Raw genomic sequence first — 72,089 nt, 5'->3', positions numbered from 1 at the left:
CAGTTTGTAGCCAAATTCTGGCGAGCTTTCCTAAAATTGATGGGGGTGGAGGAACAGGGCCTTTCTTCCGCCTATCACCCCCAAACTGATGGTCAAACTGAACGTGTAAACGCGGTGGTAGAATGTTATTTGCGTTGCTACGTGAATTTCCACCAAGACGACTGGGTCGACCTGCTGCCATTTGCCGAATATGCGTACAACAATGCACCCCATTCCTCTACCGGCTTTAGTCCCTTCCAAGTAGTATACGGGACGGAATTTGGTCCTTTCGGTTCCGCCCCCGTCACGCCAGATCTCCAGTCCACTCCCGAACTTCAGGAGTGGATACAGGTGGTTAAGTCTACCTGGCCGTGGCTGCTCAAAAACCTTGAGAGGGCTAAACGCAAGTACAAGGAACAGGCAGACAAACACCGGTCTCCGGGATGGGAGCTTAAGGTGGGGGAGCAAGTTTATCTGTCCACCAAAAACCTCCGCTCTCTTCGTCCCTGCAAAAAACTTAGTGACCGTTATGTGGGACCTTTCCCCATTACCAGGGTGATCAACGAGGTTACCGTGCAACTTGAACTCCCAAAGACACTCAAGGGAGTCCATCCGGTCTTTCATATAAGCCTCCTCAAACCCTATGTGGCAGCTCCCCAGTTCCACCCCCCTCCCGAACCAGAGATTCCTACCGTGGTGGGAGGGGATACCCATTTGGAAGTATCCAAGGTTTTAGATTCCAAATGGAAGAAAGGGAAACTGTATTACTTTGTTCGTTGGAAAAACCTTGGGTCCGCACACGACGAGTGGGTGGCCGCACCCCACATGCCGGCCCCTCGCTTGGTTCGCGAGTTCCACCTCGCTTATCCCGATAGGCCTCGTCCTCTCGAGAACGCGGGAGGGGGACCTTAAGGGGGGCAGAATGTGAGGGTCTCTGTGTCTCTGCTTTCCATCACCTGCCTTGTTATCTGTGAACTCATAAAAGCAGTTCACACTTTCTGGTCTCAGGCGCCTGACCTGATTGCCCCAAGTATCTCCCCCCGCTGTTCTTCCTGTCAGTACTCCCTCAGGCCAGTGCGGCCTTGGAAGTGTGATAGCTCCAGCAGACTTCCTGGGACTCGTTTGATGTTTTGTATTATGCCAAGCTTGTAACTTCCCATAACAATAAGTGTGAACCCCAGTGCCCCAGTGCCCTGGAGTCAATATATTCTGTAACCCCGATAAGCGCCTCACTTGCAACTTTCTACCTGTGCCTGTCTCATCTCCTGATGTCTTCAATAAATCCTTTGTTTCTGTATCAACGTCTGAACATTTGATTTGGAGAAGCAAACTCAGAGAGAGGGGATCTCTCACAGAACATTAACAATTTGACATATGCAGAAGACCCCACATTACTGGCAGAAAATAATGAAGAACTGAAATTACTGCTGATGAAGGTTAAAGAGGAAGTGCCAAAGCAGGACTACAGCTGAACATCAAGAAGACAAAAGTAATGGCTACTGGGGAATTACATAACTTTAGGGCTGACAATGAAGAAATTGAAATTGTTCAAGATTTTGTAGTCCTTGGCTCAATCATCAACCAAAAGGGAGACTGCAACCAAAAAATCAAAAGGAGATTGAAACTAGGAAGGGCAGCCACAGAGGAGTTAGAACAGATCCTTAAGTGTAAGGATGTGTCACTGGCAACCAAGACCAAGACAAGTTAGTATTCCCTATTACTTTGGATGGGTTTGAAGTTGGACGATGAAAAAAGCTGACAGGAAGAAAGATGACTCATTTGAAATGTGGTGTTGGAGGAGAGTTTTACATATACCGTGGAATGGCAAAAAGACAAATAAGTGGGTTCTCAAGTGAATCAAGCCTGAACTCTACCTAGAAGCTGAAATGATTAAACTGGACTATCGTACTTTGGTCACATTATGAGAAGACAAGAGTCACTGGAAAAACAATAATGCCTCGAAAAGTGGAAGGCAGCAGGAAAAGAGGAAGACCCAACATGAGATTGATTGACTCAATCAAGGAAGCCACGGCCCTCAGTTCTAAGCAAGATCTAAGCAAGACTGTTAATTCATAGGGTCGCCATAAGTTGGAAGCAACTTGATGGCACTTAATACACACATGTAACTGATGGGCAGCTAGTGGAGTGACCACAGAAATGGAGTAACATTTCCCATTCGTGCCAATTTACCTGTTAGCTCTGTAAGCCTGTAGGTTTTCCAATAAATCAACTCTCTTTTGGACTTCTCGTCTGTGGATGTTGTTTGTGGGATAACCATGGGGACAAGTGCTCACATTTTGGCACGAATCCCTTCTCTATTTTTTACCTGCCTGGCTGGAGCCCTGGAGGGTTCACTGGGGTCTCGGATGGGAGCAGGGAACGTGCTCTCCGAGTGAAGTACCTGTGGCTGGAGCCCCGGAGGGTTCGCCTGGGTCCCAGGTGGGAGTACAGACAGCGCTCCCCGGGTAAAGGGTTTCTAGCCAAAACCCTGGAGGGTCCTGAACCTTGGTACCCTCCGTTGGGAACATCGGACGAGTACCCCGACGACCCTTCTTTGCTGAATGACATTCTTGCTGAGGCGCTGCGGACGGATGCGGAGATCAATAGCCTGATTGTACTCATTCGAGTTCAGTGGTGTCGCCTGGCTGACACAACCCCCTGGACGAACCCCGATGCAGATCAAAGTGCCCAGCACGACCTCCGAATACTGGACTGTTTCGTGGAAGAAGTTCGACTGGCGCAGGAGGATTTAGCAGCCTTGACCTGTCTGTTAGCGGGGTTGACTGTACGCGAGGAGCAACAAGAGCCGGTAGCAGCCCCTATCCGCTCTGCGCCGCCCCGATCCATGGCGGGAACACGGGCGGAGGAGGTCCCGATCCCAACCGCTCCTGATCCCAACTTGTGCTTGAAAGAAGCACGAGATGTAGCGGCCCGGACGGCCTTACTGTTGGTGGGACTGACCTCGGCCACGGTGGCTGAACTCACGAAGCATTTAACCCCTGAGTTTGGGGCAGACTCTGCTGCTCTGGCAGTTCGGATTCGTTATTGGACCTACAAGATTCCTCAGAACTCCTCCTGCTTCTGGAGCAAGAAGCTCTCCTGATCGTCACCACGGCGATTACCGCCAAGCTCGAGGCCGACCAAGTGCTCGCTGACTGAAAGCGAGCCGAGGAACAGCTGAGGGCAGCGGATGCGGCGGCAGCTCGGGCACGGGCCGAGAAAGAAGAGGAACAACGTTTGGCCGCCGTTCGAGCCCGCACGGTCACGGATGCGCGTCCCAGAGACAGCACAGGATTCGGACCCTCGCCACTATTCCTGCAAAACCCAAAGCTCCAGTGAAGGTGAGTAAGATCGAAGAGACTGTGTATGTGGACGTAGTGTTACAGAGCCATAAAGGGGGCCCCCAGTTACAAGTCAAAGCACTCATAGACTCCAGGTGTGCCCGCTCCCTGATCAACGAAACCACTTTCAAAGCGCTCAAAGTCAAGTCAGAAACCCTGCCAGCTCCCATTGAGTTTGCCCAAATGGATGGCAGTGATTTCAAGGGTGGGCCAGTGGATCGTCGCACTCACGGGGTGGCGATGGGCATTGGCCACCACTGGGAACAAATTGACTTTACCATAGCCCCTATCAGATACGAAGTGGTGTTGGGAATTAACTGGCTCAAGGGGCACAGCCCTTGTATTGACTGGGGAGCTGGGACTATAAAGTTCTGTGATCCTAACTCATCTGTGGATGTTGTTTGTGGGATAACCACGGAGACAAGTGCTCACACTCAGGCAAGGTTTTGATCCAGTTGAGAAGAGGAGAAAAGCAAGCTAAGTTACACCTAATTTATGGCAAACTGTTGAACTTGCTATTATTGTTTGATCTCATTATTCAACTCTGCCTTTCCTCTTCCATACCTCTTCCAAAATACTTATCAAAATTGCTTCCCACACCACTACTAACTACAACAGACATCAAACTAGAATTCCCTACAGAGTAACATCATGACTTCTAAATTCACCCCTGCATCACAAGACTTCTGGGGTACTGGGGTATGGGGAGCATTCTAATCCTTGTTATCTTATTTCTTTGTTCTCTTTTAATGCAATAATATTTGTTTTGTACTACCAAGATGTGTGCTAGGTGCCAGGTTTCTTGGGTAGGGGATCATTCCTTTTTTTAATAATTTTTTTAATTGCTTTTTTTATAATTAAACAAAAAAAATCATAATACAATACAAAAACAACAACACAAAATCACACAGAGAGCACTATTACATCCAGTACAAATACAATATATGTTATCCTTCATAAAATATATAGTGCCAAATCTCCAACACCCACCTTTGTGCTCTCCACCCTTGGACTCCCGGAGTGGTGTTATGACAGTATTTAAAAATCTATTATTATAATCATTTATTAAAAACACATTAATCTATAATTCATTAACTATAGCTGTAAAGTCAATTTTTGCCAATTTATCCCAATATGCAGCGGCCTTTAGCCATATATTTTTTTTAATTCATCCATATCTTTACCATGTAAAGAATCTGTAAGTTTGGCCATCCGCATATACATCCATAGCTTTTCTCTCCAATCTTTAATTGAAGGTTTATTTATTTGCTTCCAGTTCTTAGCAATTGTAATTCTAGCTGCAGCAAAACTATATTGGCATATGACTCTATCACCTTTATCTAAATTCTTTTTAGGAATACCCAATAGACAAAAGGCAGGATCTTTTTTTATTTTTGAGTTAATCAAATTATTAGTTTCCTTTAAAACTAATCTCCAAAATCTCTTAATTTTTTTACAACTCCACCAAACATGCATAAATGTACCTATATTCGTTCCGCACTTCCAGCAAAGACCCTCATCCTCTTTTTTCATTTTGCTTAATAATAAATATATACCATCTATAAAACATTTTATATAAATTTTCTCTTATTTCATTGGAAATGGTAAATTTAAATTGCTTCTTCCACAAATTTTCCCATACTTCCAGATCGATATTATAACCTAAATCTCTCATCCATTTCACCATCACTGGTTTAATCCTTTCCTGTTCCAAATTCATTTCTATCAATAATTTATACATCCTTCCTATCAGTCCTTTATTCCCCTTAATTAATATAATTTCAAATTTAGATTTGGTATAATTAAATCCCGTTCTGTTATCTTTATTAAATATATCTCTTACTTTATAATATAAAAAACAATCTTTAATTTGAAGCTCTTCTCTAGTTTTTAACATCCAAATCCCATCCTTACATTTTATCATTTCTCTCTATATATTAGTATCCAGATTTAAATGGACTCCCCTTTTCACAAAAGCTTCTATAGGATTAATCCAACCGGGAGTTTTATTTTCCAAGAAACCTTTATATTTCTTCCATATTTGTAATAAACTACTCCTAATAATATGGGAATTGAAATCTTTATTTACTTTCTCCTTTTCATACCATAAATATGCGTGCCACCCAAATCGTAAATTAAATCCCTCTAATTCCAATAATTTCGGATTCTCTAATAGAATCCAGTTTTTTATCTAGGTGAAACAAGCTGCCCGGTAATACATTCTCAAATCTGGTAATCCCAACCCTCCGGTTTCTTTCAATTCCACTAAATTATTGTATGCTATTCTATGTCTCTCTTTGCCCCAAAGAAAATTTAAAATATCTTTCTTCCAATTTTTAAATATCTGTGCACCTTTCAGTATTGGTAAATTTTGAAACAAGAAAAGCATCTTAGGTAATAGCATCATTTTAATTACTGAAATTCGTCCCCACAATGATAATGGTATTTTTTCCCAACTTTTTAAATCTTTTACTATCTGTTGCCATTGATTCACATAATTATTCTGAAATAAATTAGGACTACTATGTGATATCCATATACCTAAATATTTACTTTTATGTTCGATACTAAATCCTGTCTTTTTAGTCAATTTTTGTTGTTGTGAAAGAGTCATATTTTTAACCAATATCTTAGTTTTATTTTTATTAATTTTAAAACCCGAAAGCTGTCCATAAACCTCCATAATCTTATTCCATCTGTCAATTTGCTCAATCGGATCAGTCAAAAAACATACAAGATCATCTGCATATGCTTTAACTTTATAATGATTTCTCCCCAGTCTTACCCCAATTACTTCCTCAGTTTGCCTAATATTTGTTAATAAAAATTCTAATACCAAAATAAACAACAAAGGAGAAATCCCTTCTGGGTTTCAATCTGTGGTGACACCATTCCATTTGTTAACAAATTAGCAGTTTGGTATGTATATATGCTTTTTATGGCAGATTTAAAGTTCTCCCCAAAATCCATAAATTGTAATATCTTAATCATAAACTGCCAATTCACATTATCAAATGCTTTTTCCACATCCAGAAATACCATAGCTAACGGAGTCGTGTCTTGTTCTGCATATTCTAAAAGGTGTACTACCACTCTTACATTCTGACTAATCAATCTTCCTGGTAAAAAACCTGCTTGATCTTCATGTATTATTTGATTTAATACCCTTTTCAATCTAGCTGCTAAAATTGCAACAAATAATTTATAGTCATTATTCAATAATGAAATTGGTCTGTAATTTTTAAATTCCGATGTATCAGTATTCGCCTTCAGTATTAATACTATATTTGCTCGTTTCCACGTTTGAGGAATAGACCCATTTAACAAACGAGAATTCATCACATCTAATAAATAAGGGCTTAACTGATCTTTAAATACTTTATAATAAAAAGCAGTAAATCCATCGGGCCCAGGTGATTTATTTATTTTGCTTTTACCTATTACCTCTTGTAATTCTTCCCTAGTTATTGGAGAATCCAGTAATTCTTTGTTATCTTGAGTTATTTTTCCCCAATTTGATTGGGTAAGATATGTATCCATATCGATTTCCAACACCAAATTCTTTCTATATAAATTTGTATAATACACAAATTTTTCTATTATCTCCTCCTTATCTCTTGTTATCTTACCCTTCCTTTTAATTTGAGATATCAGTACTTTTTTCTCTTTGTGTTTGAGTTGCCATGCTAACATTTTACCTGGCTTGTTAGCATGTTCAAAAAATCTTTGTTTGTTAAAAATAATTTTCTGTTCAATTTCATCCGATATTAAAAATTCATATTGATGCTGCCATTTTCTAATCTTATCAGGCTGTTTCCGTTTAGCTGTTTTATCCTGAAGCTTTCTAAGTTGTCGTTCTCCTTGTCTCCTTGTCTAATTTCATTCATCCAAAAATATTTTTTTCTTTACCTCCCTTTCTTTAAACCATCTTGTATTTTGTTGAATTAATACTCCCCTAATCACCGCCTTACTGGCATCCCAAACAATATCTTCCCAAACACCCTTACCTATATTTTCGTTAAAATAATTCTGTATGTCCACCTTTAATTTTTCCACTATTTTACTATTTTTTAACAGAAATTCATTTACTATCCAAGGTTTATATCTTCTATCCCCTATTTTAATTTTTACTGTTAGCGCATTATGATCTGATAGTACCTTAGGTAAAATCTCTGGATTCTCTGATTTGTTTGTCAACCCTTTCGAAAGCCATAGCATATCTATCCTGGAATGTATGAGATGTCTTGGAGAAAAATAGGTATATCCCTTCTTATTACCATTCCTCAGTCTCCAGACATCAAACATATCCCATTGATCTGTGAGAGCATTAAAAATTCCAGGTAGTTTACCTTCACTTTTTGCTTTTTTCCAGACCTGTCTAACTTAGGTACCATTACCCCATTAAAGTCCCCCATCCATATCATTTTTTCTGTAGCATATTCATCTAATATTATTGCTAAATTATCATAAAACATTTTTGATTAGTATTAGGTGCATATATTCCGACCAATAATATCTTCTGTGACCCACTAGTTATTTCCACCAGCAACAATCTTCCTTCCTTGTCTTGGTAAATGATTTTCAAGTCTAATAATAAAGGTAAATACATAACTATTCCATTAGTTTTTTTCTTTTCATTACATGACGTAAAAAGTTTACCCAACCGTGGATATTCCAGTCTAACTATATCCTTCGGAACAATATGCATCTCCTGTAAACAAATAATGTTAGCTTTAGACTTTTGCAAATGATGAAATATTTTCTTCCTTTTGTTAGGAGAATTCAACCCATTTATGTTCCACGATAAAACCTGTAGCATATCAAAAATCAGTTAGATCCATTCTCTTTATAAAGCCAAATGTCATCTATATCCCATAGCCTACCCCCTCCCCCCCATATTTTCCCCCACTTCTAATTTGTCTCTGTTCAGCCTTCCTTTGACAGGGATTCTTCTGCTGGTTTATTGGTAGGTCTCCACCACCAGTTGCCTCAGATGCCTTTTCTTCTTCCGTAGATTCTTTAGCAGGCAGTCATCTAGTTGGTTTAGCTGGTTTAAAAAGCTCTGCATCGTATCTTCGCAAGAACTGTTCAGCCTTGTTGGTATCTGTGAACTTGAACCTTTTAGCCTTAAAGGTGAAAGAAATGCCTTGCAGAAATTCCCATCTGAATTGTATTCCATTTAATCTTAAGCATTCCACAATCTCCATAAAATCCTTCCTTTTTCTCAACAATCTTGCAGGAATTTCTTTCAGTAATCTCAGAGGTTCGTCCTCAACTTTAAGTGGTAACTTATAATGACTGTTGAGAATAAGATCACGGTGACTTCTTGAAAAAAGCTGAAGTAAACAATCCCTTGGTACTTTATTTTTAGTTGCATATGCAGAATTAATTCTGTAAGCCGTCACAATCATCCCTTCCACAACTTCTTCGTCTTCCTGTAGAAATTCTGCCGAAAGTCCTTTCAAATACCCCCGCAAATCTCTTCCTTCAATTTTTTCCCTCAGCCCGCATATGCGAAGGGAAGATTCCTTAATCTTAAATTCAAGCATTGCCATTTGGTCTTCTTGCTTCTCGTCTCTCTCTCTCGAGGCCTCTAATGACATCTCCAAGGTGTCTACCTTTTTCTTGATCTCTTTAGTCTCCTGTGTAGTTTTGGAGAGTTTAGCTTCCACCTTATCTTGTCTAACAGTCAGGGATGTAATTGTGTCTTGCAAAGCAGCTATTGCAACTGAATTCTGAGAAGTAGTGGCAGTATTTTGACTCAGTTCCTGCTTCATTTCTGTGACATCTTGATGGGTCTTAGTTAGCAATTCAAAGACAGAATTAAGTGTCACTTCAGGTTTAGTTTTAGAAGCCATCTTTGCAGTTAATGATGTGGTTAGCAGTGGGGACGTTGTTGTAGATACAGAAGATCTTCGTGGGGGAAGCTGAACCTGTAACTTTGTTTCTTTGAGAAACTCTCTGGCATGCTCCTTTTCTCCCATTGACCTTGAGGACTAAACAGAATCCAACTTGTAATCCACAAAAAGGGAGAAGGGGGGGAGGCAGAGTACTTGTTTTAGTTCATTAGCTTAAAAAAAGTTAGTTCAGATAAGTCAATCAGTTTGGAGAAAACACATTCACTATGACATATCAGATGTTATATTCCATGTCTGTGTAGTTGTTTTCTTACTCTTTTTCTTATTTTTTAAGAGTCTTCCAATACTGAAAGTAATTTTTAAGCTGCGTCAGTCCACTAGCAAAAAGCCAAAAGTCACCGAGAGCGTCTTAATGAAGTTATAAATAAATCAAAGTTGTCTTCTTTAGTATCAACTCTGCCAAACACCCCAGTTTTATCTGTAAAGACTTTTTTTTTCAAAGTAAAACACTTGCTTTTAAAATCAGAGTCCTCCACCGCGTCTCTCCAGCTTTCCCTTTGAAGATGGCGCCGGCTCTTCGGCAACACCCATCAGAGAAACTACCACCGATTTCTCGGCAGCTATCGCTCAAATGATGGGGCAGCCACCGGCTCCCGAATCAGCATCCCCTCTTTCTCCGAGGGGTGCTGCTTGCCGATGTTTTTGAGGGCAGATTTATTGCCCTCAGGCAGCTTTCAGCTGGAGCGCACTCTCCGTGCTACCGGCGGGGGGGCCGTCTGACCCGGGAGTCCGGTAGGGGATCATTCCAAGAGGGACCACGATGCTGTAAAGTAGACCCTTGAACCCATCCCTTGGCTTGAGGATGTCTTACATTTGAATGTGGCTCTCCCTGGTCAATGTGGCTCTCCCTGGTTTCATTCACTACACTGCACTTGCTCTTCAGCGGAAGTTCCATGTACTTACACTTGAGGATTTGGGGGTTCAGCCACAGGCTTCATGCAGAAGAGTGTACCAGTGGAGGGCAGTCTTCTATTGATCGCCTCTCTCTTTCTGCATTTTCTAAAGTTTTGACCATTTCCTTTCATGGTGTAAAGTCTGGCTGCTGAGTGAAATCAAGGTTGGATTTTCCAGCTCAAATCAGCAAGGAAAATAAACTCTATTCAAAAGCCAGGCCAGCACCAGGTGCATTCATTTATATTCTGCTGCATATTGCTTTATTGCTGCAGTCACCAGTGCCTCGTGATGGGCATCGGCACCTGTGTTTGGTGACATCTCTCTAAGCAAGATGAATATTGGCCATATGGTGACTCCAGAAGGATATATACAGCAGAACATTTTTCCTGCCTGGTGGTGCCCTGTACAGGAATCTTGAATACGGAGATAAAACCAGCAAACAAACAAGCTAATTGACAGAAATGGTAGCTGTGGAATGAAGTCTCTTGGCAGCCCTTTCACAGGAGATTAAGCAGGAGGTAAAGCACAGGCCTCGAGTGACAGAGCTGGCCAGTTAATTGCCTGTCTTGCTCTCTCCAGCATTATGACATAATTGATCTGATGTCCAGATGCTGGACCAACCTGACTGGTGAGGAAACCAGCCAGCCTAGATGACCTACTTGGTTGGTTCAAGGACGGTGTAGTTTATGTACAGAAAGATTCTGGAATAGAGTCAAGCTTCTACAAAACGCAGGCCACAAGCAATCTGTTAATCTTTGCAGTGCCACAAAACACTTTGTGGTTTCTACAGAAAGGGTTATTCATCGATGAACACCCTGATGTCAGCTGCTTGTACCACAGGCACATAGAGCAAAGCCTAGCAATCTCTTGTCTGCAAGCAAATAGGCTGTAAGGGAAGGCAATCTACAGTTCAGGGTAACATACTTGCATGCCTGTGTAAATAACTCCTCCATCCTAAGGTTGCCAACTCTGGGTTGGGAAATACCTGAAGATTTGGGGGGTGGAGCCTGAGGAGGGCGGAGAGGGGAGGGACTTCAATGCCATAGGGTCCAATTGCCAAAATGGCTATTTTCTCCAGGTGAACTGATCTCTATCGCCTGGAGATCAGTTGTAATTGCGGGAGATCTCCAGCCACCACCTGGAGGTTGGCAACCCTACTCCATCCTTACCTGCATCATAAAAACTCTCAAAGTACTCCCTAGTATTCTTTAGTTTTGTTGTCCAGTGGCTATGACACTAGAGGTGCAATCCTAGGAACACCCTCCTTGGAGTAATCCCCACTGAATAAAATGCGACTTACTGTTAAGTAGACCGGCTTAGGCTTGCCTGCTAGGTTCCCCAGCCTGCCAGTCCTCTTAGTGATGAGGCTTCATGGTGGTATTACTTGTGAAGAGACTTGTAGCCAGATAAGGAGCAAAGGTGGTGTTGTGCTTGGTGGTGACTTTTCTTTTGTCAAGTCAATTTATCTGGGGATTGGAACGGGGTGGCATTGGGATATGATGGGCCCAGGTGGCCATGACAAGATGAGGCGGTGGTGTCCACCAGGCAGTCTTTTGGACTCAGGTGCATGGAACTCCCAGGAGGCTGTGTGGTGGGGTCGACTGGGGTGGAGGATTCTGGACCACCCTCTATTGGGGAGGGTTTGCCTGACACTTATTCTGTCAGTCAAGGTTGGCTGGTAGCATTGCCTGTGGGGGGAGGAGAGGGAGGAGAGGGCTTGTTGAGCCAGCTGGAATTAGGACAACGGGTCGGGGCTGTCTGTTGGGCAGTGCCTTAAAGGCAGTGGTGATGCACATGTGGGGGTGGCTGGTAGACAAGAACTGGGTGGACTCTGTGTAATGAGGGGTGAGGTGCAGCTAACCACAAGGCTCAAGCTGACAAACACCGGTCTCCTAGCCGAGACTTTAAAATGGACGAGTTAGTCTATCTATCCACAAAAAACCTCCGGTCCACCCATGCATGTAACAAACTCAGTGCCAAATACGTGGGTCCCTATCCTATTTCTCGGATCATTAACCCAGTAACCGTGGAGCTTTCCCTTCCAAAGACTCTAAAACGTATCCATCCAGTTTTCCATGTGAGCCTCTTGAAACCTCATGTTGCCTCCCCGGAGTGGCATCCCAACCCGCTTCCGGAGCAACTGGTGATGGGGGGGAGCATTTCAAAGTTGCTAAGATCCTGGACTCCCGTATTCGTCACGGCTCCCTCCAGTATCTGGTTCGTTCGAAGCACTTCCCCCCTGCCTATGACGAATGGGTTCATTCACGCGATGTCTCCGCCCCGCACCTGGTGCGCGCCTTCCATACCACCTACCCCCACAAACCAACCCCCTTGCAGGACGGGAGGGGGCCCTAAGGGGAGCAGAATGTCAGGCCTGCTCTCTGCGTTTAGGGATAGTTTTGGTTTCTCACAGATGCTCTGCTTTGCTCAAGGATTGTTTTCCTAACGATTGCATTCCTCTCTAGCTTTGAAGCTCGTGGGAGCCTGGCCTTTTGGACTGCGGGGTTACCATGCCAACCTGTGCTATCTTGATATGACCAATGCCCCCATATATTCGGTTGTATGTCTCTTTTGCCCCATTCCTGCGTTTTTACCTGTGCAAGCTCTGAATACCTGTATGATCTCCATTAAAGTCAACTCTTCTTTGGATTACCTGTCTGTGAGTGTTGCTTGTGGGAGTGCATCGGGACCAAGTGCTTACACACCTTTGCCAATTGGAAACTGTTCTGTTTCTCCATATTCTGTCCTAACTGTGGCCTCTTGTCAAGACTACAGATTGTGCATCAAAATGATCAGATGTTGTGGCACCCCCATTTCCTTTAAAACCAGCCATAGCTTTTCATAATCCACACAGTCAAAAGCTTTGCTGTAATCTATGAAACACAAGCTGATTTCCTTCTGAAATTCTCTCGTATGCTCCAGTAACCAATGTAAATTTGCAATATGATCTCTAGTGCCTCTTCCTTTCCTGAATCCAGCTTGAACATTAGGCATTGCTTGTTCCATATATGGTAACAGTCTTTGTTGTAAGCATCACTTTACTTGTGTGAGAAATTAATGTGATGGTCCCATCGTTGCTATAATCTTTAACATCTCCTTTCTTGGGAATTGGAATGTAAATTGATCGCTCCTGTCTGTGGGCCATTGTTTTGTTTTCCATATTTGTTGGCAACTTCTTGTCAAGATTTTGATGGACTCTGTTTCTGTGGCTTGGAATAGCTCTATTGATATCCCATCTGCTCCTGGTGATTTGTTTCTCCCAATTACTCTCAGTGCAGCTTTCACTTCACTTTTTAAAACTGTAGGTCCTTTTTCAAAAGATTCTTCTTGGAAGGAATCTGTCATTCTTTCATCTCTGTATAGTTCTTTAGTGTATTGTTCCCTCCTTTTCTTTATTTTGTCCTGTTCAGTTAATGTATTTCCATGTTGATCATTCAGCATGCCTAACCATTCTTTAAATTTCCCTTTTATTTCTTGGATCTTGTGGAACAGATCTCTTGTTCTTCCTTTTTTGTTGTTCTTTTCTATTTCTTTACACTGGTTATTATAATAGTTATCTTTGTCTTTACCTGCAAGTCACTGGAACACTGCACTTAGAGTTTTGATTCTGTTTCTGTCACCTTTTACTTTTGCTTCTTGTCTTCCTTTGGCAATTTTAAGAGTTTCCTCAGTCATCCATCGAGGCTTTTCATTTCTTTAGGCTATAGGAATAGTCTTTGCACATTCTTCCTTGATAATATCTCTAGTTTCCACTCATAGTTCTGGTTTACATTCACTTGAACTTAGTCAAATGCTTAGCACCTCATTATAAAATACACATCAGCCACAACAAGCATGAAGCTTGAATGTAGGTGGGGCTCCCTGAATATGTTTTCAAACTATGTAGAGGTGGGGGAGTGGTTTTGTTTTCTGGCTCAAATGTGTCTGACAAGGATAAGTCATACGTGTAGACAGGGGTGAGCAGATGGCCCTTGTGCTGTTTTCTTTCATGCTTACTCAGAAGTAAGTCCCACTTTATTTAATAGGGTTTACTCCCAGGTAAGTGTGTATAGGAATGTCACCTTCTTTGGCTTCCATTCTGCTTGCCTCCTGGCTTAACCGGTAGAATTTATAAAATTAATTTCAGAACTGAGGCTCACACTTTCATACAGTTTTCAGTTTGTGTCCATTTTTCCCCTTACAGATTACTGATGCCTGTGAGTGAATTGTGCACATTGATTAAAATACTCCTCAAAAATGAGTCCTGATGCACACATCAGTGTGTGTGTGTGAGTGTGTGTGTGTGTGTGTGTGTGTGTGGTGGGGAGACACACAGTAAAATGTGCTGGCCATATCAAACCCCATGAGTCAAAAATGGAAGGCCAGCAGATTGCTGATGTTCAGGTGTCAGTGTGTAGATGGACACACACACCCCCAAAAAAAATCTGGGTAGGATTTGAGTAGGGAGAGCTTTGTAAACATCCTGAGAGGCAGGTGCCCTTTCGTGGCTGATGTACACATGTGTTATGAATGATCAATGTGCTTAGATTCTCTCTTTCTAAGTAGAAAAAGTTCTGTGAGGTGAACCACACTTAAAAAAATTGCTTGTTTATCTTCTATAGGGTTACGTAAGTACTGTCAAGTCACAGCCTTATGGCAACCTTAGCAAGGGGCTTTCAAGGCAAGGGAGAAGCAGAGGTGGATTGCCATTGCCTTCCTCTGCAGAGTCTTCCTTGGTGGTCCCTCATCCAAGTACCGACTTATTGGTGACCCCAGCAAGGGACTTTCAAGGCAAATGGGAAGTAGAGGTGGTTGGCCATTGCCTTCCTCTGCAGAGTCTTCCTTGCTGGTCTCCCATCTGACCCTCTTTATTTATTTTTAATTATATTTATTCAATAAAATTAACAGCAGCAAAAACAAAAAAAACATATAGAAAAACATATAGCAGTCTTCATAATTTAAAATACAATATATGTGTGTGTAAACTTAAGAAAACACACCCTGAATTTCTATATTATAGCTTCACGGTTTAGTCCTCTATAAAATAGCTAGACTGTCATCGCAGAAAGTTGTCCTTTCCCACCCTTGATTATAAGATTTTCCATTTTATTTACAGTTCGTAACCATAGCTCGTCTAGGTTCATTGTATCACCATTTTTCTGATATGTTGTTAACTTAATTAATACATATATTTCTTTTACTTTAACCAACCATTACTCTATCCTTGGAGTCGTTTTTTGTTTCCAATGCCTGGCAAAAGTCATTCTAGCAGCAGTTATCATGTGTAACCCCATATATCGTTTATCTTCAGTTAGGTTAGGGGCTAAATTTAACAAAAGTATCTCAGGTTTACATGGGATATCAATCTCCATTCCAACAGACAGATATTTCACTATTTCAGTCCAGAACGTTATAGCTCTCACACTTCCACCTCATATGAATGAAGTCTGCTTGTTTTTTATCGCAGTACCAGCAACTATCGTTCATTGATTTGTAGATTTTACTTATTCTAATTGGAGTTAAATGCCACATATATACCATCTTAATTAGATTTTCTCTTATTTACAAGCTGAGAAATCCAATCCCTTTGAAAAAATATATTCCCATTCTTGATCGCTCAATTGATTAAATAAATGTTCCATTTGTCCCTATAGCCTAATGTTGAATTTAAATTTTCTTTTACTAAAATTGGATATATTTTTGAAGTTGAAACTTTATCTTGAAGCATTAATTTCTCAAACTCAGATTTTTCTCTTTCAGTTAATTCTTTTTCTTTTAAATTATTCCAATACTTTTTCATTTGTAAATATTCTATAAAGGTAATATTAACTTCTTTCTTATCCAAAATTTTTTCTAGAGGTTCTAAATTATTATTATTTTTAATCCAATAATGATAATCATTCTGTTTATCTGTCTTTATTCTGCAAGGGAGTTGGAATTCTGGATTCTTGGCTAAGATGTTCCAAAGGAAGGAAGACAGTGGGGAAATATATGGGGCTAGTTTCTCTCTTAATATATCCCATTGTTTTAGAATGGTATTAATGCAGTTATTATCTTTATTATAAAAAAAAATTCCTATCATTTTTTTTTACCCATGGCCATTTATTTAGCAGAAATTTAACAAAATCTTGTTCAGTTTTAATATAAGATTCCTTTTCATCGTTTACTACCCATGATTTTAACCCCTAGCGACCTGATAATATACTAATAAATTTGGTATTCCTATCCCACCTTTGCCTTTAAGTTCATATAGATTGCTATTTCTGAATCTTTTTTTCCCATTTTGCCAAATAAATCTATTACAGATTTTTTTGTCATTCTTCAATCATTTTTTTGGTATATCTACAAATAAGTTATTGAAAATAAAATTTATTTTTGGTAAGATTATCATTTTAATTAAATTGGCTCGACCTAGATGTGTGATATTTAGAGGAAGCCATTTTTGGACATATTCTTTTAGTTCTTTAGCCATTTTCCCGCAATTTAAATTTAAACATTTAGTTCTATCTTTACTTAGCCAGATACCTAGATATTTAACATTTTCTGATTTTTCTTAGATCTTCTGCCCATATTTGTTTCTCCTTTTTGTTATCAAAGTTAAAAAAATAACTTCTGATTTATTTGCATTTAATTTGTATCCAGATAATTTACTAAACTCTGTGATAACTTTTCTAATCTCAGTTCCAGATGTATCTGTTTCTGTTACAATGAGCACTATGTCATCTGCATAAAGGCTTAATTTAAATCCTCGCCTTTAATCCGTATGCCTTTAATTTGATTATTATCTCTTATTGAGATTGCTAAAGGTTCTAGAGTTAGAGCATATAATAGAGCAGACAGAGGACAGCCTTGCCTAACCCCTCGCATGATGTCAAAACTTTCTGTAATTTCCTCATTAATTCTTATTTTAGCTTGACATTTATTATATATGATGCTAATCCATTTGTAAAAAATTTCTCCGAAACCAAAACTAAGTATGGTTTCTTTCAAATATTGGTGTTCCACTCTATCAAACACTTTCAGCATCTAAGAATGAAAAAGCGGCTTTATGTGTTGTCTTCTTTATATATTCCTGCAGGTTAAAATTTTTCCAGATTTTCGATGTTAAATATCTTTTAGGGATGAAACCTGTTTGGTCTGGATTAACATATTTGTTTATTATTTGTCTTGATCTATTTGCTAAAATTGAAGTTAAGATTTTATAGTCAATATTGAGAAGATAATGGATCTATAGGAGCTAGTTAGAGTTGGGTCTTTTTCTGGTTTGGGAATAACTATAATGTTACTTTCTGCCCACGTATTTGGTAATTTTCCTTTTCTAAAAATATCATTTAATGCTTTAAATAATGGAATTTTAATTATGTGACTTAATTTTTTATAAAATTCAGCTATATAGCCATCTGAACCCGGGGCTTTATTAACTTTCAAATTTTGAATAGCTATTTCTATTTCTTGTATGGTAATATCTTTTTCCATAAACTCCTTATCATCTAAGTTTAGTTTAGTTATATTATTTTTTTGTAAAAACGTTTTGATATTATCTCTTTCTACAGAACCTGCCTTATATAATTCCTGGTAATATTCTATAAAGGACTTTTAATTTTATTAATGTCGTATGAGGGACTGCTCTGTTCCATGTTTGGACTGTCCGTACAAGCGACAGGCTAGACCTGTTTCAGTAGAATGGTTCAGGCCTTGGCCGGACTGTTTCCCATTTAGGCCCCTGCTGGAATGTCCCGCTCGCTTTCCTTTCCTCGTTCCCTCCTCCCTCCTCTGACCTTGGCTTTCACAGGCTTGAGTTAACAAGCTTCCCTGGTGTCTTTGATGTGTATTCAGTAGCTTAGCTCAGTGCTGTTATCTCTTGGTTCCCACAACATGTAACCGACGTCTGCAATGTAGAAATGTTTATATTCTGACTCCTTTGCAATAGCAAGCACTTGCAGCTTTGACCGTGTAGGCCCTGGCCATACCTGATTCTTTCCAATAAACTTACCTGCTTCTGAATGGTTGTCTGAGCGAGTGATTTTATGAAAATAGCCCACGGAGGTTGGAGAACCTCACATGTCGTTGCTAATTTCTCCATCTTTTGTTTTAATTACAATAATTAACTTTTTGCTTCTTTCTTTTTTGACTTTCTGGGCTAATAGTTTTCCTACTTTATCTTCTTTTTCAAAATACCTTTGTTTAGTAAAAAGTAAGTTTTTATGTATGGAAATTGTATCTATTCTTTCTAAGGTCTCTCTCTCTCTGATTTCAGCTCCTTTGTTATTTTTTTACACGGATTAAGTTTGGCTTGTTTTTTCCAATTCTGCAATTTTTAAAAAACATATTTTCCTTTCCTTATCTCTGTTCGTTTCTAGGAACAATTATTCACTTAGAGCAGTGGTCGGCAAACTCATTAGTCAAAAGAGCCAAATATCAACAGTACAACCTTTTGAGAGCCAAATTTCTTAAACTTAAACTATATAGGTAGGTACACTGTTTATTAACTTAATAAATTTTAATTAAAGTTTTAAGTCTTAATTAAACTATAGGTACACTGAATAAAACTTGATATCATACTTAATAGTGATCTTATTTATTGATAAAAATTAAATTGTAAGTCCCTGCCATTTCTCCCTCACCGTCCGGAGTCCTCGTCTGGAGGCCTGGTCTACCGCCATAAAAGCCTACTGGTAGACCTGGCCTCTGGCTGAGACCCATTGGGAGGCCAGGTCTACCCACTGGCTTTCTTGGCAGTAGGCCTGGCCTCCGGAGGCCCATAGAAGCCAATTGGTAGACCTGGCCTCTGAAGGGGGACTTTTTCTTCTCCTCGGAGTCCAGGTCTACCGCTAAGAAAGCCAGTGGGTAGACATGGCCTCTGAGGAGGGGAAAAAAGGTATCCATAAAATTTAATCATGACAATGACTGACAAACACTTAATGTGAACAATGTGAGCAAACATTTCTCTAGATTCACAGACGCAGTAAACACATGAGAACATAAGAAAGGCCGTGCTGGATCAGACCAAGGCCCTTCAAGTCCAGCAGTCTGTTCCCACAGTGGCCAACCAGGTGCCTCCTGTCGTGACGGCAGGTGCTGGAGAGGGAAACGTTTCGCTAACTGTCCCGGACCCCACCGTGTGCCGCCGGGAAGTACAGAACATTGCCGCCCGGACAGTCCTGGCCCTTATGGACTTGCTGCAAGCCACGGCAATGGTTGCGGAAGTGGAGAAAGTTTTAAACCCGGAGTTTAGTCTTTCCTCCACAGATCTGGCTCAACAGATCCAACCGTTGTTGGTCAACATAAGGAGATCCTATTAGTCTTGGAACAAATGGCCGAACCAATTGTGATGGCCACCGTGGTCGCCAAACTCGAGGTGGACTGAGCACTCGCCGACCAAAAGCGAGCGGAGGAGCAACTGTTGGCTGATGTGGCTGCCGCTCGGGCGTGGACGACAGCAGGAACCGATGTGCAACCGAAGGTAAGCAGGGGCCTGGAATGGTCCTTACCCTCATTTTCCCCGGATTGTGGCCTGCCTCAAGATATGGCACATAGGCAACGACTCGCCTTCGCTTCCGACGTGCTCGAGTACTCTGATGAGGAGGATTTGTATGCAGAGGAGGGAATACCAACTTTCGAGCCAGCCAAACCCGCTGTACTGGGGGGTCTGAGGAGGAGATCCATGCTCTACGGTTCCAAAACTGGGACTTGACGGATCGCATGGCCCGTATGCAGGACCAAATGGACCTACTGATGTGTGAATACGACCGTCTACAGCAAACTCTGGCGCCTCTGGCACAACCGCCACAAGCACCTCCGTCACAATTGCCGCAAGTGCCTCCGGCACAACCACCGCAAGCGCCTCCAGCGCAACTGGCCCAGCCACCCCTGGCGCCGCCGGCCCAGCCACTCCCGGGGCAACCACCGGCACCACCTCCGGCGGCCCCGATTGTGCAGTGGAATCAGTCCCGTCTGCGGGTGACATATGACGGCTCCATGGATATGTTGCCCTGTTTTCTACACCAAGTGGACAGCTATATGAGGGAACAGGGACACAACTTTCCCACAGAACATAGCAGATGACGGTTCGTTTCCTCACTTTTGGTGGGAAAGGCAGCGGATTGGATGGTCCTCCAGTTTGACACCCGGGCCCAATCCATCCGCTCTCTCAACGAGTTTATGCGAGCATTAAGGCGGTGGTTTGAAGACCCGTTCCAAGGGGAGAAGGCCAAGGCTGCCCTCCTACAGCTCCGTCAAGGATCCTCTACAGTTAGAGACTTTGCTGATGAATTTCAGAGACTTGCTAGTAAGATTATGGATTGGACTGAGGCTACCCGAGTGCATTACTTCTGGGAAGCCTTACACCCCGAAATATTGAACTGGGCTTATATGCAACGGGATCCAGCCACCCTGGAGGAGTGGATCCTACTGGCGGAAGAAGTAGAAAGCTGCCGCCAGTTCATAACCTAGCCTGATGGGCCAAGGAGGGGGGAGGCCAGAAGACCCCTCTTAGGGCCGCAGCTCCTGCCCCGCGGAGACCAGCTCAACCCACGCAAGACCGAGTGTTGCTTTTTCAAAGGGGAGCCTGCCTCGTTTGTGGTGCCATGGGTCATTTTGCTGCAGCCTGCCCGTTATGTCTGGAGCAGCCAACTCCCGCTCCTCGCCCGGAGGGGACGCCTCGTGGAAGAGGACGCACCCAGAGGAGAAACGTCGTGACTGACCGCAGCGCTGCACCAGGATGGAAAGCGCCCCCGGCCCTCCACATCGAGGAGCCGGCACATGTCCTTTCGCCAGCATACCCGTCAGGGTCCCAGATTACAATTGCCCCCGCAGGGGATAGCTCTGCATCATCAGAGGAGGACCGCCCCTGGGACCCCCCTGCCTTGAATCTGGAGTCTTCCCTGGATCCACCCAAAAACAGCCTGGGTCTGTGATGAATGGAGCGGCACCACAGACCTCCGCAGATGTTTCTGCAAAACCCAAGGCTCCCTTAATGGTGAGTGAGGTGGGAGAGACTGTGTATGTGGATGTAGTATTGCAACACTATAGAAAGGGACCCCCGTTACGAGTGAAAGCTCTTATAGACTCGGGGTGTGCCCGCTCTTTGATCAATGAAACCACTTTCAAGGCACTCAAAGTTAAGTCAGTATCTCTACCGGCCCCTGTTCAGTTCGCCCAGATGGATGGCAGTGACTTTAAAGGTGGACCAGTAGATTGTCGCACTTGGGGAGTGGCGATGGGCATAGGCCACCATTGGGAACAAATCGACTTCACTATAGCCCCCAATATACGATACGCTGTGGTGTTGGGAATAAATTGGCTGAGGGGTCACAGCCCCTCCATCAATTGGGGGGCCGATACTCTGACATTTTCCAGCCCAGGCTACAAACGGCACCGGTACGAAGTCGCTGTCAAACTCGTACTCCCATCAACCCCTGCCTTGGCTTCAGACACTACTGGCTCATCCCAACTACCTGCCGAGTATCAGGACTTTGCGGATGTCTTTAGTGATGTGCTACCCCCCCCACACCGCAGAATGGACTGTGCTATTGAGGTGGTGGTGGATGGGAAACTGCCTAAGAGCAAGATCTATCCCATGAGCTCTTCTGAAAGAACAGTGCTACATGAATTTTTTGACAAAAATCTGGCTCGAGGTTTCATCCAACCCTTTACCACTCCATATTCAGCCCCCGCTTTCTTCGTGCATAAGAAGACAGGTGACTTGCGGTCGTGCATTGACTTTCAGAAACTCAATGCGGTCACCCAAACCAATGCCTACCCCATTCCTCTGATCTCAGAACTTTTGGGGCAGCTGAAGGAGGGACACATTTTTACCAAGTTAGACCTGGTCGAAGCCTATTATAGAATTAGGATTCAAGACGGGGATGAGCCCCTAACAGCCTTTTCTAGTTGCTTTGGTATGTTTGAATTTTTGGTGATGCCTTTTGGATTGAAAGGGGCCCCGGGCATCTTCATGCAACTCATTAACGAAATACTACATGACTTGTTGTTCAAAGGAGTGGTGGTTTACTTAGATGACATCCTTATTTACTCTAAAACCATGGATGAACATGTTGCCCTGGTTAGGGAAGTGTTGCAGTGTCTTAGACAATAGGCTCTATGCTAAGGTGTCCAAATGCGAGTTCCACCAAAAACAATTGACTTTTCTGGGCTATATAATTTCACACCACAGGCTCACGATGGACCCAGAAAAGGTACAAGCCGTAATCAATTGGGAACCACCCTCAACCTGTAAACAGGTTCAAAGATTTCTCGGGTTCGCGAATTTCTATAGAGGATTCCTCCCCAACTTTGCTCAGATTGCACTGCCTATCACAGACCTCCTTAAGACTAAAGGAAAGGGAAACACAGCCACCTTGCCTATGGCTAAAGTGAATTGGACCCCCCAGTGCCAAACTGTTTTTGACAGTCTCAAACGACTGTTCACCTCTGAACTGGTTCTGATTCTGACCATATGTTTGTGGTCCAGGTAGACGCCTCAGACGTAGCAATAGGGGGTGCGCTGCTACAGCGAGGGGGGACAGTCAACTACATCCATGCGCTTACTTCTCTAAGAAGTTCATGCAATCTCAGCTCAACTGGCCATTCTGGGAAAAGGAGGCTGCCACGGTCAAGCATGCCCTCACGGAGTAGAGACAGTTTTTAGAGGGTTCTAAGGTCCCTTTTGAAGTGTGGAGCGATCACAAGAACCTGGAGGCTTTAACAGGGGCTCACAAATTGTCCGCGAAACAGGTACAATGGGCAGACTTCTTTGCCCAATTCCGTTTTGTGTTGAAACATGTGCCAGGGAAGCAAAACTTGTTAGCCGATGCTTTTTCCAGGCTGCCCCAATACCCTACCAAGATCGAGCGCCCCACAGAGTCTCTATTTACTCCTGCTCAGAGGGCTGTACTGCCCACCCTGGCAGTACAAACCCGATCGCAGACCCAACTCCCAACGCAGCCTTTGAAAGGGGGGGCAGCCCAAAGCCCGACCACGCTGGTCATTCCGTCCACTTCGCTCCCCTCACCTCCTTCACCGGCTCTGACTCCACCATCCATGCAGTTGTCCAATGCGAGTCCCGGGACGCGGCAGCCCGTCCACCCAAGCGAACCGACCACTTTACCCCCTTAACCGCACCGGCCCCTTCTCCCGCAGAGAAGCCTGCCGGCACAATGCCCACAACACCGGATGTAGAAGAGTTAACAGGCTCTTTCAGGGAATCTCTTCGTTCCTGTTACCAAGCCGAACTCTCCGCACAAACCCTCCCGGCTTCTTTGATTGAACGCGGGGGTTATTGGTATAGAGACTCAAAGTTGTATGTGCCTAAGATACTGCAGAGGGAGGTTCTACATTTGGTTCATGGAGCTAAGACCGCAGGTCATTTTGGATTTCTCAAGACATTGCATCTACTGAGAAGGCAATTTTGGTGGGCGAGCATGTGATCAGACGTGGATTCGTTCATCCGCAGCTGCCCAGTATGCGCTGCTGCCAAGAGACTCCAGGGCAAGCCGCCCAGACTGTTACAACTTTTGGAAGTCCCCACTAGACCCTGGGAAGTGATCACTATGGATTTTATGGCCGACCTGCCCCTCAGTGAAGGGAAAACTGTACTTTGGGTAATTACGGACCTGTTCTCCAAACAGGTACATCTTGTGCCTTGCGCAGGTATCCCTTCCGCCCCAAAATTGGCCCGCCTCTTTGTGTCACACATCTTCCGATTGCACAGTTTTCTGCACAAGGTGGTCAGCGACGCGGGAGTACTTTTGTGGCTAAGTTCTGGAAAGCGTTCCTGAAATTGGTTGGGGTGGAACAAGGACTGTCAAGCGCCTTCCATCCCCAAACAGATTGCCAGACTGAACGAGTAAATGCTGTTAGAATGCTACTTACGCTGTTATGTTAATTACCACCAAGACAATTGGGTAGGACTGTTGCCCTTTGCTGAATATGCTTACAATAATGCTGTGCACCAGTCCACTGGGTTAAGCCCTTTTCAAGCTGTGTATGGTCAAGACTTCGGCCCCATCGGCCATATTGATGTGTCTGGGGAGGAGGGGGTGAAGGTGTGGCTGATTGGGTGCACACAATTCAAACGACTTGGCCGTGGCTGATGAAAAATCGGGATCGAGCCAAACGTAAATATAAAGCTCAAGCTGACAAGCACCATGCACCAGGGAATGAGTACGGAGTGGGTGATTTGGTTTATCTGTCCACCAAGAATCTACAGTCTACCCGCCCTTGCAGCAAACTCAGTGCTAAATATGTGGGTCCGTTCCCCATTTCCCGAATCATTAACCCAGTGATTGTAGAACTCACACTCCCAAAATAGCTAAGGCGAATCCATCCCGTGTTTCATGTCAGTCTTTTGAAACCGCATGTTCCCTCCCCGGAATGGCATCCTGAACCGCTGCCCGAGGCACCCATAATGGTGGGGGGGAGGAACATTTCGAAGTTGCTAAAATCCTGGACTCATGTATCCATCATGGTTCTCTCCATTACCTAGTCTGTTGGAAACATTTCGGTCCCGCTCAAGATGAGTGGGTGCACTCGCACAATGTTTCCGCCCCTTGCCTAGTCCGTGATTTCCATACTGCCTACCCTCACAAACCAGCACCTGAGAACTGAAGGGGGGGCTTTTGGGGGGGCAGAATGTCAGGCATAGCCTGTGCAGAGAATGCCAGGCATGGCCTGACAGAAGTTGCTGTGGTTTCTCCAGGTGCTAGCAAGGCCAGCTCCAACCCTGCCAACTATGTGTTTTGACTCTGAACTCTGTGGGAATCTTACCTCAATGGGAGGGGGGTTGCCATGGCATCCAGATCTACCCTGTAAACCTGTAGATCTTCCAATAAATCAACTCTCTTTTGGACTACTCATCTGTGGATGTTTGTTTATGGGATTATCATGGGACAAGTGCTCACAGGAAGCCCACCAGCAAGACCAATGCAGCATCATTGTCCTGCCTGTGTTCCATAGCACCTGATATAATAGGCCTGCTCCTCTGATCCTGGAGAGAATAGGCATGCATCATGACTAGTATCCATTTTGATTAGTAGCCATGGATAGCCCTCTCCTCCATGAACAGGCCCACTCCCCTCTTAAAGCCCTCCAAGTTGGCAGCCATCACCACCTCCTGGGGCAGGGAGTCCCACCATTTAACCACGAGTTGTGTGAAGAACTATATAGGTAGGTACACTGTTTATTAACTTAATAAACTTTAATTAAAGTTTTGTCTTAATTAAACTATAGGTACACTGAATAAAACTTGATATCATACTTAATAATGATCTTATTTATTGATAAAAATTAAATTGTAAGTAAGGTATCCATAAAATTAAATCATGACAATGACTGACAAACACGTGATGTGAACAATGGCCTTGCATCTCCCGAACCCCACTGACCTCTCGGCGCCCGTCCGCCCCTCCTCAGCACCTCGGCCTCCGAGGAGGAGGAGGAGGAGGAAGAAGAGGAGGAGGAAGGAGGAGGGGTATTCTCCCCCCTCCCCTCTCGCTGGCGTTCTCCAGTGGGGGACGTGCTGGAGCTTGCAGGTGAGGAAGGTGGGGGAGGGGTGTGTGTGGTGGATTGGGGCCTCCCTCCTTCTCCCCGGTGCTTGGGCCAGCACGTTGCAAAGATCCGCCGCCCCCAGGCACGACAGCGGCGGCGGCTCTGGGCTGGCGGAAAGGTGGAGAACTTTTGCAGGACTTCTGCATGTGCGCAGAGCCTGGCTGGGGCAGGGAAGGGATGCCAGGCTCTCATCCACCATGATGTACAGCCCCGATCCTCCGCCGAAGGAAGCCAGCCCCCCCCCATGCCCTCCACACCCGGGGAAGTTGGCTTCTCTCAGGTGGGCGGCTGCGATCCTGCAGCCCAGAGCCGCACTCAAGGGGCCAAAGAGCCGCATGCGGCTCTCGAGCCGCAGTTTGCCTACCCCTGACTTAGAGCAATCCCTCTAAAAATGGCTTTAGCTGTTTCCCAAACCACTATATCTGAACTGGTAGAGTCATTAATTTTAAAAAAGGATTCAAGTTCCTTCTCTAACTTCTCCTTACTTTTATTATTATTTAACAGTTCGTTATTAAGGACCCATGATTTACTCCTTTTACCTTTTGTGTTTAACCATAAGGAAATGGGAGCGTGATCAGCATATATTAAATTCCCAATTTCTGTTTCACATTCCATATTTACCATTGATTTTGAAATTAAAAACATATCAATTCTAGATGCTGACTTATGTGCCTTTGAATAGAAGGAATAATCTATTTCTAGACTATGTTTCAGTCTCCAAACATGAACTAATTGAAATTTATTAATGGTCTTTTTCATCAAATAGTTTATAATAGTGCTTATTATTGTATTTTTCTTTATTATTGTGCTTATTATTGTGCTTATTATTGTATTTTCCTTTTCGCTTCTGTCTACTTTCAAATCCATGACAGTATTGAAGTCTCCACCTAAGATAAGATCTCCTTCTACTTCTTTTTCAATGCCTCCAGAGTCTTGCAACGCCAACAAATTTCCTTAACAATTACACCATTTAGAGGTTACCTACCTAACTGGAGTAACAAGAGAATAATAATCAACCATTTAAGTACTATTCTGAACATACCAATGAGAAATATAGACCTTTTAAAAAAAACTCTACCTACCCAGCAACCAAGATAAGATACGACTGGTACTCAGTTTTAACTCTCAGAGGATCCCTACACAAATTATGAGAAATAAATACACGATGAACAATTATGGAATCTGGGTGCAAAGAGTCTTCAAAGATCAACATGTCAATCACCTGCAACATGATTCAGATAAGCTGGAAAAGATACAGATAAAGAAAACAAACCAAAGCACTCAAACCACGATTGCTTTCTCAACTACATCCCAGATGCAAGCAAGTAAAAACGAACTAAACTTACCTACTCTATTTCAATTTCAGGAGAATGTCACTGACTCTTTTGCAAAGTTACAAAAAATAGAAGAGGATACAATAAAGATGCTAAAGATGATGCAAAATGAACTAAATGTAATCTTTAATATCTCAAATAAGAAAGAAAAAGAAAACCATCTAAAGACATGGAGAGCTCAACCGGAAGATGGACAAATAGACTGGATTGAAAAAGCACCAAAGACTCCACTATCTCCAAAAATAAATGTGCAAAGAATCTTTGCTAACCCATGTGTTAGTTGTGACTGGAATGATATCATAGAACCAATACTTTCAAGCCAACATTTGTGACTTAACATTTATGTAAAGTCTATCAAGAAATGTTCAAATTTATTTCTTTAAATGTCAATGGGCTTAATGAACCATGCAAAAGAAGAAAAATATTTTATAGATTAAGTAAAGAAAAAGCTAATATCATTCTCCTACAAGAAACTCATATATTAGAAAAACAGCAACACTTAATGTTGGGGAACAGAGGCTGGGGAAGCTGTATTATGCCACTAGCAACAGTAAAACAAAAAAAGTGGCCATATATGTAAACTCTCCAATATTTACAGTCAATCGGCAGATGAGGAAGGAAGGTTCTTATTGTTAGTTGGAGATTTATTAGGGAAGAAAGTAACAATAGGAAACATATATGCCCCTAGCCAACAAAAAAAAAAAACCTTTTTATAATAAGTTAAATGTGACCCTGTTTATTTTCTGAGATCTGAAGGTCTATTCCATGCCACCTTCCCTCCCTCTATAGGGTTAACTTATTGAAAAGGACCGATGGCTGCAACAGATGACTGGGCATAAACCCAGAGTGCTCCATCTAATTTCCTTCCTAATAAAACCCTTGGCAAAGATGCACACATTATTCATTGCCAGTGAGTGGCTCGCCTGAGCTCTCTGAATCAGAAGGCACCTGAGCTTGCAGTATTCACAGCCTGCCCCGGTGATTGTCTCGCTCTGAGTTGACTTCCGGTGGTGCCGCTGGAGAGAGCACTCCATTTCCCCAGGCTGTCCTGGGAGAAATCCAAGTTTGCGTTATTTTTGGGGTACATAGATACCCCAATCCGACCCTTGCAAGTGGGTTGGAAAGCAGGAACTCCCTGCAGCCCGCAAACGCGGTTTGACCTCCTAGGTACTCTGAGGGGGCTTTTTTAAGCCCCTCGGAGTCCTGGACGCCGGTCCTGCGAGGGCACTAGGGAAGGACATCGCCAAAACGCAACTCTGGCCTCAAGCTCTACCCTCCACCACCTTATTACCAGCATAAGGACTACATAAAGAAAAGAACCTCACCTCTTGACACCCAAGTGAGTACAAAGAACTCTGCGTCTACTTACTGGAATATTTGAACAGACGGGGGGCTGATAAGAACATTTCTGAGACCCCCATTCCTCCTTAATTCGAACTGAAAAAGTTTGATCTGAGTTAGTCATCGGGATTAGTGACAGGACCTTTATCAAATTGATCAGCCTAAACCATAACAAAGAGTCGGAAGGATACCTTTTAGATTGACAAGAACTATCACCAATGAGAAGGTCCGAGGGAAGGGGAGGGTGATCTTTCTTCCTGATTTTCCGGCGAAAAGAATTTCCTGCCACGTTTGTAGTAAGGGAGCGCCTGGAACGGAAGACTCTCTATAACACCCTCTCTATCATCGGAACTAAAACAACAGGAAGTAGCTGTGGGACTGAATATGCGTCGCACTCGAGTTACTTTGAAATCATTCCTGAAGGAATAACCATCGAGAAGAGGCGGTAGAAGGTCCGCAGCACTTGCAACTTCCGGTATACTTCCTGATTAACCCGAACTAGAGCGACCGAAAAAACTCACTGGTATTTTAAAACTTTAAAATGCAATTTTAAAGCCAATTTCGACTCTTTTCAACCCGAAAAAATTATTAGGCTGATGTTTGAATTATCATCTTTTAATCAGCACCTTAAAGGCCCTGTCTGTGGACATGTATTTTACCAGCTTTTTTTGAATGTAAATGTCTCGACCCCGCTCTGGCTCACTACACAGCCCTGCCTTTACTAAACTAAGGGACTCTTTACAAACCTCGACCATGGAAAAAAAGTTACAGGATATGCTAACTAAACAAACTGAGGCAACAAATAAACAGTTTGAACAGATGTCTACACAGATGGCACAGTTGACTTCTATGATGACAAATCTTGGTCAAGCATCCCAAGCTATTAATCAGAAGTTGGATGTGGTCACTGGAGACTTGAAAGAAGTAAAAACTCAAATGACTGTTATGAAGACAGATATGCAAGCGATGGATGTATCAATTAAGAAAGTGATGGATGAGCACAAGGACACAAAGAAAAAATTAACAAGCCAAGAAAAACAGATTGAAACAATACAAACTGATCAGATGGCGGCAAAAAATCAAATGGCAATGATGGAGATGAGAGTGAGAGAGACTAATCTTCGTATACGCAACTTTCCAGATATGATGGGAGACAATAAAGAAACTGCAATACCAAACTTGGCCTACTTATTTCAGATAGATGAACAAGAATTAAAACAAGCCATTAATAGAATATATAGGATACCATTACCTGCTAGAATGAGAAGATCTAAGCCAAGAGATTTGATGATAGTGTTTTATGACACCAGAGTTAAAGATAAGATTATGAAGATTCATTATGAAAATCCAGTGTCAGCAGGAGATTCCTCTCTTATACTACTGAAGGATATTCCAAGGCATCTACTCTCACAGAGGAATAACTACAAAGACTTTGTGTCTACACTGAAAGCTAATGGTATCAAATACCGTTGGATTATGCCACAAGGTTTGGCTTTCACCTACAAGGAAGTGAAAATGACAATTCTATCTCAAGCAGATGTGGGGAAATTTCTGAGAAAATATAAGATGGACCTTAAAGAATTACCTGGAGAGAAGGAGGAAGAAGAAGAGGAAGAAGAAGAGGTACAGGGTGCAGAAGGAGGTACCAAATTATAGACTTTTTATTTTGCTAAAAAATACTACATTATGGCAAAAGCAATTTCTTGGAATGTAAATGGACTGAATGAGAAAACTAAAAGGGCTAGAATCTTCAAATATCTACAGAAATATAGATTGTCTCGCTCTGAGTTGAAGATGATGACCTCAATATTCCTGACAGACTGCCCAGCAATAGATCCAATCTATGAAAATGAAAGAGCAAAGGAGCTTTCACTCCTTGAGCTGCTCCTTTATAGAAAAGCCAGGAGGAATTTGGGCAAAACATATTACAAGCCACCCAAGTCCAAGCTTAAATATCTGCTTGGAAAAACGAGATGGAAGTGACCCAATCAGAATACAGTACTGAAAACCATATTTTCTAAAGGTGTCGACTGTATGTAAATCTTTTCTAAGGTAATAGTGTCACATGGGTGTTCCCAGAAACTTTTTAGTGAGGTCTAATGATAGCATGTATTGTCCAAAAGCCTGACAAATATGGAAAAAGACTCAACTGTCCATATGTCCAAAGGACCTGGAGCAAACCACGTTCCATATTTGCATTCCAAATGCACACCAGTCAGCTGCCAGTCAGCCCGATGTTGGGGCTGAAGTGCATGTGACTGAGGCTGGATCAGGAACCTTGGCCTGTTGCTCTGTATTCTCCAGGGAGAAGCCATGGTTCAGTGTCAGGGTTCATGTAGAAGGTCCCAGGTTCCATTCCCAGCATCTCCAGCTAAGAGGCTCTCAGGAGGCCTGGTTGGGAAAGAACTATTTCCAAGCCCTTGGAAAGATGCTTATAGATAGTACAGATGATAGTGAGATAGATGTAGAAAAGTCTGCCTTACAACTGATGTTCAGGTTTTTATCCCCTGCCTGGACACTTTTCACTGTCTGTTGGCAGACTCCTCTGACGTATATTGGATGATGTCTGAGATTCCTCTCAATGTCTGTATTTAATCCTAATTAGACCATTTCATGGTTGTGTTTTAAAATGAACTGTATTTTATTTTAAGGAAAGCTTAGCCGTTGCTGGAGGCAGGAGAATGGGAAGAAGGGGCAGGGGTTGGGGAACTCTGTAAAAAGAATAGGAAGCATAGGCGTTAAACACAAACCACAGAAAGGAAGTTTCAAACATCAGAGCTCAGTTGTCCTTAAAGAACCTGGCTGTAGGGGAAAGCTGTCTTTCCATACACAGATCGCTGTAGAAAGGAAAACAAGTCTACTGCCATCAAGTGGGTGTTTAACGTAGTAGCAGCTACAGTACTGAGAAAAGCCTCCATTTGGTAGCAGATTATTATAATAATGTGTGTGTGTGTGTGTGTGTGTGTGTGTGCGCATGTAAAGTGCCGTCAAGTTGCGGCTGACATATGACGACCCATAGGGTATTCAAGGCAAGAGACATTCAGAGGTGCTTTGCCATTGCCTGCGTCTGCATCATGACCCTGGTGTTCCTTGGAGGTCTCCCATCCAAATACTTACTAGGGCTGACCCTGCTTAGCTTTCTGAGACCAGACAAAATCAGGCTAGCCTGGGCCATCCAGGTCAGGGCTATAATACTGTACCCCATTTCTTTCCTCACTATGTCACCTGCTCTTCCTATTAGGGAAACAATCTTTTTGGACAGAATAAGAGTAATAGCAAAATTACATGTGACAAATTCACCAAAGGTAGGTCTATCAATAACTACTAATGATGATATCTAAATGGAACCTCCATATTCAGAGACAGTCCATAAAACTATGAGATGCTGGATACAAATTACAGGAGAGAGCTATCAATTTTATGTCCTGCTTTTGAAATCACTTAGAATTGGATAACTGCATAAGATTCCAGGATAAGAAACAGAATACCAAACAGCTGAATTAAACCAAAGAGGGTCTTTCCTGTGTTAGACTGGTTGATCAAGTAACAGGTAAGAATAAATAAACTTTTCTCACTGTAGAGGAGACTAAGAAGGGTGAGTATGTTTGTGTGTGGGAGAGGGAAGTCACCTAAGCATCTGTATTAGGACCGGTGCTATTTAATTTGTTCAGAAATTATCTAGAATCAAGGATAGAATCAGCAGTAAAGTAGCCAACTTCAAGGATATCATCAAATTATTTAGAATTGTGAAAACCAAAGTGGATTATAAAGAGCTCCAAGAAGATCTTTCCAAATTGGGTGAGTGGGCAACCATGGGGCAAACAAGGTTTAATATAAGAAACTGTAATGAGACCAAAAAAAAATAATCTCATTTTAAATATACATTTCAAATATAAAGTGGCCACAACTGACCAGGAAAAATATCTTAGGGTTGTGGTGGATAACATGTTGAAAATGTATACTCAATGAGCAGTGGGGAGAGGGAGTTCTGTGCTGGGGATTGAGTATAGGATTGGAAAAAAAACAGCTAGTCCTCAAAATATTGTCGAAGGCTTTCACGGTCAGAGTTCATTGGTTCTTGTAGGTTATCCGGGCTGTGTAACAGTGGTCTTGGTATTAAAAAAATACCAAGACCACGGTTACACAGCCCGGATAACCTACGAGAGCTAGTCCTCAAGTTCACAACTCTATGATTTGACCAATCTGGAACACTGTGCATTGTCCTTGTTGCCATATCTCAAAAAAGGCATTGTAGCACTGGAAAAGACCTGGAACCTGGATACCAAAAGGACCATTTCTCTCAGTATGGTCCCATGCACCAGCCACAGTCTTCAACTTGCCACATTCTGGGTGTTCTCTCACTAAAGGTGGCCCCTCTAGCATTAAGGAGGGCCCATGCTTTTTTGGCGGTTTGTTCTGGATAACTCTGATTAGGCCTGATTCAGATACAGGCTGCACTTAAGAAGCCCTTGGCATTTAGTTAACTTTCATATATCTAGGGTTCGTAACTCCAGGTTGGGAAATCTCTGGAGATTTGGAGGTGGAGCCTGGGTGGGACAGAAATGACTCCTGTGGGGTATAATGTCATAGTCCACCCTCCAAAGCAGCTATTTTCTCCAGAGGAACTTGTCTCTGGAGAACAGTTGCAATTCTGAAGGATTTCCAGGCCCCACGTGGAGATTGGCAACCTTACTTATATCTGATCATTTAATTCCTGGCAAGAAGTACTCTTCAACAATGTTTTTGGTTCATTATGGGTATAGTGCACAAGTAATACTATTAGAGAAAATTTGCTTCCATTTTTTTCTTTTATTCCTGCATAACTATTTTGCATCTTTAATACTAACTCAACAGAAAATTATACCATTCATTAGTGCTTCAGCTCTGACCTGGATAGCCCAGGATAGTCTGATCTCATCAGATCTCAGAAGTTAAGCAGGGTCCTCCCTAATTAGTATTTGGATGGGAGATCACCAAGGAATACCAGGGTTGCTATGCAGGGGAAGGCAATGACAAACCACCTCTGTTAGTTTCTTGCCTTGAGAACCCCATAAGGGGTCATCATAAGTCGGCTGTGACTTCATAGTACTTTAAACACACATTAGTGCTTCATAAGTAGTTAAAGGAGAGATGTTACAGGAGTCAAAACAAATCTCTTCTATCAAGAATCCTCTCTGACCAGCTCAGCGACTCGACTCGGAGACTTCAGGGGAACAGTCTGAAGGGCCAAGACCACCAGCTAAGGAGGACTACCAGGACCAGGCTGAGAACCTTTATCCACCCCCTCACATAGTACGCATTTGACAGGGGTCGTGTCCATGTCCTCTTGACTGCTAGTTGTGACCTTCAAAGACTTTTGACCTCTTGGTTGCTTTCATCAGAAGCCGTTTCCCAGCAGAGTAATAAACCCTTATCTGTTAAGAGGAATGGATGGATGAATCCTTTGCTGAAACATGGCTTTCATGATGATCACTGACCAATCTGTAATGTAAGAGATCTATGCAAGTCAAGCTCAAGGGCAAAACAAACCGATTCTCCACCCTCAGCTTCAAATACAGAAGGCTGTACACCGTTGTGAAAACAAACACCAGGTTTTTGACCAGAAGTGGTTTCTTTCAAACTGCTGTGCCCCTCTAGAGATGCTCCATAATGGCTATCACGCACAGCAAAATGAGGAGCAGTGGATGTTTAAGAACTCTGCAATCTCTGAGTCCTTGTAGAAACTTGTGTGTCTTTTCAAAGCACCACTAGAGGGCAGGAAGATGCAGAAAACTATACTAAGGTCATTTATGCCTGGGAGTTTTACCTGAGGTTCGCTGCTGGCTGGACCCACACTTTCCAGCTGGGAATCTCTGCACCAGCAGCCTCCACGCTCAAATCAAGTCTCACTTTGCAGTGCTCACTGTGAGAGAAGATTCCCCCCAAACCCAATTGCTGCATTAAAAAAAGCATTTAAAAAACAACAACAACAACAATGGAGCAATCCGAAAGAAAAGGGGGGGGCAGAAATCCAAGCCTCAGTTTTAAAAAGCCTTTCTTTTGCTCAGAAAGAGCTCTGAGGAAGCAGGAAGCATTTGAATCCCCACCTGTTTACAAGCTGCTTTGTGATTGGCTGTGAGAGAAAGCAATCTTCCTGTTTCCCCTGCTTTGCCTTCTGCATGGAGATTTCAGCCAGGCTGAGCTCAGGGGAGAGGGAAGAGACCCGGACATTGTGAGGGCTGGCAGTGAGGCAATTTCTAATGGACAGAAAACTCATGCAGAACTCCAAGGAACAACCGAGTCAGGCAGAGGGTGAATGTGAGTCCAAGTACCCATACATAAATGACCATAGATGAGGGGGCAGGACTTTCACACACCATTAGATCCTCTTCCAATAGCCATACCCATGAGATGGCCGCATAGCAGTTCAGCAGTACGCCCATGGTTGACATGCTTTGTTACTGAGAAAAGAGTTTTCTGTGAAGAAAAATGCTGCAAGGCTGTTGTTAATGGTCTTTCCTTATGTCCACAGCTGGCTCCTCTTCCCAGAAGACATAATCCACATCAGTTTCTTAATGTGGAATTGCAAAACATCAGGGTGGGAGACTAGGTGGAGATTCTCTTTACCTCCTTCTGCTCAAGGGAAAGACCAGTGGAAGGTGTGGGAAGAATTTCCTCTGTCCCTTTGTCCAGCCTTTGAGAAGACTGGGAAGGAAGGTTCCCTCCTCTCTTTGCCCCAACCCTCCCCCCCTTCTGCCACTAATGCTTGGTCTTGGATGTCCTGTGCCTTGTGCCAACAGCACTTTCCTTGGTGCATGGAGCCCATATAAACTTTTGAAAAAACATAACCTACAAACAGTGTTTAAACCCACCATGAAAATACAACAGATGCTACGATCAGCAAAAGACAAAAGAGACCCCCTCACCTCTGCAGGAGTATATCGTATACCTTGCAGTTTGTGACAAGTTTACATCGGGACCACAAAACGCAGCATACAAAGATAAAAGAACATGAAAGATACTGCAGACTTGGCCAACCTGAGAAATCAGCAGTGGCTGAACATAGACTGACACAAACAGGACACAGGGTCTTATTCCAAGACACTGAAAGACTAGACAATTCTACCAACTATTTTGTCAGATTGCACAGAGAAGCCATTGAAATTCATAAATATCAGCACAACTTTAACAGAAAAGAAGAGAATTTAAGAATGAATAAGGCTTGGCTTCCTGTCCTGAAAACCTCCAGACTAACAAAGACTACAGTCCACAATAGCCATGCAGATTAGCTTTGGATTTCACACATTAACAGATCACTTCAGGATACAATGGTTCCATATTAACATACCACACCCTCATTAGCACATTATCTTGATACTTACAGGACAATAATTAGCACATTACCTTTGATACTTTTTGCAGGACAATGATTCAGCTCAAACCCAACCCCTTTCTGACTATATATTACTCTTCCTACACACTTGACACTGAGAGACACTGTCCTTCAGTGTTACTCCTCTGAAGATGCCTGCCACAGCTGCTGGCAAAACATCAGGAAAGAAAATACCAAGACCACGATCACACAGCCCGGATAACCTATAAGAACCGGCGCTGAGTTGCTCCCACAACAGTCATGCTTTGCTGGTTGCTTAAATAGATACTCACCTCTCTGGGATATATAAGCCAGTTGCTAATTAGGCTGTTCTGGCATTCCAAGCTAGGTGGACCGCATGAGCCCTGTTCTGCCTCATCACTGCTGTCATGGCTTGCAACTGTGCGCTCCACCATCTATCCTGAAGCTCTATTCGGAGCCACCTCCTCCTTTGTTCCAAAGGCTTCAGTGACCCTAAGGTGAAGCTGACTGTTGCTGGGTTTCTGGCATGGCTGGGGTCCCTGAATTGAAGGGCTGAGGGCACCGTGAAACAGCTTCTGCCTGTGGCCATTTCCTGTTCTCAGCTGTTCCTCTGTTCTGAGGCTGACTCCCTCCACCTCCACTTCATCTGAGGAGGTCTCAGCAGGCCAGATCCAGATCAAGTTTATTGTGTAAGGCCATAGGCCATTACAATCTAAAACAGTATAACAACAAGTTAAAATATACAAAACAAGAATAATTAAAAGAATACGGAAATTAATAAATTCAAATATGCCCATTCTACTCTATCCAGCTTTACCACCTTTCATGATTTCCTTCGCCCTGATTTTCTTGGCCACCAGGCCAAACAGTGTCATTTTTTGGGAAATATAAGGGTCCATATCTGATAACAAATAGACTAATCTGTCAGCATCAGATCATAATTGCGATGCTGAAAGAATGTTTGCCAGAAACTTGTTCCAGGACTCAGTATATAAAGGACAGGCCAGAACATAATGGGGGAGATCTTCTACTGAACTACCACATATACAAATGCGTTAAGCCAGACGTTTTTTAAAAAAAAACGGCCTGCAAGTAGCTCCATGGGCAGGTCTCAGCAGGTTGACCCATGACATGGCCTTTGCAGTACTGATCATGCTATGGAGGCCTCTCAGTTTGGACCAAGCCTTGGTGACAATGTCAGTGGTTATAGACTTGCCCAACAGCATCAGGGGTCTTTGTTGCCCCAGCCTAAGTCCAAGGTGCCCCCTGTGGTGCTCTCACCATTGGGCACTGCTGAAGAGAAGTGTGGTGCCCTTACTGAGGACATCAGAAGGCAGTGATGTGAACCAGAATGGGTTTAGAAGAATCAGAGGTCTGGGTCGGTAGAAGGTAGCTTCATATATTCTTTTGAATATTAACATTTACCATATTTTGGTCATTCACTATAATGTGTAAATTGCTTGCAATGACTAGGTTCAGACATGCAAAAAACATAGACAGGACTCGGTCCTTTTCACCCAATCGCCTGTGTAGTGAAATAAATCCCGGTATCCTGGAAGAACAGAAGTAATGGATGATGGGAAATGTCTTCCAGAATTTCTAAATGTTTTTTGCAGATTTTTGCTTCTTCAGCCTGTATTAATAAGATTTGGAGAGAAAAGTTGCAGCCCAATGCATGGCGCCTATGAATCACAGTCTTCTTCCTTGCCCTGCAAATTATGTCTGTGGCCTGATTGGAACCTGCTGAAGTGCCGGCGTTCTTGAGGGGAGGCAAGCAAGGAGCCACAGATGCCTGCCATATGGGGCTCTGTAAGACAATGATTGTCAAGGGGATTGTGATGCTTTGGGATCTTGGATGAATCCATAGCTGCACATGGCCAGGCATTGTTGGGATTTATTTTATGAGCATTTTAGACAGGCAAAACATGCATGAACGAGAAGGGAAATGCTGCAAAGGAGCCACAATTTTCTCCTTTGTGTGTAGTTTAAAACATCATTTTTTTATTCAGATGTAATGTTTGGTGGAGCATTTCAAGTCAAAGTGCACATGCATTGTCTTAGACATTATTTTAAAACTCCAGTAAGTCCGGAAGATCATATTATCTCAAGGGTGGGGACGAGACACCAAGAGGCTTGCTAACCTCCAGGAGGGCCCTGGAGATCTCCAGGGATTACAACTGATCTCCAGACTATGGAGGCCAGGTCCCCTGGAGGAAATGGCTGCTTTCGAGGATCGACTCTATCAAGTTATACCATGCTGAGGTTCCTTCCCTCCCCAAACCTCAACCTCCCCAGGCCTCAGGGTTTAAGGTTGCCAACTCTGGGTTGTGAAATTCCTGAAGATTTGGGGTGGAGCTTGGGGAAGGCAGGGTTTGAGAAGGGGAGGGGACTTCCGTGGGTTGTAAATGCCATAAGAGTCCACCCTCCAAAGCATCCATTTTCTCCAGGGGAACTGATCTGTGTAGTCTGAGCTGTAACTGCAGGAGTTCTCCAGGCCCTACCTGGAGCTTGGCAACCCTAGAATATCCCTCCGGTCTCCTTGCTGAACAGACAGGCTGACCTGCTAACTCATTTATTATTCAGCCATGAGGCTAGTAATCCCTGTTTCAAACTCCATCATAAATTCAGCTTTGGCCAGAAACATTAGTTTTCCCTTCTTTTCTTCTTCTTCTTCTGTTTTTTCCCCCCATAAAATGAGAGAATTTGGCCCACTCCATTTCCCATGCATTATGTCACCTTATTGCCAGCACTCAGTGCTTTCTAGGCTGACTAGAAGCAGCCTATGACTTCAGTCTGGAGGCAAAGCAAGCGGGCTTTCATTTGTCTCCAGTATGTAGGGAGCGGGACCTCTTCTCCAAGGGAGAGCTTTACAGCAAGGTTGACAGTTGCTTTAGATTAGAGTGCCTGGCTGCAGTTCAAGGCAAGGAGTGGGAGTTTATTTAGCTGAGAAAGACAGTTGCAAAACTAGGGAATTGTGCTCCAGAGCAGTCCAGAAAAGTCCGCTATTTGAAAAGACACTTTGCCTTCATCTTGGAAAGACTCACCCATCGGAATATCTATGTTTGCTTGGCTTTGAAGACGTCTGCTGCTGCTCCTAAGGAAACATAGGGTATTATTGGGGAAATCGAGTGGTGTGACACCATAGCAAGGTAAGCAATGACTGATTTTGTTGTGGAGCCCTTTGACAATCAATTAATAGAGCAAAGATGGGCTTTGATGAAAATGTAGATATTTTTTATACAGGAACAATGGCACCCGGAATCCATTTTTGGCCAGTCGCTGCAGAAGTTGTGTATATATCATGTCATGCGATGCAAAGTTGTATATCTAAAGTGCTGAGAACATAATCTTGCACTGAGTGCAAGTGAGACTTATAAAACCCACTCAGTTGTACAGACAGAAAGACTCATTAGAGGCTGGTTTCTCTCTGGCTTGTGACAATTCCAGCAGGCATCAGAGATGAAAAGCTGATTACATTTGAAAGTCAGGAAGAAGAGGCTATGATTCTTGTAGGTTATCCGGGCTGTGTGACCGTGGTCTTGGTATTTTCTTTCCTGACGTTTCGCCAGTAGCTGTGGCAGGCATCTTCAGAGGAGTAACACTGAAGGACAGTGTCTCTCAGTGTCAAGGACAATGATTTTGCAGGACAATGATTCAGCTCAAACCCAACCCCTTTCTGACTATATATTACTCTTCCTACACACTTGACACTGAGAGACACTGTCCTTCAGTGTTACTCCTCTGAAGATGCCTGCCACAGCTGCTGGCGAAACGTCAGGAAAGAAAATACCAAGACCACGGTTACACAGCCCGGATAACCTACAAGAACCAATGAACTCTGACCGTGAAAGCCTTCGACAATATTATGAGGCTATGAGTTTATTGCAAAATCTTTTGGTCATTACTAAAGTGGCCTGGGTCCCGTAAACTATGGGGTGCTTAGTGAATATCCTGGAAATTGACAAAATGGCACATTTATTTCTGAAAATTTAGAGAGCAAACAGATACCCCTTACTAGAATTCTTATGTAATATTAGAATTATGTTTTTGTTATATGGTAACGATGAATAACATTTTTTAAATGGAAGTGAAACATCTTTTGTTTTCTGCAAGAAAGATTAACAATGCAATCCTAAACAGAGTTACACCCTTCTAAATCCACTGAAATCAAGAAGCTTAGAAGGGTGGGACTCTTCTTGGGATTGCACTGTTATCCGTGCACTTAATGCTCCCACTGAAATCAAGAGGGCTCAGGAGTACGTAGTCTGGGGCTGGATTGTGTCCATTTTTAAAAATTGCATACGTATTTTTGTTGGCTTCTCCACTTTTGTCTTATCAACTGCTTCAAGCGTGTTTGCTTTGGTTTTCCCATGAAAGATGGGAACATCATTCCAAACATTCGTTTTCACCCTGTTGCTATGACTTCCTACACACTTGCTTTTCTAACTGCACTGTAAATACGAAATAGGAATTCAGGGTCATCTTCTACCAGTGTCAGAGCAATTCCTGAAATGTTCTTTCCTACACACACACACACACACAGTTCTATATGGTGTCAGCTGATGGGGCTATCAGAACAAATCAAAGCAGCCAACTTCACAGCGTTGTGTGTGCCATGTGACAGATAACGCACTTCTCAGGATTCTCCAAGAGTGAACACAATAAAAATGCCCCCAAATGAAAGGAAAAAAATCTACTTTGTGGTCACAGCCTCTTGCAAGGTGAGAGCAAGCAAATGTGTATACCATGAGAAGATCCTGCCCTCATTTAATACTAGGGGTCAGTTTATACATTCGCTAAAAACTGGACTGCACCACTTCTGCCTGTCAGCATGTGTACATGCGGGGAAGGAGAATTGCACGTTTGAATGCTCCACCCTGGGGGGGTGCCATTTCCAATTTCAGCAGTGGAAGGAAAAGATATTTCAAACAGAGAGTGATGGCAAAGTCTGCAGATGAATACATTAAATTCCAAAGAATTTCTGTGTTGAGAACATATGGTGGTGGTTTGTGACTTTTTAGGCATAATAAATTATACCAATGTTATGAAGATAGATCAAACATTCTTCCCTGTTTCTCTTATACACAGAGAGATAGGTTTGTGCCTTTGGCGCTCAAATCTAGGATACTTAAACTCGGGGAATTCCAAGAATGCTGGGGAGGGGAGCTCCTGTATTTAATAATGGAGCTTGTGTGGGAAAGGATATCCTTTCTCTGACATGCTATTATTCTGTGTACACAAAAAGGAAAAGTTTTTCAACTAGATTCTGCTGACTTTGTAATGTGGTCCAGGTTTGCCTTTCTGCAATGGGGAAATGTTGTGGTTATTTGCATGTCCGCAACACAAACTATTCATTGAGGTGTAATCTGCCTGTGCTGGTTTTGAGCAACCTATGCTCACTCTCTAGAAGTGATGATATTGTACTTCTGTTGGTACAGCCCAAGATCATATTTGCCTTTTTAGCTACAGCATCACACTGCTGACTCATGTTTAGTGTTAGGTCTACTAAGACCCCAAGATCCTTTTCACTCACAAGTCTCCCCCATCCTATAATTATGCATTTGATTTTTTTCCTACCTAAATGCATAACTTTACATTTATCTCTGTTGAAATGCATTTTATTAGTTTTAGCTCAATTCTCCAGCCTGTCAAGATCATCCTGTATCCTGGCTCTGTCTTCTACTGTATTTGCTCCCAATTTAGTATCATCTGAAAATTTAATAAGCATCCCCTCTATTCCTTCATCCAAATCTACTAGTCACCCCCTCCAAGTGGATGAGGAACTTTTAACAAGCACTCTTTGGGTGCGATCTGTCAACCAGATCCACCTAACAGTAGGATCTAAATCACATTTTCCCAATTTGTCAACAAGAATATTATGTGGAACCTTATCAAAAGCCTTAATGAAATCAAGGAAGAGATCCGTGATCTGGGGATGCTCTTGGACGCAGGATTACTGATAGATAAGCAGGTGGCAGCTGTGGCCACAGATGCCTTTTACCAGCTTAGCCTGATTAGCCAGCTGTAGCCTTTCCTAGGCAGAAAAGATCTGGCCAGAGTGGTGCATGCCCTGGTTACATCTAGATTAGATTATTGCAATGTGCTCTGCATGGGGCTGCCTATGAGAAGAATTCAGAAACTTCACCCTTTACAGAATGCTGCAGCCAGGATGTTGACTAGAGAGGGCTGTAGGGACCATATCACTCCAGTCTTGCTCCATCTACACTGGCTTCCAGTTTGTTTCCAGGCACAATTCAATGTGCTGGTGTTGACCAAAGCCCTATGTGGTTTGGGACCAACATACTTTAAGGACTATCTACTCCCTAATGAACCCACCCAACCACTATGGTCATCTTTGGAGGCCCTGCTTTGGAGGCCCTTGCTGTCTGAGATTAGGCAGTTGACAACCCGCGAGAGGGCCTCCTTGGTCATGGCACCAAAACTCTGGAGTTCTTTCCCCAGGGAGATTCCCCTTCTGTTGCCATCTTCTGCCAGCTTGTGAAGACCTCTCTGTATTGTTTGGCATACCCTCAATGACCCCTCCTTCCTGCCCAATGTTTTAATTGTTGCTTTTATCATTTTGTATATTTTTAAGCTTTGTTTTCAATTGTTTTAAGGATTGGGGGGGAGTTAATGGTTTTAAAATGTGGTTTTTATTATGCACGTTTTAATTTGTTAGCTGCCTTGGTCACCTGGCACGCATGGAAAGGCAGGACATAAAATTTGTAAATAATTAAAAATAAACATCCCATTGAGGTCCCCTCCCCAAATCCTGCCCTCTTCAGGCTCCACCCACAAATCTCCAGGAATTTCCCAACCCAGACTTGGCAACCCTAGTATGAAGAGAGAACAAATACATACAGCAGGACAAGTCCAATAGTGAAAATAGGCATAACAACAAGAGGCCCCCTTTGGAGTCCTGTTCAACATATTGAAATAATTTTTCCTGTTATCCTGACATGATTCAATGCAGGGGAGTCCTATTAATGTCAATGTAAAATTCAGTTTACAATCATGGCAGCCCCATCATTCTTCCTTTCTTGTGCTTTGTGTCTCACATCTGTGGCTGCTTCCCCATGGCACAGCAGCAGCAAGCAACGCAGGAAGTCTCCACACACCAGCTCATCTCCAGACAACAGAGGTCAGTTCCCCTGGAGAAAACGGATGCTTGGGAGAGTGGACTCTGTGGCACTGTACCCCACTGAGGTCCCTGTACTCCCCAGTCTCCACCCCCAAATCTCCAGGAGTTTCCCAACCTAGATCTGGCAACTCTAAGCCTTGGGAAGGCAGAGTTTGGAGAGGATAAGGAGCACAGCAGGGATATGATGCCATGGAAACTGCCCCCTTGAAGCTGCTGTTTCTTCCAGGACTGATCTCTGTAGTTTGGAGATGAGCTGTAAATCCGGAGGATCCCCAGGCCCCACCTGAAGGCTGGCAATCCCAGTGTTGTCCCATTCCATTCTGAAAGCAGAGCTTAGCCTCTCTCTCCCCGCCTCTTGTAGCAAAGATGAAGGAAATGTACTAAATGACATTCCCTCTGCAACCACTCCAAAAATTCCACTTTAAAGTGAGGAAAAAAGCTTTTGTTTTTCTCCAGCTTAATGGGGAAAGCCTCAGGAACCTCTCGAGGTCATTGTAAGCACTTGTCCCCGTGGTAATCCCACAAAACAACATCCACAGACGAGGAGTCCAAAAGAGAGTTGATTTATTAGAAAACCTACAGGTATACAGAGCTAACAGGTAAATTGGCACGAATGGGAACTGGTAGTACAGGGCCTATATGGGAAAGTACTAGTACAGGGCCTATATGGGAAAGTACTAGTCACAACGAGTCATGGCAACCCCCTCCTAACGAGGAGCCGTTCCCACGGGAGATAGCGCTGGAACAGGAATTCAACAGTTAGCAGGCTCGACCTTGAGAGGCACCTGGTGGAACCGAAACCAAAACATTCTCAGTCTGACAGGCTGCTGAGCAGAGGAAAGCAGGCCTGACAGTCATGCTCAGAATGAGCACCATCGTATGTGGGTGTTCCCCTTTAATCCATGGGCTTCCTGCTTTCCATGTGGGGGGAAATTTCCCACGTGGAAGCATCTGTATCATACTTTTTGTTTGTCCTTTTTAAAATAATAGATTATGTTAATGGCATAATGCAGTGAAGGATCTGATAGTAGACATATACATGCAGCTGACAGTTATTTCTTAATTATGTCTATATCCTACCTTTTCCCCAAGAACCTCAAAATGGAATAGAATGGATTTTTTTCCTCACAATACCCTTGCAAGGTAGGCTATTAATTACTTAATGCAATATTTTGCCTCACTTTTTGATAGGGAATGCCTCCAAAATGGCATAAATCAAAGCTTCTTAAACTGTGGGTCTCGACCCCATATGGAGTCACGTAAGTGAATGTGGGGGTTGTGAAAAAATTGGCAACAGTAAAAGGTTTCTGATCCTATTTTATATACCTATATACCCGGGGTCGCACAAAAATTTCTCGGGCGGAAAGGGGTCGCGAGTGGAAAAAGTTTAAGAAGCCCTGGCATAAATAATAAAAACTGTTACCAAGTACAGTCAAAACATTATGGCCTTTTAGGGACGGGTTGTTTCCATTGGATATGCTGCTCTCTCAATACACAGTATTTGCAGTCGAATTCTCAAATCACTCTGCACAGGTGTCTGAAACTGACCAACACTCGCTTTGAAACTGACCAACTAAGCAGCCGCATAGGTCGTTTGTGAGTATTACAGTGTTCTTGCTAGTTGCAAACAAAAAAACCTGTTTGATCAGGGTGAGGTCTGAAACTGATCACTCGCTGTGAAAGTGACCAAATAAACAACTTCATATTATTCCAGCTTTGAAGGGAGGGGGTTGATGAGGGGGAAAGACAAGTGGGAGGGAGAAGCAAGAATCAGCATAGGGAGAAAACCCCAAATTGACAAGTATGCACAGGACCAGCTTTTGATATGGGATCTAGGCAGACATTAAACTCAGAGTAAAACAGGATCAAAGAAACGCAGGGAAAATGCAAGGGGAGAGTGAGACAACTTCTAAAGGTTGGAAAATACATGTATAATGAAAACAAAGCCCCGAAGTACTCATGGTTTGACAGCGACGGAAACTGAAACAACCCATGCATAAAAGGCCTATTAAACCACACATCAGAAGCAGCGTATCACAGCAAAGTGACTTAAAATAACCTGTCCCACAAAATCCATAGTGATTTAAATAATAAAAAGACAACCTCAAAAAGACAAACTCAAACCTGACTAAAACATGTAATAATTAGCTTTTTAAAAAGCTTTTGGGCAAATAAAAGTTTTAACTAACCTAGAAGTCAATTTCAGGAAAAATGGAATACTTTTTATACATATATTTTATACATATATTTTATCCAGGAAATTAAAGACCCCGCCAAAGCGGAACAGTATCAACAAACATGTACATAGAGTCTTTTGCCACAAGGAGTCTACAACCAGGCCAGCAGGCGTGACTGCAGGCAAACGACCTGGCAAGAGGCAATAGGACCAAACAAGAGAACGCAGGTGGATCCGAGCGTTGCGTTTCGCTTTTCAGCTTCTTCAGCTCTGAACCACTTCTGATCCCATATCAAAAGCAGAGTGTGTGACTTTAAGGAATTTCACAAAAACTCTTATTTCATTCCTAGACCTTTTTAGCATCTTACGCCACCCTTGCAGGCTGGATTCTCAGTGAGCTGGAGCCTTTAGTTTGTACTGTGTATCTTATGGGGGTTATGTATAGTGGCATTTGCTGAATGCCTTTGTACTATCTGTTTGTTTTCCCACTTGTTTTTGTTTACCTGCAGCAGGCAGAATTTATGCCTACTTATACACTTGTTTTCTCATTCAAAATTGGCATGCCTTGAATGCCTGTTTAATATATTTGTTTTTCTATTGGCAGTTGGTCATCATGTATTAATGGTTTTGGCAATTATTACTTCTTTACATTGTGATCATTGTGTTTAGATTCTGAGCCCACGTAATGTTGATTAGGTTCAACCCCCTGGAGGTTGGCAACCCAACCTGCCTTGTACTCTGAGCTTCTGATGGCAGGGGCATCAGATGAGCTCCAGTTAGGCTGAGAGTGAATGGCCCAAAAGCTTCCTGTGAATTTTGTAGTCAAGCAGAAACTTGAATCCAGGACCAACTGACTATCCACTACACCACAGTGGCTCTGACAAGGGAAACCAGTGTCCTCACAATACACATAGCACACAAGCAGATGTTTGGAACACCTCTTTCCCTCTTTTTAAAAATTCCAGGCTTGTTCCAGATGTCCTGACTTATAACCAGGGTTGCCAACTCCAGGTTGGGAAACTCCTGGAGCATTAGGGGTGGAGCTTTGGGGAGGGGAAGGTGTGGAGAGGGGACAGACCTCAGCAGGGTATAACACCATACGCTCCACCCTCCAAAGCTGCCATTTTCTCCAGAAGAACTGAACTTTGTTGTCTGAAGATCAGCCGTCATTTCTGTGAGATCTCCAGGCCCTACCTGGAGGGTGGCAACCCTAACAGCACAGGACTCTGATTTCTACATTTTGAAACCTTTTCAAAGAGGGCTGCAAGCTGAGGTATGCAAAAGGTTTAAATATATGAATGTAAATATAGCCATAAGTCATCATTACACACTGACAGGGAACTGGAATAAATTCTAGGTCAGGAAAGTTTGGTATTTGTGGGACAGGAAGCTCAACTGACAGATGGTCTAAAGAAGAACCAACATATGCAAAGCACTCGTCATTTTGATTTGTGAGATGTGTATGGAAAGAGCTTTCCTTTGTTAGAATAGGGGTGCCAACCTCCAGGTGGGTCCTGGAGATCACCTGCTATTACAATTGATCTTCAGATGATCAAGATCTGTACTCCTGGAGAAAATGGCTGCTTTGGAGGGTGGACTTTATGGAATTATACCCTGCTGAGGTCGCTCACCTCCCTAAACCCTGTCCTCCCCAAAATCTCCAGGTATTTCCCCACCCAGGAAGCCAAACCACTGCATAGCAAAGATCGCCCTACTGGGGTTCTTCTTCTTGGCCAGACCAAGGTGAGATGGAAAGGTGAGAACTAGGACAAGCATGCAGGCACATGCACACTCTAGCTGGACCTCTGGTTCATTCCCTGACCTCTGCTGGGTTGCTTCTTGTAGTTCTTTCAACATGCTTTAGACAAAATGTCATCTGTAATCGAGCTTAAATCAATGGTGTTTTCCAGATTTCTAAAAGTACAATTCTAAAATGTACTTCCTTTCACAAATGCTAAAATCCACTCCCTTTCATCATGGCAACTTTGAATTATTTATGTTGGCAATACTGTTTTGGATATCGATTTGATTTCCCAAGACGAACTGAGCAAGCACCGAGCTTCTGCAGCTGTTGCTTCCAGACTCTAGTCAGTAGGGTTGCCAGGTCCCTCTTAGTCACCGGCAGGAGGTTTTTGGGGCGGAGCCTGAGGAGGGCAGGGTTTGGGGAGGGGAGGGACTTCAATGCCATAGAGTCCAATTGCCAAAGCAGCCATTTTCTCCAGGTGAACTGATCTCTATCAGTTGGAGATCAGTTGTAATAGCAGGAGATCTCCAGCTAGTGCCTGGAGGTTGGCAACCTCTGTAGTTGGTTTGTAGTCAAGTTGAGAGGATGAGCAGGGTCAATTTTCAGACTGGGCCACCCAATTGAATCCTCAGGGCAACACAGGACTGTTTACAGATATCACTGCAGGCAGCTTATGCTACTGGTGGGCTCTTGGGTAGTTTTTCTATTGATAATTTTATGAGGATCATTTTACCCCTGTAGCAACATCCTTGTAGGAAGTCTAGGGTGGCCACCTCTGAGTCAGGAAGTATCTGGTGATTTGGGGGATGGAGCCTGGGGAGGGTGAGGTTTGGGAAGGGGAGGGACCTCGGCAGGACATAATGCCATATAGTCCACACTCCAATGCCACCATTTTATCCAGGAAATGGTTCTTGGTCCTCTGGAGATCAATTGTAATAGCAGGAGATCACCAGGTGCCTCCTGGAGGTTGGCAACCATAATGTGGTCTGACCTCATTCCTGTGAACAAGTCCTTTAACTCTGGTGCTTTACTAATGAGTATAGGGATGCCATCCTCCAACTGGGACCTGGGGATCACTCAGAATTAAAGCTCATCTCCAGACTACAGAGATCAGTTCCTGTGGAGAAAATGGATGCTTTGGTGGGTGGACTCTATGGCATTAGACCCAACTGAAGTCCCTGTCCTCCCCAGGCTCCAACCCCACATCTTCAGGAATTTCCTAACCTCTAGCTGGAAACTCTACCTCTCCCCATGTTGGAATTTAAGACTGGTCACAGCAAGCATGTAGATTGCTGTAATCTGAGTGACAGCCAGATGACAGCTGGTGTCACATGACTGCTGCTGATTTAGCAGTAAAGCTGGACTGAATTGGATTAAGCAGGATGAGATCTGACCACTGGGCGGCTAACTGTTAATTGGCTGCTGGACAAGGCCAGAAATGTATATATGTTGTACAGAACTTGTATAGGTGTGGTGTGTGGATTATTGATGGTCAAGCGGAGCACTCTGTCACTGTGAAATAAAGAGCACTTATTTATTAGTGCTGAGTGTGCTGTGATTACTCGTCTACCGAGCTGTATAGCACTTCCTAACAAACGCCAATAGGGTTATGGGCCCAGCTCAGCTCAACTGCGCTACGTCCTGGAGGTTCTGAGCAGAGGTACTATCTGTGGAACAAGGGCTGTGGTGTCAGAAGGCGAGTGAATGTCTGAGGTTGAATCAGACAGTGCAGAGGAGGTGTCCAGCAGGTCTGCCAGCAGCAGTGCGTCCGAGGCGGAGGAGGAGAGCGACACAGAGCAGGAACAGCAGGGAGCGGAGGAAATTATGGCTCAAGCTGCAACGTCCTTGCTTGTGGAGAAGCTCACTTCTACCAACTACGATGTGTGGGCGTTACATATGGAACACTACCTTAAAAGAGAGGCACTGTGGATTTATGCCTCCAACCCCCTGGACCCTGAGACAGCTCAAGACGTGGTGAAAGACGAGAAGGCACTGGCTTCAATAGTGCTGAGCGTAGCTGACGACCAGCTTGTCCATGTCTCGGGAACACTGAAAGCGAAAGCAGCCTGGGACTCCTTATCCCAAGTCTACGTGCAGAAAACAGCTGGCTCTTTAATAGCCATAGCAAAGCGTATGTATAGAACTGTTCTTCTGCCGGGGGTTTCTGTTAGAAAACATATTAATGAATTAACTGAATGTTTTCAAATGCTGGAGCAGAGAGGAAAGACTTTGCAGGAAGATGACAAAGTGTTTATAATTCTGAGCTCTCTGTCTGAGCAGTATAATATGCTTGTCATGGCATTGGAATCTATAGACACAGACAAGTTAACTCTGCAATACTTGATTGGGAGAATACTGGCGCATGAGAAAAGAGTGATTGCGTCAGAGCCTGGGAAGCCTGCCAAGCCAGAGGGAAGCCTGCCAAGCCAGAAGAAGCAGAGCTTTGCCGGCGGAGAGAGGAATGCGGAGCGGAGTGATTTACAGCGACATGTGGCATTGAAGTGGCGGTGCTACTTCTGTGGAGATACAAATCACCTGAAGCGGAACTGCCCAGAAGCAAGAAAGAAAAGCTGAAGGGAACAGTCTTCACGTGGACTTGTGAGCGGTCAGAAGGCGTCACTAGTGCTGACTGGGCACAATGACACAGCCGGTGTCTGGATTTTAGACTCTGGTGCTTCACAGAACATTTGCCAGAATGAGGAACTGTTAAAGGACACACAGGACTCCAGCTTGCCGCATGTCAGCCAAGCTGATGGGAGAAATTCAGAGGTGACATGTGAGGGGAGTGTGTGGTTTCCAGCATTGGACTATGCATTTAAACAGGTGCTATGTGTCCCTGAAATAGAGAACAATTTATTAAGTGTGTATGCCCTAGACAGGGCTGGGTTTACTGTAACATTTGCTGGCAAGGCTTGTAAGATATCCAAAGATGGGAAAGTGCTTCTTACAGGGAAAATGTATAATAATGTGTATGTGGTGGAAAATAGGCATGTGGAGGCTAAAATGATAACTAATAAGAGTCCCCATGATAATTGCATACATCTTTTACATAGAAGGTTGGCCCATGCAAACTTTGAGACCGTAAAGAAAACGCTAGCCTTACTGGGAAAGGAAAAAGTTAAAGAGTGTGGGAATTTCTTAGATTGTGAAGTTTGCAAAAGCTCCAAATCAAAGGCTTACCCAGTGGCTAAGCATAGTGAGAGACTCTCAGATACTGCACTACAAATAATCCATGCTGATGTCATAGGCCCATACAGGGAGAGTCACTCAGGTAATAGACACGCATTGATTCTGATTGATGATTACACCAGGTTCTCATGGGTGTATCCTTTAAAAAGGAAGTCAGAGGTGTTTGAAACATTCAAGTATTGGGCCAAATGAGTGCAAAAACAGCTAAAATGTGACTTGGGTTCTCTTCAAACAGATTTTGGGGGTGAGTTCATGTCAAATGAATTTAAGAAATGGTTGCAGGTGCAAGGTGTGCGGCACAGGGTTGCCAACGTGGCGGTGCCAGCGGAAAATGGCATTGCTGAGCGACATGGGGGAATGCTACAGACGAAAATATATTCCATGTTGCATGATGGAGGGTTGCCAATGACATACTGGGCAGAAGCTATTAAGGCAGCCAGTTATGTCTCTAACAGGATCTGGACCAGGTCCATAAATGACATCCCTTACAGGGTTTTGTACCAGAGGGACCCTAGCTTAGGTTACCTCAGAGCGTTTGGTACAAAAGCCTGGGTTGATGTGCCAGTATCCAAAAGAAGAAAAGGAGGAGCAAGAGCTAAGAAACTAACTTTCCTTGGGTATCAGTCTGGCATGAAGGCATACCAATTTGCAGAAGAGCATAATTCTCTCAGCTACAGCAGGGCTGTGAATTTTTGTGAGGGAAGTAACTGGGCCAGGATACATGGACAGGAGGAGCCAAAGGAAATTGGGCTTCCATTAACAGATCTCTCTCAAGATGCAGGTGGGGTGAAGCAGGAGGGATCTCCTCAGAGGGCTTCATCACCAAGGGCTGAGGTGGAGAGGCAGATTCCTAGGGTGTCAAGCAGAAGCACTAAAGGAATCCCCCCGGTGAGGTATGGTTTTGAGACTACCGATGTCAATCATGTGCAGATCAAAGAGCCAAAGAGTTTTCAGGAGGTAATGGCTTTGGAAAGCAAAGAAAAAGAGGCCTGGCTCAAAGCCATGCAAACAGAGTTTGATTCCCTGAAAGAGAATAAGGTATTCTCTATAACAAAACTGCCAGAACAGAGAAAGGCCATAGGGTGCAGATGGCTTTACAAGATCAAACAGTGTCCAGAAGGGAAGGTACTCCGGAAGGCCAGGCTCGTGGCTAAGGGTTATTCCCAAATTGAAGGACAGGATTTTGACGAACTGTTTGCTCCTACTGTGAAAGCTGAAACTATAAGGGCTGCACTATGTAAAGCTGTGAAAGATAAAATGTTTATGTCACACAAATGAACAACTAAAATGGTTTAAGGAGGCTACTGAAAAACTGTTTAAAATAAAGCACCTTGGTGACATCCAAAATTATCTGGGGGTAGAGATTACCAGGAACCTAGAAGGGTATTTTGAGTTGTGCCAGGAGAAAAAGATTGAGCAGCTCCTAGTAAAATTTAGAATGTCAGAAGCCAAAAGTACAGAGACTCCCATGACAACTGGGTATATGAAAGAGGTGGATGATAAAGTGTTCCATGATAAAAGTCAATACCAATCGTTGGTGGGTTCATTATTATATCTGTCCTGCTGGACAAGACCAGACATTTGTATGGCAGTGCATTTACTTTGTCAGAAATGTGCATGCCCATACATGAAGGACTGGACTGCAGCAAAAAGGGTGCTGCGTTACTTAAAAGGCTCAGCTTCAGCCAGGTTGTGTTTAAAGGCTGATGCAGGGGAGACAGTCACGGTGTATAGTGACTCCAGTTGGGGAGACAGAGAAGATGGAAAGTCTACCACTGGGTATGTGCTGTATCTACATGGGGCACTGGTTATATGGAAGTCTTTAAAACAGACTCATGTGGCTACCAGCACGTGAGGCAGAGTATTCTGTATTAAGTGATAGTGAGATTAATGTCAGGCCTGCTCGCTGTGTCTAAGATGGTTTCATTTTCTCACAGACTCCCGTTCAAGGACTGTTTCTGTTTCTCTAAACTGTTTCTCTAAACGCTCACATTCCTGTTCCCTTTGAAGCTAGCGGGTGCCCGTGGGAGCCTTGGTGTTTCTAGACTGTTTGGGGTTATCTCATGAGACTGTATTGCTGCTGCTTTTCTGGTGTTCTCATATAATCAAGTGCTTGCCATTTCCCCCCCATTCCTGCCTTTGGATTTCTAAGCTCTGCTTGCCTATGTTACCAGTAAACCTACTCTTTTGGACTACTAAGTCTCCTGGTGTGGTTTTTGGATTTCTATGGACCAAGTACTTACATTAAGGCAGGAATCAACCCTCTTTCACCTGTCAGGCTAGAGCCCCGAAGGGTTCACCTGCCGCTCGGATTGGAGCTAGGACGGTGCTCTCCGAGTTGTCTACCCGTGGCTGGAGCCCCGTGCGGTTCGCCCGGGTGGTGGGTTCCTGCCCGGAGCCCTGGAACAGGTGGCGCGCTTACAAGACCAACTGGCTCTGGTACTTCGGGACAACGACCAGTTACAATGGGCCCAAACCGCCCCAGTTGCTCCGGGTCCCGTGACGCAACAGCAGCCACCGCAGCAACCACCACAGCAACCGGCTGCAGCAACCAGCTGCGCTGGTGGTTCCTCCTGGCGGAGGATCTGCTGCTCCTGGCAGAGGACCCGCTGCTCCTGGCAGGGGACCCGCCGCTCCTGGTGGAGGCCCCGTGGCACCCAGGGGGGTTCCTGTTGTATTGAAACTCTGCCCCATTTTTTACATCATGTGGATAGTTATATGAGGGAGCAAAGATAATTCTTACCTACCGAAGATAGCCACGTCCGTTTCGTTGCCTCCCTGTTAACGGAGAAAGCGGCCGACTGGATGATTCTCCAGTTCGATACGAGGTCCCGCTCCATTCGCTCCCTCAACAATTTTATGTTTGCTTTAAGGAGGCACTTTGAGGACCCCTTCATGGGAGAGAGAGCCAAAGCGGAACTTTTGCAACTCAGGCAAGGCTCCTCTCCAGTTCAGGATTCGCTGATGAGTTCCAACGACTCGCGAGTAAAGTAGTGGACTGGCCTGAAGCTACCCTTATCCACTACTTCTGAGAAGCTTTGCACCCAGACATTTTGAACTGGTCTTATATGCGAGGCGATCCAGATACCCTTGAGGATTGGATTTTACTGGCCGAGGAAGTAGAAAGCCGCCGGTGATTCGTTTCCCTAGTCCGGAATCGGGCCAAAGAGAGGGGCGGTCAAAAACCTCCCCCCAAACCTTCGAATCCCAACCCGCGGAGACCAACCCGGCTCCCTCTGGATCGCAAGTCCCGTTTCCAGAGAGGAGCCTGTCTCGTTTGCGGTGTTATGGGCCACTTTGCAGCGGCTTGTCCTCAACATCCAGAACCCACTCGACCGGACGCACCGCCTCGAGCTCGGGGACAACCTCAACGCAGAGGCACCGTGGCCACCCGCAGCACAGCGCCGGGACGACCCACACCCTCTGCACTTCATGTCGGAGAACCGTCTAGTCTCCCTGCACCCATCGACCCCGTAGGGTCCCGGATTACAAGTGCCCCATTGGAGGACAGCTCTCCTTCTTCAGACGAAGACCATCATTGGAATTCCCCAGCTCTCAATCTGGAATCTCCTCTTGACCTGTCAAAAAACGGACACGGTGTCAGCTCTTGACCCAAAGAACCAGAAATCACCACAGAGACCGTTAGAATCCAAGCAGATGGCTTTTACTGGTCAAATAGGTAATACAGTGCATATAGGATAAGATGACAGCTATGAGGGCCTTGCTCGTTAGTTGGCAATATAAAGCTTGAAAACGGCGGGAGATTACAGAGCACACAAAGCATAAACAGAGCATACTTTCCCAGGGGTAGTGTTCCCAGGCTTTGGTATGTGGAGTCATCCTTGAAGTCTGGACAGTTCAGCACAGGAACAGAGGCAACAGAGAAACCGAGATAACAGCCTGACATCCTGCTCCCCTTAAGGCCCCCTCCCATCCTGCAAGGGGGCTGGTCTGTCTGGGTAGGCAATATGAAAGGCGTTGACGAGCTTGGGGGCGGAGACATCTCGTGCGCGAACCCACTCGTCATAGGCAGGGGGGAAGTGTTTCCAGCGAACTAGGTATTGTAAAACTCCATGGTGAATACGGGAGTCTAGGACCTTGGAGACTTCGAAATGTTCTCCCCCCCCCACCATTATGGGCTGTTCAGGAGGCAGTTCTGGATGCCATTGCGGAGAAGCAATATGGGGTTTCAGGAGGCTGATGTGGAAAACGGGGTGCACACGCCTTAAGGTTTTGGGGAGAGATAGTTCCATCGTAAAAGGATTTATGATCCGAGTGATGGGAAATGGGCCAATGTACTTAGCGTTGAGCTTATGGCACGGGCGGGTGGAACGTAGGTTTTTGGTGGATAGGTACACCAGGTTACCTACTTGTAGGTCCCCACCGGGGGACCGATGCTTATCGGCTTGTGCTTTGTATATGCGCTTGGCTTGGGCAAGATTGTTAATCAGCCAGGGCCATGTGGTGCGGAGGGTGTGTGCCCAAGAGGCAATGTCGGCATCCCCCTCCCCTTCCACATCCTCCACAGGGGGGATAGGACCGAAGTCCTGTCCATATATTGCATAAAACGGGCTGAAACCGGTGGACTGATGTACAGCATTATTGTAAGCATATTCCGCAAAAGGTAACAGTTCTACCCAGTTATCTTGGTGGTAATTGACATAACAGCGCAAATAACATTCAAGTACAGCATTAACACGTTCGGTCTGGCCATCCGTTTGGGGATGGTATGCAGTAGACAATCCCTGTTCCACCCCCACCAATTTGAGAAAAGCTTTCCAAAACTTTGCAACAAAGCTACTGCCGCGGTCGCAGATTATTTTGCGCGGAAACGAATGTAGTCTAAAGACATGTGACACGAAGAGGCGGGCCAATTTCTGAGCGGAGGGGATCCCTGCGCATGGAACCAAATGTATTTGCTTAGAAAATAAGTCAGTGATAACCCATAGTACAGTTTTTCCCCCGCTGAGAGGGAGATCCGTCATAAAATCCATAGCAATCACTTCCCAGGGTTTGGAGGGTATTTCAAGCGGTTGCAATAGTCCTGGGGGTTTGCCTTGAGATCGTTTGACTGTGGCGCAAATAGGACAGCTGCGAATAAAAGAGTCAATATCAGAACGCATTCCCCCCCACCAAAACTGTCTGCGCAACAGGTGAAGGGTCTTTAGGAACCCAAAGTGTCCTGCGGTTTTTATTCCATGGGCTAAGTGTAAGACGTCTTTCCGGAGCGCCTTGGGTACATACAATTTCGAGTCTTTGAACCAAGAGCCCCCTTGTTCAATAACACCAGGAGGCAGGGTTTGATCAGAATGTTCCATAAGGCAGTGTTCCCGCAGGGACTTTAAGAAAGAATCGGAGACGGGAACCCCCCCCCCTCGTTCGAAGTAGTAGTAGGAGCAGGTAGGGGGGCTGGCGAGGGAGAAACGCTTGCGTGTTGCGGTGCGCAGACTTCAGGCGGCTGAGCGGCTGGTTGGGTTGGAGGAGCCGGAGCTGGAGCCATCGTGGTGTTCCGTTGAGGAGGCAGCGGGGTAGCCGGTAGGGTTGGAGGAGTTTGCCCGCTGGTGACCATGTGCTGTCGCTGGGGCAGCGTTTGGGATTGGGTTTGTACAGCCAATACGGGTAGGGCTTCTCTTTGTGCGGGCGTAAATAAAGAGTCTGTTGGCCGATCGAGTTTTGCCGGGTATTGCAGCAATCGGGAGAGAGCATCTGCGAGAACGTTTTGTTTTCCTGGGACATGCTTCAGGACAAAACGAAACTGAGCAAAGAATTCCGCCCAACGTTGTTGTTTTGCGGATAACTTATGGGTTCCTGTGAGGGCGGCCAGATTCTTGTGATCGGTCCAAACTTCGAAGAGGACTTTGGACCCTTCTAGGAATTGTCGCCAAAGAGTAAGACCATGGTGAAAAGCTGAGGCTTCTTTCTCCCAAATAGGCCAGTTCAATTGGGAGTGCGCAAATTTTTTAGAGAAATAAGCGCACGGATGAAGGAGACCATTAGGTCCTTTTTGCAGCAGGCCCCCCCCCCCATGGCTACGTCGGAGGCATCGACTTGTACAATAAACATTCGATTAGGGTCTGGGTGCCGTAGCACCGGTTCCGAAGTGAAAAGGCGTTTGAGAGCTACAAAGGCGGCTTGGCATTGATCAGTCCACAGTATTTTAGCGGAGGGCAATGTGGCAGAGTTTTCTTTCCCTTTGGTTTTTAGAAGGTCGGGGATGGGCAGTGCTATTTGGGCGAAGTTTGGAATAAATCCGCGGTAGAAATTAGCAAAGCCCAGGAATTGTTGTACTTGCTTGCGGTTGGAGGGAGGTGCCCATTCAAGGACGGAACGGACCTTGGTCGGGTCCATGCTAAGGCCATGGTGGGAGATTATGTATCCCAAGAAAGTTATTTTGCTTTGGTGAAATTCGCATTTAGCCAGCTTTGCGAAGAGTTGGTGGTTGCGTAGGCGGCGTAGAACTTCTCGGACCAATGCGACATGCTCGTCCATGGTTTTTGAATAAATGAGAATGTCGTCTAAATAAACCACTACTCCGCGGTATAGTAAATCATGAAGGATTTCATTGATGAGTTGCATGAAGACCCCCGGGGCCCCTTTCAACCCGAAGGGCATCACAAGGAATTCAAACATTCCAAAGCAGCTAGAGAAGGCAGTGAGGGGTTCGTCCCCCTCTCGGATGCGGACGCGGTAGTAGGCTTCTACTAGGTCCAATTTAGAAAAAATACGTCCTTCTTGTAGTTGTCCCAGGATATCTGAAATTAGTGGTATAGGATAGGCGTTGGTTTGAGTAACTGCATTGAGTTTTCGGAAGTCAATGCAGAGGCGTAGGTCGCCCTCCTTTTTTCGGACAAAAAACGCGGGAGCTGAGTTGGGAGCATTCGATGGGCGAATGAACCCTCTGGCGAGGTTTTTGTCCAAAAAGTCCCGAAGCACAGTGCGCTCGGAAGTGCTCATTGGGTAGATTTTACTTTTAGTTAATGTGCAGTCCTTCACCACTTCAATTGCACAGTCAGTAGCCCGGTGAGGGGGTAAGGCATCACATTCTTTAATGTTAAAGACATCCGCGAAGTCTTGGTATATTTCAGGGAGGGCTGGTGTTGATGGGATCTCGGAGAGTAAAGCAGAGGTGGGTGAAGACAGTACCGCAATTTGCTGTCGGTGCTGATCGCATTTAGGGTTGTCAAAGGAGATTGTGTTCGTGTCCCAATCGATACTGGGACAGTGAACTTTAATCCAGTTAATTCCCAGGACCACCTCGAATCGAATAGGGGCTATGGTAAAGTTGATTTGTTCCCAGTGGGAGCCAATTCCCATCGCTACCCCTATAGTGCAATGATCCACTGGACCCCCTTTGAAATGGCTCCCATCCATTTGGGCAAACTGGACGGGGGCTGGTAAAGCCTCGGACTCGACTTTGAGTGCTGCAAATGTGGCAGCGCTTATGAGAGTGCGACTGCAACCAGAGTCAATAAGTGCTTTAACGGGTAATTGGGGGCCACCTTCGTGATGTTGTAGAACGGCATCTACATAAACGGTGGTTTCTACTTCTTTTATTTTGGTGGGAGCTGTCGGTTTAGCAGGAGAATCTGCAGAGGTCTGTGGAGACGCTCCACTCACCACAGACCGGAGCCGTTTTTTGACAGATCAAGGGGAGATTCCAGGTTTAAAGCCGGAGAAGTCCATGGGTTTTCTTCGTCCGAAGAGAGAAAGTTGTCCCCCAATGGGGCACTTGTAATCCGGGACCCGGCTGGGTCAGTTGATGCAGGCAGAACGGATGAGTCTCCGGCGTGAAGTGCAGAGGGTGTGGGTCTTCCCGGCGCTGCGCTGCGGGTGGCCGCGGTGCCTCTGCGTTGCGGTCGTCCCCTAGCTCGAGTTGTCGTGCTGGGACGAAAGGGTTCAGGGCGATATGGGCAGACCGCTGCAAAGTGGCCCTGTTCCCCACAAATGAGGCAGGCACCCCTTTGAAATCGGGTTTCGCGATCCTGGGGTGGACTCGTCGGCTTCCGTATAACAGGGGGTGGTGCCTTGGGTTGGGGCTTTTGGGCGCTTTTCTCCTTGTGTTTTTGGCAGACAAGGGAAATAAAGCGCCGGCGGCTTTCCACTTCTTCGGCTAATAGAATCCAATCCTCGAGAGTGTCGGGATCGCCCCGCATGTACGACCAGTTCAGGACGTCGGGGTGTAAGGCTTCCCTGAAATGGTGAATTAGGGTGGCCTCGGGCCAGCCTACAATTTTGCTCGCCAGTCTTTGAAATTCATCGGCAAATTCTCGGACTGGAGTAGAGCCCTGTCTTAGTTGTAGCAGCTCTGCTTTGGCCCGTTCCCCCAGAAAGGGATCCTCAAACCTCCTACGTAAAGCAGTCATGAAATTGTTGAGGGAACGGATAGAGCGGGATCGGGTGTCGAATTGGAGGACCATCCAGTCGACCGCTTTGCCTGTCAAAAGGGAAGCTACGTAGCGCACCCGGCTGTCCTCGGTAGGGAACAATTGTCCTTGTTCTCGCATATAACTGTCCACCTGATGCAAGAAACAGGGTAGGGCTTCAAGAGATCCATCATACGTAGTTTTCAGCTTGAGCTGTTTCCAAGGACCGAGTATCGGTTGACCCGGTTGCACAGGCTGGCCCGGTTGCACAGGTGCTCCGGGTGCAGGCAAAACGGGACCTCCGGGAGGTGGAGGTGGTGCGGGGGGTTGGACTGGTCCCCCCTGACCCGGTATTGGGACGGGCTGTGCCTGGGCCATCAGGGCTTGCTGCAACTGCCTGTTGTCCTGAAGCATTTGTTCCATTAGCTCTTGGAGTTGATCGACACGGTCAGATAACTCTCGATTCTGGGCTCGTAACAGGTGAACATCCTCTCCTGGGCCACCGGTACGATGAGGTTTACTTGTCCGGAAACTCGTGGCCCATTGAGAACTGTCCCCATATAGGTCCTCGTCTGCAGACTCTCCGGAGTCTTGACATCGGTCTGCAAGGCGGCGTGCGCGTTGGGTCGTGCGCGACGGGACAAACACCGGGGAAAAAGACAGACCTAACGGAGGGCCGCTCTTTACAGTATCCTTAGGGCGACCGCCGGTCCGCGCACGATCTGCAGCCAATTGTAACTCCTTATCCCTGGCGGCTTGGGCTTCGGCCGCCGCCTTAGCCGCATCAGCAGCTTCTTTATCCTCGAGAACTTTTCGGGCTTCAAGTTTCAGAGCTTCAGCTGCGGTAACGTGCGGTAAAAGTTCCGTTTCCAGGAGTGAGAGTATGGGGTCGGGTTCCCCGCCCAGCAATGGTTGTATCCGAACCGCGATAGCGGGTGCGTCGGCCCCAAACGTTGAGGTCAAACGTTGGGCCAAGGTGGCTATCGGAGTATCCTTTGTACAATCCACAAAGAGGAGGGCCGTATGGACAGCGACCCGCTTGGCTTCAGCTTGACAGTCAGCTGCATCGGGTATCAGGGAAAGACCTGAGGCTCCTGCCATGGTACCTTTTCCCAGGGTAGTAGGGGCCGTGAATGGGAGAGACTCACGGGCAATAAGCTCGTCCAATAATCCAGTTAGTACTTGTAAGTCCTCAGTTGCCAGCCGGGCATCATCCAGCAACTGATCAAAGTCCTGGAGATCTAATCGAGTATTAGTATCATCCGAGGTTAACATCCAGAGAACTTTCACTAGAGATTGCCACTGTGTCTGTACCAGTCCCTCCAAGCGGCAAGTCTCTAGAGTGGTTCTAAAAAGTTCAGCGACTATGTCCGGTAGAAGGGTAGGGTCCCCACATGAGGACTCCAGGGTTCCAGGAAGTAGTAGTCCCGGTTCACTCGGAGAGCGACCTCTTAGCTCCTATCCGAGTGGCAGGCGAACCCTCCAGAAGAAGAGTTGTAGGGATAGCTGTCATAATGTCAGCTCTTGACCCAAAGAACCAGAAATCACCAGAGAGACGTTAGAATCCAAGCAGATGGCTTTTACTGGTCAAATAGGTAATACAGTGCATATAGGATAAGATGACAGCTATGAGGGCCTTGCTCGTTAGTTGGCAATATAAAGCTTGAAAACGGCGGGAGATTACAGAGCACACAAAGCATAAACAGAGCATACTTTCCCAGGGGTAGTGTTCCCAGGCTTTGGTATGTGGAGTCGTCCTTGAAGTCTGGACAGTTCAGCACAGGAACAGAGGCAACAGAGAAACTGAGATAACAGCCTGACACACGGTCTGTGGTGAGTGGAGCGTCCCCACAGACCCCTGCAGAAACCCCTGCAAAACCCAAGGCTCCTGTCATGGTGAGTGAAGTCGAAAATACTGTGTATGTGGACGTAGTGTTACAACACTATAAAAAGGACCCCCAGTTACCTGTCAAAGCACTCATAGATTCCCGCTGCGGGCGCTCTTTAATCAAGGAGGCCACATTTGCAGCTCTGCAAGTCAAGTCCAAAAATCTACCGGCTCCCGTCCAATTCGCCCAAATGGACGGCAGCCACTTTAAAGGGGGGCCAGTCGACCGTCGCACACAGGGAGTAGCGATGGGCATCGGTTCCCATTGGGAGCAGATAGACTTTACCATAGCTCCAGTCCGATACGAGGTCATTTTGGGAATCAACTGGCTCAAAGGGCACAGTCCCTCCATAGACTGGGAGGCTGACACTATTACATTTACCAACCCTAAGTGTGACCAGCATCGACGCAAGGTCGCGGTTGTTCTTCCACCCGCCTCAGCCTTAGCCTCCAATGCCCTACCATCGACCCAATGTATACCGAGATTTTGAGGATGTTTTTGATGTGAAAGAATGCAATGCATTGCCCCCCCCCCCCACAAAACGGATTGTGCTATTGAAGTGGTGGGAGACTGCAAACTGACTAAAAGCAAAATTTACCCTATGAGCGTTTCCAAGCGCGCCATATTGCGAGACTTTCTAGACAAAAATCTCGCTCGGGGGTTCATTCCTAACAAACGCCACCTACTGGTGGCCAGGGGGGACCAGGCAACCCTAAATGATGAAAAGGAATACCCTTTTTTTTTACATATTAGCACGTTACAAACAAGTAACCAAAATGAGAATGTAAATAGCACCATTCTGTAACTTCTGACCTTTCTTCTGTGTAATGAAAAACATTCTATTGATGCTACTTCATTCTGCTTCAGACCTTATGGCTAAAACTTCCCGCATCATTAGCTGAAACAGATGTTGGGGTACAACATGGCTCAGTCAGGTGGTCTTAAAAATCAGGAAAGCTAACATTTGGTTTCAGGGCCTTTTGATTGTATGCCAACCTCCAGATGGGGTCTGGAGTTTCCCCAGAATTATAACTCATCTCCAGACTGCAGAGATCAGCTCCCCTGGAGAAAACAGCATCTTCAGAGGGCAAACTCTATGGTATACCATAGGTTCTAAGGGAAATCCCTCCCTAAATTCCACTTTCTACAAGCACCACGCTGAAATCTCCAGGAATTTCCCAGGCGGGAGTTGGTAGCCTTATCCAGATTATTAAGCATGGTGATTTAAGACTCCTGCTAAGTGACCTTAAACCAGATGTTGGAAAACTGGTCCGCTTCATCATTTGCTAAATAGTGAAGTAGTAAGTAAAACTGGCATATGAGGTTCTTACTGAATAACTATCAGGCTTTCAAAATCTGACATTGCTCAATCAAGTTCATCCATTTTGTTGAAGAAATTAATTTAGTTTTAATTGGCTTTTGAATAAAGGTGCAGTTAATTGTTACTATTTTGAGTGTACTGTTAATATCTTCCTTAGTGGGTTGAGCAAAGTAGTATTATGAATATTGCTTTTTAGAGTGTAAGGTAGGGCAGAGGCCACTGGGGATGAGATTATGGAACCAAGGGTGGGGTGGACCAAAACCATTTGGGAAACAGTGATTCATAGAGTGGATATATATAGTGCCACACAGTTTGCCTTACAAAGCAGCCAGAGTCTGCAGGAGAACTGATTTCCATAGTCTGGAGATTGGTTGTATTTCTGGAGATCTCCAGGCCCCACCTGGAGCCAGCCAACCCTAATTCATACATGAATGTGCAAATGGTTGTCCTATGGAGCTTTGGCAGGATTTTGTGAGGACAGCTGCAGCGTCATTCTTCAGTGGATGCCATTTCAGTGTATCATGAGAGAAGGGCTGGCTTGCCCATCTCCAGGTATTTCCCCACCCAGAGCTGACAACCGTATGTTAGAGGAAGTCAAACCACTTCATAGCAAAGATGGCCCTACTGGGGTTCTTCTTCTTGGCCAGACCAAGGCAGCCCTCCCCCCAGTCCAGATTTGGGTTGGCAAGCCCACTGCAGACTTGCCAGCCAAGCCAGCCAGCAACCCCCCTTGTTTAATTTTTTTTATTAATTCCAGCGACTAGATCAGGGGTGGGGAACCTTTTTCCTGCCAAGGGCCAATTGCACATTTATAACATCATTCGGGGGCCATACCAGGTGTAGATCTCCGAGTGGGGGGGGAGAGGTTAGGGTTGCCAGGTCTCCGGCCACCACCTGGAGGTTGGTAATCCCAGGGGAGGCCTGGAGGGCATCCCCGCTCCCCCGGTCCTCCCCCCTCCCAGGCGGGAGGGCAGCCAGCGGTGGGCCCGAGCAAACGAGGTGCCAGGGGGGCGCAGTCCATGGTCAATCGGCAAGGGAGGAAGGAAGGAAAACAGAGAAAGAGGAAAAGGGAGAGAGGGAGAAATAAATGGAAAGAGGGGGAGAAAGAAAATGACCGAGGGAGACAGACAAAGAAAGAGACAGAAAGAGAGGGAGAGAGAAAAGCCTCCCCCCCTTACACACCCACATGCCGGCCCCACACAACCTGGCCCCAGGCTCCATGCCCTCCCCCCCAGAGTCCACAAAAGGCCCTCCAAAACCCGATCGGCTTCTGCGCGCATGCTGTGCCGCCGGGAGCCGTGGGCCTCTTCCCCCCTCCCTCTCGCTGCTCAACAGCCGACAGGCAGCGAGAGGGGCTTACAGTGTGCCCTGGCGGCTATAGGGGGCAGCCTTGGGGGAAGCATCCCTCCTCCTCTCGCCGACTAACAGCTGTCAGTTGGTGAGAGGAGGTCCAAAGGGCGCTGGAGCGCATCTGCAAGCCGTGGCCCCAGGAACACCCTCAGGGAGGGCTGCCCTGCCTTGCCCCTCCGCGGCAGGGCCCTGGAGCTCCCGAGGGCCACAAAAAATGGCCTCGGGGGCCGCATATGGCCCCCGGGCCTGAGGTTCCCCATCCCTGGACTAGATACAAACTTTCCAGAAGACACATGCAAAGTCAATTAATGATATTATTGTTTTACTTAAAATACAACCATACTTAAAACAATAACAATAAGACTGTTAAGTAAAAGGAAATACTGTAAGTATGTTATTGTTGTAAGCTTGATTGTCTTTTAAGTAAAAAAACAATATCATTAATTGACTTTACCTGTGTCTTCTGTAAAATTTGTATCTCTAGTATCTGGCATTACATTTTATGGCATTTATTTATTTATTTACACATCGCCCGGCCCAACCAAGTGACATTTATGTCATATCCGGCCCTCCTAACAAATGAGTTCAACACCCCTGGCATAGATTGTAAAATCTATTACCAATTACTCAAACATCTGGTCAGATTGGTTCTAGTTGTAATACTGGTTTGTATACATCTCTCATATACAATGTGTGCAGGTATCAACCTAGTAGAGCAGTGGGGGATATGACTGCTGGTGGTTAGAAGAGACAGCGCTAGCTTGGGTCTGGCTCGTTATAAAGTAGCTTAATGTGTATGTCATCATGTGAGCAAGCTAACACCTGGGGATGCAGGGCCTCTCTCTGGGCATCTGATTTATGGTTGGCAGCTCTATTGTCTGCTGTTGTGCAAGTGTCTATTTGCTTTCATTGTGCTCTGCTTGTATATCTGTAAGTAAAACCAATACTCCAAAGATGCCATAAGCCTCCAGTCCTCTCTCTTCCAAAGGAAATTAACCCCTGTGGCACTGCCCTTGAAACTTCTCACCCTTCATGGGGTTGGCAGCTCTGGGTTAGGAAATACCTAGAGATTTTGGGGGTGGAGCCTGAGGAGGCGGGGTTTGGGGAGGGGAGGAGCTTCAGTGGGGTTTAATGCAATAGAGTCCACCTTCCAAAGCAGCCATTTTCTCCAGGTGAACAGATCTCTGTCACCTGGAGATCAATTGTAATAGTGGGAGATCTCCAGCCACCACCTGGAGGTTGGCAACCCATCCATTCAGGAAAGCTGGGAGCACATCCGCTAGCTGAATGAGAGCTGAACTGAGCTTCTGACTTCCTACCTTACGGGTATTTAAGCCTGGGTGTGGCCAGAGGCACTATCCAAAGGGTAAGAGCCAAAGGGATCTTGGCCCTTGGATCGTAGCCAATAGCTTGCAACCTGTGGCCTTGGGTGGATGCAAGACCAGCCCTGGAGTTGGAGTTGAACCATATTCTTTTGTTGTTGTTGTTCACATATATATATTTACTTCGTAAGATGCCTTGAGTCCAATACAGAAATTAAAAAAAAATACACAGAGTGTGACACTAAGATGTGAACAGTCTCTGTCTTTAATAATCAGGGGATCTTTCTTTTCTTTCTTTTTTTATGATTGTGGGTGAACTTTTTACCAGAGCTTGATTATAATTTGGCAGAGTCCTCCAGCCAGAGACAATTGCTTCAGGGGCTGGGACTGGCCCTGGCCACATCTTGCTATCTGGCTACCCCTACATTAGCTGACTTACCAGTTCCCGCAAACGTCAGCATTTCTGCCTGCTTTCCTCATGGAAGACAGTCCTCTTGTTAGCCAAGTCTAGGGAATTACTGCTTGTCCCTCAGAAAGTGTGCTGACTACAGTAAATAGACCTCGCACATGTTTGGCCTTGGTCTGTTGACACTGGAGGTAAGAGTAGTTTATTCTGTCTGGAAGGAGACAGCTGTGTTTTTCTTCTGGAGGCACCCTCCACACATGTACACACAAACACACACACCACACACATGCCTTGTCCTAGAGGGCAATGGGTAGTTTCATACCTTCTGTATGAGGTGGAGCTGAATACAGAGCAAGCGTGGCATCCGGCTTCACTATAATGTCTGCCTTGCGTGCTGGCAGCCAGATGCGAATGCGACTGCTCTGAGGCTGTCTCACAAACACAGAGCATGCGTCTCCAAGACAAGCAATTATCATTTTGAGTGTGAAGGGGGCACCGAGTGATGATTGCTAGAAGTAGAACAGAGCTGTCCTTTTGTGAACACAATTTTTTTCCAGGTCCAACTCTGTGGGTTTTTTCTGGAACAAACTTTGGATTCTTCGAAGTTAAAGTTCAATGATCCCATAGGAAAAAAAAAACTTGTTTGGACAAAAGCTGCCAGAGGATTCTTAAAAGGGAAGGGTCTGCCTGCCCGACACATGCAATCTGAAGCATTTTGTGGCAGTCCTGGCCTCTGTCAGAATTTGTCTAGCTATACTCAACTAGTCTCATTGCAGAGCATCATTACCCACAGGAGGGTTTCTTCCTTCCTTCAGGGTGTAAAAATTCTCGGGGGGGGGGGAATAAAGATGTGGAGTAGGGTCACCAACCTCCAGGTGCTGGCTGGAGATCTCCCATTATTACAACTGATCTCCAGCTGATAGAAATCAGTTCCCCTGGAGAAAATGGCTGCTTTGGCCATTGGACTGTATGGCATTGAAGTCCCTCCCTTCTCCAAACCCTGCCATCCTCAGACTCCAGCCCCAAAATCTCCAGGTATTTTCCAACCTGGAGCTGCAACCCTAATTTGGAGTAATAGATAACAAAGCAAATTAATCTAACTATGTTCAGAGCATTTTCATTTACCAAAACTCACTGCTGATTTAGTTCATCAGAATTTTTTTTCTCTGGTGGGTGGGGTTTGAAACAACAATCCAACGATGTGGAGGATGGCATAGGGCTGCCAGTCTCCCAGTAGGTCCTGGACAGCTCTCGGAATTACAACAGATTTCCAGAGCACAGAGATCTGTTCCCCCGGAGAAATTGGCTGCTTTGGAGGGTGAACTCTATGGCATTACATCCTGCTGAGCTCCTTCCCCAGATCCCACCCTCAAATCTCCATGAATTTCCCAGTCCAGAGTTGGCAACCCTAACTGGGTGTGGAAACACTTCTTAAGAGTGTCTAGTGGTGAAATGTGGAATTATATTTGTTGACTGAAAGGATCTGTGTCATCCATTTTTCTAATATTAATTCCTAACACACCTAAAGCAATGGAGGGCCTGTGGCATATACTGCCTGGGATATTCCAGGCATGTCACTTTCTAAACAGCCAGCTTCTATTTTTAAAAAATCAAGTTCCTGCCCATTTTACTTCAGGAAATAAACATCTGGCTAGCCTTCCACCCAATGTCCTGATTTAAATCATGTTGGGTGAGGATGAAATCTAGATTTGGTCAGGGTTGGTTAATGGTATTCTGTCACCCAAGTAAAGTACACCCATCCTCTCTTGGGCCTCCACTGCTTGTAGGGTTGCCAGGCGCCCTATTCTCTCTGGTTGTACCCAGAAGTGACATTGTGATAAGGTTGCCAGGTCCCCACTGTACACTGACTACTTTAAGTGTTCAAAGCACTTCAAGCAATGTTCTCTCAATATTCCCCACAACTCTGTAAAGTAGGGCAGCCAGTTACCCCCTGGTCACCAGTGGGGTATGGGCGGATAGGGTTGCCAGGTCCAGGTTGGGAAAATGATTGTTCCTTTGAGTAGGCTGTGTGTGGGGCCCTGGTCTGAATTGCATTCACACATTGGCTACTCAAAGGTAAGAAAGCCTGTATGCAGGTTGATTTGGATTGGGCTTGCACGCAGACTTGTAGGGATGCCAGCCTCCAGGTGGGTTGCCAGATGCCTGCTAATGGTGGCCAATTGCCCAGCTATTAACAAGCCTGTAGGGTTGTGCATATCGATAAACCCGAACCAAAAATAAACCCAAATTAGCCGTTTCAGTAAATTTCAGGTTTAGGGTTTACCAAATGCAAAAACCTGGGGATAAAGCTGAAGCCGAATAGGCGATTCCCAAAAAAGCCAAATAGATATTTGGCTTTTCAGGTGTGGCTATTCACCTTTGCTCAGAGCCATGGCTCCGTGCTTTCTCCCCTTTTTCTTTCTCTTTTTGACTGGTTTTTTTAGGACCCCATAGTTGGGGCCCTTTTGAGATTAAAAGATAGGGCTCATCCAGTCCCATCTGGAGGAATATACCCTCCAACTTTGTGACGGAAGGAGTTGTGCCAATGGAGAGTTCAGCCAGACCGTGTTCTGCTCCTGTTGTTCCAGTGGTAATGAGGACGGGGGGGTTGACTGAAGAAAGCTGAACTTCTGTAAAGCCATCTTTGAGCGGGCTAATGGTTGTATTAGACAATTGTCCTGGGAGAGAAATTTTCTTTCCCTCTTCAAACGGGCGGGTTGCTATTCGATGCAGGTATCCATAACCGATGCCACAGCCTAGGCTGCCTTCTCTGCCCCATGAGGAGTTTGGGGTAATAATCACCTCCCGGCAATTATCTGTACCAGTGTTGTACACATAAAGTTTTAATGGTTTGCTTTCGTGCGTCTTGATAAGGGAGAATAAGTTTTCAGTCTCATTCATGACAGTATCCGCTCCGATTATGTAGTCGCTGTGAGAACTAAGACCTGCCAGTGCCGCAGGAGAATTTGGTTCAACTTCCAGCACATGCCAGACATTTTCGTTGGCCCCGTCAAAGCTGCAAAAGCGAATGCTGACCCCCAGAAGGCCCTGCCCACCCCACATATTGCTGGGAGTCACGGACGTCTCCCTGAGCTCCAGCGTCTTGCTGCTGTGGAGCAGCATCTTGACAGGCTTCTCCACGTTTGCTTTCAACAGGTCCTTGAGGGTGTCATTGTCTTTATTTAGTCTTGATTCGTTAATAGAAACAATAAAATCAAAGAATGGCTCCAGCCCAGCTCTGTGTCCCGGTGAATTTTCTTGCACTCGCAGGACATGGTGCCCCCGCCGGGGATCTCCACGCTCTGTGACAAGCCCATGGCTCAAGCCCGCCACCGGCGGCCTCCTCCTTCCCTTCGCCGCCACACAAAGGACATGGCACTCGGTGGGTCTGGCCTGGTGCGCAGGAGGCTGGGAAAGCGGAGGGCCTCGGCCAGGGCGGCTCGACGAGCAGCGCCACCTACTGGAAGGAGCCGGGAAACGCCGAGCTTAACGCGCCCTTAGGAGCACGGAGGATCAGGCGGCTGTAACTCTTCTCAGAATTGCACTGTTACCATTGCTCTTTTCTAATAGCAGAAGTCTTGGATTACAAACAAAGGCACAATTGTGGGAAAACTGGTCGATGGCAAAGAGTGTGGGACATTCCAAATATTTTCCCTGGCAACATAATTAAAGAAAGCAAGATGATTATGATTTTCTGCCTCTTCAAATTTAGAACTGCTTTTCAGAAGCCTTGCTGAATGCATGCAGGAGGTGATGGGATCACACCTGCTAGTCTTGCCCCAACCACCATGCTTGGCAGAGTTAGGAATTGGTGACATATTCCCCAGATGTTCTCTGGACTGGAATATTAGATGACATTCTGTGAATGCCTGGTTGGCATTCCACAGACCAGGTGCCCAAAGGCACCTCTGACGGAGCATGCACAGTTCTTCAGTGTTCATGTCTTACACTGAAGAAACTCTTGATGATTGCTGTGAACTACACAACCAATCAAGCAGCAGATATGTTGGGTAGGCTGGCCATTCCCCCAGTGGGAGTGGGGGATCTCCCACCCACAGCTCCCATTACCTGCCACCACTCTAAGAGGCAGCGGGAGAAAAGGCGAGAGTTGCCAGGTCTCCCCTGGAGGAGGCATTAGTTCAAAAAGCTCATGGAACAGGTTTCAGATATTGTTGAATCCTGGCAACGGTCTTTGCCTTAAAATTTTTAGTGTTGTACTGTAGTGTTGTATCCATCACAAGAAAGCAGAATCCTGCTATTTGGCTCATCCTTCACCTGCTGTGGCAAATTGCACTTCTCCAGAAGCTGCCTTCTTTCTACTCATGCATTTCTGTGCCTCCCACTTCTCAAAGTAGTAGGAACTTCCAGAGACAGCTGTTGCAGTTTCCTTGTGAGCAGGGAGGGTATTGCAGACTTACTGCGCAACTCTTCCTGGTTTGCAATTCTGGTGTTTCACATGAGGCAAGGTGGGAGGGCGAAGGTGCATGCAACCCCTAAGACTTTGATGTGTTGCTTGTAATAGCTAAATGCAGCCCAATTCATAATAGGCTCAGAAGCTGCTGCTAAGCATACTGGATGATTTCCACTAGTGTGTGCCAGGACAGAGGTAGGATTGCTCATGGTAGGGCCTGGAGATCTCCCAGAATTACAACTGAACTCCATACAACAGAGATCTGTCCACCTGGAGAAAATAACTGCTTTGTAAGGTGGACTCTATGCCATTTATACTGTGATGAGGTTCCTCCCCTCCCCAACCCCACACTCCTGTGGCTCCACCCCCAAACATCTCAGAATTTCCCAAGCCAGAGTTGGCAACACTACATAGAGGCCTCCAAGTCAGGAGACTGATCCAGGAGATTGGGTTAATTTAATGAGAGCCTTCAGCCATCTAGGTAATTTATTCCATTTTCCCAGGCCACTTCATGATTGGACCTGGACACTTCACCCATCCCTCAACGTTTCCTGTCGCTGATTGTGTCTCACTGTTGTCCATTGCAAGAAAATAAGTTGATACCATTGCTTTAGAACATGACCATAAAAGAAGCGCATGAATGAAGAGTCACTTCTGTGTGTGTTTACAAAAGAGATGTACATATCTGAGGGGACATGCTTAACATGACATGCCACAATTCTTGTGTTGCAATTGTTGGTTCTTATGTTATTGCTCAAGTATGCATTCCAGGCTGAGCCAGAAGAGATTGTACTTTTCTTTTTTTAAGAGTATGAATAGAAAATATTCTCTAGACTGGAGCAACTGAGAAGTCTTTAACAACTGTTTTGCATGGACAGTGGGCTGCTGCTACTGCTACTGCCATGGCAGGCCACTGCTAAAAGTATGTGAGAATTTTGTAAAAAGAAACCATGGGATTATTTATCAAGCTGAAGTAATACAGAGGCTTTGGTGCTGCAGCTGATGGGGAGGCAGGTTTGACCAAATATAACATCTGCACACACTGTAATCCAGAGTGTCCAGCTGTTCGGAACACTTTCAAACTATGTAAGTATGTAATTTTAAAAAAGTTTTCCTTCTCTGAAGTTTTTTAAAAAATTCTCTTGCTTCTTCAAACCTTTGGACAAGCAAGATTCCAGAAGGGGTTGTTGACAGGAGGCTCTGGTATAATAAACAGCATGCGGTTCTAAAAACTTTCCGCTTGTGATATGCTAGCCAGTTCCCTAGGCATCTTTTCTTCATTGCTCTTAAATCACAGAAATCTCCACTCTGCATTTCTGGCCTCAAGAAAAGGCTATCTGATTTGATTTATTATTATTTTTGTCTTTTGCATCATTTATATTTCCTTTTCAGAGTAAAGAGGTGTTGGCAATAAACAGTGGAAATAAGAACTGTACTTTACAAAATACTGTTCTAGAGACAGTAGCCTAGAGTGATATAACATTGGTAACAGATATAACTTTTTAAGAATGGTAGTGATAGTTTGATGGTAAAATACAAATGTACTCTTCCCCATACATGATGATTCTATGTTTGTATGAACTGGATTTCTTGAGCTCTTAAGACAGAGCACAGAGAGTTTGCTCTCCCTTTTATTTTGGTTACTTCCTCTTCTTCACAGCCATTTTCTCCAGGGGTTGTCTGGAGATCAACTGTAATAGCAGGAGATCTCCAGGTTTCACTTGTGCTGTTTGTTGAGCAGCCACTTGGAGGTTGGCAACCCTAGGCGTTGGCAATATTATAACACAAGAGTATCTTAATTGTCCTGGCTTTCTATGGTGATAGTTAAATTGAAATGAATGCTGTTAGCAGTTTATATTATGGTTTAATTGTGTTTTAATGAGATTAGTTTGTGTGTTCTCAGTTCCCTTTGCTGCCCATCCTGAGCCTTCCAGCCAAATATTTTAATAAGTAACAAATAACAACTATAAAGCAAGTTGTGAACTAAGTGGACAGCCTGAACGATAATGCTAGCTTGCTACGTTTAGATAATTTATTCTTAATGTAGGAGTGTTCAGTCATACAAGTCCTGTATACCTACAGCCCACAATCCCAGCTGTGGGTTTAAAAACTCTTGAAGAATGAACCCCAAAGCTGCAGGAAGGCTGGGCTCCACTGTTTGTGGCTGCTCTAACAATGGAGGTAGCCAGCTATGGGAGTGGGGATAAAGGTGGTACAACATCCCTCGGCGGGCTCACCAGCCCAGATGGAGAGTGAGGGTGGCTGCCTCGGCTGGCGAGTCCGCAGCAGGCTCGCCAGCCCAGATTGAGGGGAGGATCTTGCTATGAAAACAGAGACTTTACGAGCATGTCCGGTGAGGTGGTAGAGAATGTACTACTTGGAAAGCTCTGAACACTTAAATTGCTTTATCCGATAACTGGTTTCAGTCCAGCTGCCAAAACTGGTACCCCAGCAAGCAGGTGGAAAGGTTCTGCACCTAGTGGCCAGCCATAAGAGATCAGTGCATCAGCATCTTCTAGCCATCAGTATCCCACTGGAGTAGAGTTCTTGGCTATTAACTATGCAAAAGCCTCCTTACTTGATAGCTGTCATGGGGTTTGCTTCAGCTAGACTTGTTCCTTTGCCTTTTAGTTTTTATTCTGCCTTGTTTTTGAAGGTTTTTAAAATAGTTTCCCAATACTTGTTCTAATGTCATTGATCAACTATCAGAGTTATGCTAACCGGGCATGCTGTTCTCCGGGATACTGCAAGCCATTTTGGTCGATCTCGCCAAGAAGCCGGCAGCTGCCCCATTCCCTTGTCTCTCATCAGCCAGGCATGGATTTGGAACTTTGTGCTTTTGGACAATGATGGCTGTCCTTAAATCTTTTATTGTTTATCCTATTTCCTGGTCCGGAAAGCTGCCAGCTGGATTGTTGTTTAGATTACTTAGCTATGCTCTTTGGAATTCACATTTAACTCAACGAAACATGCCCCAGCATGGAGAAAATTCACAGTATGGGAATGAAGTGATGGTTCTGTCTCCAGATTCTTTCAGCAACTTTTCCGTGGCTTTAGTAAAAGAAATTTCACAGTCCCAGAATGCAAACCTAGATGTGATGTCACTCCGCTC

General features: G+C 44.9%; 1 pseudogene; it reads right to left on the bottom strand.

Annotated features, from left to right (window-relative positions):
* Window positions 1-19,209: 19,209 nt before the first annotated feature.
* Window positions 19,210-67,883, bottom strand: LOC130482407 (Golgi reassembly-stacking protein 2-like; annotated as a pseudogene).
* Window positions 67,884-72,089: the final 4,206 nt, after the last annotated feature.

This window comes from Euleptes europaea, chromosome 9 (assembly GCF_029931775.1).
Source record: "Euleptes europaea isolate rEulEur1 chromosome 9, rEulEur1.hap1, whole genome shotgun sequence".
NCBI classification, from domain to species: domain Eukaryota; kingdom Metazoa; phylum Chordata; class Lepidosauria; order Squamata; family Sphaerodactylidae; genus Euleptes; species Euleptes europaea.
This window is presented reverse-complemented; position numbering and strand designations above follow the sequence as displayed.